Source organism: Vicia villosa, unplaced genomic scaffold (assembly GCF_029867415.1).
Source record: "Vicia villosa cultivar HV-30 ecotype Madison, WI unplaced genomic scaffold, Vvil1.0 ctg.001162F_1_1_3, whole genome shotgun sequence".
In the NCBI taxonomy this organism is placed as follows: Eukaryota; Viridiplantae; Streptophyta; class Magnoliopsida; order Fabales; family Fabaceae; genus Vicia; species Vicia villosa.
The window spans coordinates 162,577-234,665 of record NW_026705510.1 but is presented as its reverse complement, the minus strand read 5'-3'; the positions used below and the strand labels follow the sequence as shown (position 1 = coordinate 234,665).

Below are 72,089 nucleotides of genomic sequence, written 5' to 3'. Positions count from 1 at the left end.
GTTGCCGATGAATGCATAATTTCTGCATATATGTTTCTTCTGATTTAGTTTCTAACATACCCACTCCAGAGAAATTAGTGACCTTTATTTTTGCCTCTGATCACGTCCAATTATGAAGATCTATGTTTTGAAAATTGTCATTCATAGCCAAGTAGAATGGTCCTGTTCTAGATTGGACTCTCAGCTAAAACATACATGTAAATTTTCCGATAAAACCATCTCTTTTAAGTACTTTTCTGATATATAAAGCACCTATGTATGGCCTTGTAAACCATAACTTTGCTTTCGCCTTTTGATATTGTTAACTGTTTGTTGGTAAACTTCACTTTTCCTAAAACTGTATTTGACCATGATTCTGCCTTGCAATATTTGAAGTGCTCACCATTTGATCCTTTCGACAGGCCAAAGGAGTTTTTAGAGGATAAACATTGTCGTTACTCTTCATGATGATTAGATTCAGCAAGCAGAAATACCTTTTCTTTTCTCGGATGAATGCTAGCTACCCAACGGCTCTTAGATTTGCAGCAAGAGAAAGATTTCTACAATTAACCGCTCTTAAATTTGCTGCAAGAGAAAGATTTCTACAATTATTATTTCGTATTTCTGCAATGCAGAGAAGTCACATTGTATTTCTATATTTGTTACCTGCGTGCCTGTGGACAGTGGATGTTACCATTCATATATTCTTACGGTCAAATTACATTCACTTTATAGGTGTACACTATATTGTATTATTATGATACATCATTTTTCTGGGAAATACATTACCCATTTCCCAACGAAATGAAGCATCTATTAACACCAATTTTTGGTTTGTAACCTGTTTCTCAATTCAAATATTGTCATTGGGTACACTACCTTGCATATGAATCTATGATGGTGAAAATGGATTTTATTTTACTGGTTCTTTCATCTTTGTGAGATCCAAAGTAGTTTTGCATTCAGGGAATCTAATAATTCTCTTTTCCTCTCGATGGCGAATCATATTGCTTGCTATCATACTAGTATTTTGAGAATTAACTATATCATTATCTTCAAGGTCAAATTCAAAATAATATCATGAGAGTACATGTTCAAACTGAATTCACCCGGAAAAACAATTACCTAACCAAAGGATTTTCTTATTACATGAATAGCCTATTAATCCTGCTAGACAAATAATTTGATTAGTCTAATCTCTCATAAAACATTATGTTCTGGCTATCAAATAAACCCTAGCCTTTATAACAGATCCATTCCCAAGCTTAAATCCAGGACTAACCGGAAACCCTACGACCTGACCGGCCGGTACCCGCCCACCGGAAAACTTCACGACACTATCCATATACTGTGGATGGAACTCAGCTCCACGGCTTGCCTCAAATTGACTCGGTGGAGGATTCAACGAGAATGCTAGTAAATGAAGCAACCACACAGTCTTTGCCAACCCTAAAAATTCATTATAGAACTCACTCCTTGGGTGGTTTCCTGCTTGGACTTGACCATTCTGCTCCAAGTTACCAAACAAGGACTCCTCCATCTTGGGATGAACAATAGCAAGATACTTCTTGGAACAAAATTTTCCAAAATGACACGTCGGTAAGATCCCAAGAAGCTCAGCAGGATCCATGGACTTCATATCTTTGTACTGAGTGAAGCAATCGCGACGAAACTGATCAGGGTTCAGAAGTGAAGAGAGGCTACCATCCATATAGAAAGTTTCATGATCAAACCCTTGAAAGATCTTCCTAGATATATAAGAATCAAGCGCATACTTAGCATGATGAGCTGATACAATCGATGAAGTCGAAGCATTATGATATTTGTCAGTAGAAGCAGTAGCTGCTTCAATCGAACGAACAGCAGCCGTTATATCCCAATGTGCATTGTGCATTAGAGATAAAAGCATAGATGTGAAAGATTTCGACGCTTCTCTTACTTGCACCATAGTTGTTTCAAACAGTTCTGCTGTTGGCACTGCTGCAATTGCTGCAGAATAAATTTCACACACAAAAAAGAAAACAGTAACTTGGTATTAGCTTGAATCAGCTTCTGAAACCCCTTAAAAGTTATATTCCAAAAGCTAAACCAGAATGCACATGCTAGAATCACTTTGAAAAAAAACACTTCTCTACTTCAAAGCATCAAATCTAAACTAAAAGTCTAAACCAAAAAGTATCTTTTTTTCTGAATTATCCAAAACCAAACATGAAACACAACACTTTCATAAAACCAGTTAATGTACCTTGAATTCCTAGTTTTCTCTTAGACTGAGATCTTCCTGGTTTCTTTTCACCACTACCATTACTCGAAAGAGCAACAACACCTTCCAGCTTCTCTTTCAAATTCTGAACTTCCAAATCCTTCACCTTCACCTCATTCTTTAACTCCTCCACCACCGCCTCATACGGCGCCACCACCTCCCTCACCGACGCCACACCAAAGCCTCTTCTCCTCCCACTCTTCTTCCCACCTCCGCCGCCATTCCGACGAAACCGTTCCCTCAGTACAGCAAGCTTCCTCAGGTCAGAAACCACCGCCATGTCAGCAACCCTCATCTTCTCAGCGTCCCACGGAGAATGCGCTTCTTGTAACTTCACGTATGATCTCTTCATAGACGACACCGTTTCGAAAACTTCCTCCATCAACACTTCCATTTGCTTCACCTTCAGAATCTTCAACCCCGTCATTTTGTCTTCTTTGAAATCGGCATTCTTTTCCTCCAAAACTTCATCTCCATCATCATCAGAATCATCACCGTCGTCATTATGATAATTTTCTTGTTCTTCGTCTCTGTTTTCGTCTGATTCGTATGGTGAGTCGTCTTCAACTACCTTTCTTACTGGAACAAGTGGGTTGAGAAGACACGAAGCGGTGACCCTTTGGATCAGATCGGAGAAATTTGAAACCTTTCGCGTCATTGGTTGTGTTTGACCGAGTCACTGAGTCAGAGAGACAGTGAAAGAGAAAAAGGTTTGAGAATGGTAGTAGAAGAAGCTGAGTGGGACCAGTGAGTCAATAATGGTTGAATAAAAAATTAGGCATTTGCATAACGAACACGTGCTGGGTATGACTCGCTGGTTGAGTGTCAGAAGAAGCACGAGGAGGGTGCGTAGGATAAGATAGTTGTTATTACTACTAGGTAGCTAACCCCAAGAGGCGTAAAATAAAACAAGTCATAATCATGAGTGATTTACCAGTTAGATTACATAAATGTTTGAGATAGGATGTGATATGGAGGTGTGAGCCCATGTTATTAAGATGATGGAGAAGAGTTGGTGGTTTTTGTTGGGGGTAATTAAGGAAAATGAGTAATGAAAAGAAAATTTGAAAAAAATGGTAAACTTAACCGATGGTTATTGGAACAATAGTGTGTGAAGTTGTGAGAGTGGATGGTGGAAATGTGATTGTGGAGTATATGGAATCATGAAATGGAATGGAAAAAAGCTGCATGTGGTGGAGATGAGTGGGAAATGGTCTTACTATGTATAAGGGTGATGATGTTCTAAACTTAAGGGTGATAAGGGTGATGTTCTAAACTTAATATGTATACTTTTTCACTACATTTAAAAAGTTTTTTATTTTCTCTTTATTACAATTTTGGTATAAAACAAACGGAGAAATTTTGGATTTGCGTTGGGGACAAAGATGTGATTTTGTTTGTGGTAAATTAAGCCAAAGTTTTTATATTTTTAATATGTGAATAACTGATACTTTTATCTAGTTTTTGAGTTAGAAATTATTTAATTTCAACCATTTGAGGGATGTCAATTTTTTATCTATAACATTGGTCACACGCTCACTTTGATCGATTAGAGAACATGGGGAATGACTCATTCATTTAAAATATGAAACGTGCTTAGTCAATCAATAAGATTTTGGATTATTTAGTTATGACAAGGATATTCTCGTTAGCTGTTGGGAACATGTTTGATGAGTCACCTCATATCATGCATGGGAACATGTCGAGCTCTCCCCCACACGTGACACGTGTTCGACCTCACTCAATCTCTTTTTAGTTCTCTTTGTTCTTTTTATGCGATGAATGGATAATAGATCGAGACCATTGATACTTAATGGACTTGGACTATAATGTAACATTCTACGGTCCCTCAAGTATGAGGTCTGTAAGGACGAAGTGGTTAAGAGAAAAATATAACATTTAATGATGGCAATGGTCACATGCATAAGGAATGACCGGATGATCGAAGCCCTTCATCTTGCTTGTGGCACACATCTAAAACTAAACCTTTAATGCTTTGATATAATCTTTGCTTGATGTTCTACATGACTCTTTACTTCCTTTTCATCACTTCTCTGTTTGGACTTGCTTAACCTGTTATTATTCTTCCTTCAACTAATTGTTCTTTTCAACTTCAATTTGTCCAACAAATCTTTTTTCTATTAAATAAATTCTATTTCCTTCTCATTATCTTTCTATTTAGGGTATGGTTTTTACACTAACAACACAAGCATGTAATGAAGAGGCGAAGTAGTACACACCAACTTTGCTTACACTAATGAAGCGAGGGTAAAATCTTTTAGGGGCAACTTGAATATATCCTCCATAAACAATGAAGAAGATATCTTGTTATAACCTTGTATCGAAGGCGAAAAGGTCTGCATGAGGAGACCACAATGGGTAGAAGAATATTATTTTTATATGTATGCTTGCATCTTGTCAGATATAGGGTGGAGATTTCCTTCGCCCCTTTTTAAGCTAATGTCTTAAGAACTATCAGTATTTCCCCCATAACTTCATCCCAATACCCTTTGTGAGGGGCTTAGAGATTCTTTGTGGAGGGTATTGGGGTCACACCAACCACAAGCAGTTTCTTATCTTTTTATGGGACCAAAGAGGTTGAGAAATGGAACTGGATTTCCATCATTGTCCTCCTCCAATAGACGTTCCAATATGAGCCTTCTTAGAAGACGAGTCTCTGCTAAATTAGACATCTTTCTGGATCCCAACTGAGTCGCTCTGTTAAGATCGTTAGGGAAGTCAAATGGAAAATTAAAATGCCCACTCACATAAATTTTGGAGTCAAAGTTCTAGTTCTAGAGGGGAGGCTTATTCTTGGTCCTCAAAGGATCCGAGGAAGTAATTCCCATCATGGGTGATCCCCCGAGATCCACAGTGTCTTCTCCGTCCAAGTTTATAGTCATATTGACCCAAAAATCTTTACCTTTTTTACTTTGATCCGGAGATGAAACCCCATTCGACCAAGCCAAGAATGATAGTCTTCAGAGGTCTGAGAAATATAATAGTCAACCCTTAAGTTGATCTCTTTTTCCCTATGTGTACGAAGTTAGAAGTAGTTACAATTAAAATTAAAAAGAATAATCTTTTTCAAAACTTAATATTTATTGTTATTCAATTATTAGGATTGATTAATATTATAAAAACTTTTAGAGAAAGCTTAGATATAATTCCTTAGACGTGATTTATACTATTTTCAAATGAAAATATGATAAATGTATAATTTCCTCCTATACATATGTAATTTTCTCCTATTTTCACTTCATAAAAGATACTTAATTACACTTGTCATATTTTCATTGGAAAATAGTAAAAAACACATAAATAATTGTATCTAAGTTTTCTCAAAACTTTTTATACTTGTGCACAAAGATTAAATCCAAATTGATTACTTATACATATTTTTAAAAATATAATAGAATTATTTATCCAATATTCTGATCTGCTGCTAGAATACTTACTCTTTATGTGTATTTTATATTATTAAATTCAAAGAATATATACTATCTGTCTTAAAATGATTAAATATTTTAAAAATTAATAGATATAACTTTTTATTTTTATTTTTATTTTTATTTTTATGAATATAATCATTGATAACATGTACGAATTTAACATTTTTTAAGAAAAATATAACATAATTTCAACAGTTTTCTTTATTGTTTCTTCTTCTTAAATCATGACTTTAACTTATACAAGTTTATTATAAATAAAGCAGATATAAATTCATAGCAATTTTTTCACAATGAAACTCACTGATATTTATCATTTTGTTCAGCTAATATTTTTAAATAGTACAAGTATTTATTTTAAAAATCAATGGATATTTAAATAATTTTGTGGTTTACCAATATATTTTCTTTATAGTAAGGGGATGTTCTTTCTACACCGTCAAAATCTCGAAAATGTCTTTTATGTGTCCGAAGATGCATCTTCAGACGCATCCAAAGTCACTTTATCCTTGACGTTTATGAGATACACCCCAGTTAAAAAAAAGGTCGGAGATGCATCTCCATATACTGTTTGGGTGTATTCGGATATGCATCTTCGAAGTATCTTCTGCACTCATTTGTGGGGTTTTGTTATTCACTCAAATGATTTAATTAACAAGTCATTGATATTTTCGGAGATGCATCTCCAGCAATGCCCAATGATAAATTTAATAAAACACCACCTTGACTGATCTTCTTCTTCACATTAAAAACACACTCCATTGCAAAACCCTTAAAAAATTTCTCTCATTCTCAATCAACTTTTCAATACCAAACATCATTGTTGCATTTCATCACTTCAAAGGGAGAAAAACAAGTTGGAATTGCAGGTAAAACTCGTTCATTTCATCCCTTATTCCTTGCATTAATCTTGTCTTTGAGTTGAATTGAGTCAGAATATGCATCTTTGGACGATGTTTGGTGTGGTCCGGATGTGCATATCCGAATTGTCTTGATAGTTTGAGTTTCATAATATTTTTATGTTGTTGCTGGTATTAGATATGGTGCACCCAAATATGTTTCCCAAAGCTATTATGGGTGTGGCTGTTAAACCGGGTGAAGTCAAGCATGGCTTTAAACCAGATGAAATGAATGATAATGTAAAATTGGATGAAGCAAATAATGATGTTAAATTGGCTGCTCGACATGTTGTTATCGAGGTAGATGTTCGTGCATAATTTATAAGTAAAGAAATGTTTATTGTTCGTGAACATATGCTGTAATGGGTCTGTAGGGAGGCCGAGAAATTGGGGTTTCACGTTATAATCAGAAGGTCCGACAATGGTTAAGATAAAAGACAAACATTTATAATAATGACATGCGAAAGAAGTGGCATGTACCAACCACAAATTAAGAAGTTGAAACAATATGACACAAGATCGAGGAAATGTGAGTGTCCTTTTAAATTGCACGGATACCATATGGTGGATGAGACATGGAAATTTAATGTGATTTCCGGTATACATAATCATGCCTTGATTGAAAAGCTAGCTAGTTATCCTATTGTATGCCACCTTGTTCTGAAGGAGATGGAACTTGTTTAGGACGTAACACTAAACACGGTGGTGCCGAAAAATATACTCGCATCTTTGAAAGGAAAAAGACCTTTAAATGTTTCAAATATCTAACATATATACAACATACGTGCTTGAGACAACTAGGCGGTAAGAGGTCCAAGATCTGAGATGCCACAACTGTTAAAGCTTTTGGAGAATGATGACTATGTTTCTAGGTTCAAAGTATGTGAGGATACAGTCACCATTCGAGATATATTTTGCAGTCATACCGATTCCATCAAGTTGCTTAACACATTTCCCACCATGCACATAATTGATTCAACATAAAAAATAAACAAGTATAGACTTCTACTATTGGAAATTGTTGGTGTTACTTCTACGGAGATGACTTATTCAGTTGGTTTTTTGGAATCTGAAAAAAAGAACAATGTTACATGTGCTTTGGAAATGTGCAAGACTATGTTGAAGGACCAAAAAAACATGTCACAAGTCATAATCACCAATCGTGACACCATATTGATGAATTCAGTTGCAACAGAATTTCCTTCATCATCTGCATTACTTTATACGTATCACGTAACAAAAAAGTGAGAAGTCGAGTGAAACCTACGGTTGACATGAAACATGTCAAAGGTGAAGATGGAAAAATTGTCAAACCTGGTGTGGTGGTGGAAAATATAATGGATGCATGAAATTCTATAATAAATTCTTCCACAGAAGCATTATATGTTGAATCTGTTCTACATTTCAGGAGTGTGTATATGTGAAATATATCCAAATATGGTAATAAATGTTGAGGGCACAATTTTATCAGGTTTAAGAGAAGATTGTTTGTGCATGGACCGACCAGGTTCTACATTTTGGTAATGCAACAGCTAACGTAATTGAATCTGCATATGTTAGAATAAAGAATTGGTTGAGAAATAGTAAAAGTGATTTTTGTCGATATTGGGACGCCGTTAACCAAATGCTCTGAAACCAACATAATGAGGTGCATACATCTTTTTTTCTGAGTATTATTGTGTTATAACTCCGATTCAAAGACAACATCCTTTATTCACAGTTGGTTGGCAACATATCTTGAGCGACATTGAATTTTATTTTTCTCGAAGCCAAGTGAGTGGATAAAACAGGTTCAGATAGCTCTAAGTGTGGTTGTAAACTTAAGATGACTTATGATCTTCCATGTGCATGTTTAATTTCAATGAAGATGAAGCTTTAAAAACCAATATGTATGGATGAAGTTTACACACATTGGAAAATGCTCTATTTTGATGATGATGGTGTGATGAAGGATGATAAATCAAACATATCTATCATGACCGAGTGAGAAGTGATCCAAGAGAGATTCATGAATGTTGATGACATAATGAAATTGTACATCAAAAAGCAATTGAGGGAGATTTCCTATAAAAAAACAGATTTGAAACCACAGTTGGAACTAGTTAAAACAAAGGGTGCCCCTATAAAGGTCAAATTGACACAATGTGACAACACTACAAGACAGTCTCCTTTATGCTTTGAACATGTTGACTCACACTTTTTGGATTCTCCAACTCTCAAATCCCAAAAGAGTGTTTTCAATTGTGTTCGCATTAGCAAACCATCTCTCTCACCACCATTACCAAAAATCATCCATATTTAATAGATTCTGCTTTTTGTGCACAAATACATTGAGCGGATTATATATGTTGGGGGTGACATCAACTGTGGTTTTCGAGTTGTTTTGGGCTTCACTACAGTACCTCCAACTTGATTCTTTTGCCTTTTTAATACGATTTCTTCTTATTTTGCCAAATGCTTCTTGCATAAACATAATACCTGAAACAAAGGAAAATACTAGCATAATACCGTAATAATATATAATTATAATAAAATAAACAAACAATTTATGTTATAATCGAGCCTAATATACGATATAATTACGTGTTATCAACATCCCCACACTTAAACCATTGCTTGTCCTCAAGCAATCAGCCAACATGGTAAAAAAAGAAATAATTAAGCTCGATTCGAAACAAGGGCATGACACGACTCCTAATCATATTTGTGTTAGGCAAATGTTGTTAGAATAAGATTTGTTCTGATCAATATTCTTAGTTTTGATGATAACAAACATATGAATTTTGTATGAGATAATGTGGTACTCTAATACTATGCAATTTCCATTTCAGGAATTATATAAAGAGTATGCACAAAATCAGCGCAAGAAGCACTGACTCAGAAGGTTCAGCATGCATCATCAGAACATGGTCTGGCAAGACATCAGAAGATGGTCAAGCAGAATCAGAACATGGGTCTATGGAAGCATCGGAAGAACTTGAGATCAGAAGCAGAAGCACTGAAGTTCTCATGGTATCACGCTCAGAAGCACTTTAAGGTAAGATGACAAGAAGATGCTCTGCACCAAGCTGTTTGACTCTGATGACATTCAAACGTTGTTTACACAAAGATCAGATCAGAAGCAAGTACTAGACTGGCAGGCTATGCTGACTGACAAAAGGAACGTTGGAAGCTATTAAAGGCAATGTCAGTAGACACAGCGAAAACAAGGCTCGAGGTAGTTGACAAAAGAGTGAAACATTAAATGCAATGTTGTACGGATTACGCAAAGCATTAAATGCTCCCAACGGTCATCTTCTCAAGCGCCTATAAATATGAAGTTCTGATGAGAAAGCTGAATACAAGACTTTATGCAAAAACGCTGAAACGCTGTTCAATTCAAAAGCTCTCAAACTTCATCATCAAACTCACTACATTGCTGTTGTAATATATTAGTGAGATTTAAGCTTAAACTTAAGAGAAATCACAGTTGTGATAATAGCTTTATAAGAAGCATTGTAACTCTTAGAATTTGTTTACATTAAGTTGTAAGAACTAGAGTGATCAGGTTGTTGATCAGTATACTCTAGAAAGTCTTAGAAGGTATCTAAGCAGATTGTTCCTAGAGTGATCAAGTTGTGATCAGGATACTCTAGAAGACTTAGCAGTTGGCTAAGTGGAAAACCATTGTAATCTCGTGTGATTAGTGGATTAAATCCTCAGGTGAGGTAAATCACTCCAAGGGGGTGGACTGGAGTAGTTTAGTTAACAACGAACCAGGATAAAATTCATTGTGCAAATTGTTTGTATCTTACAAGTTTTAAAGCTACACTTATTCAAACCCCCCCTTTCTAAGTGTTTTTCTATCCTTCAATTGGCATCAGAGCGCCGGTTCTAAGGTGCAAGCACTTAACCGTGTTTAGAAAAGATTCAGGAAGAGAAAAACATTAAGTCAAGATGGTTGAGACTCCACCACCTTCATCTACATCTACATCTGGCTCAGCTGAGCAATACAATGGAAATGGTAACAATGGTTATACTAGACCGCCAGTATTTGATGGTGAAAACTTTGAATACTGGAAAGATAAACTTGAAAGTTACTTCCTTGGTCTAGATGGTGACTTATGGGATCTTCTGATGGATGGTTACAAACATCCAGTGAACGCTACTGGCGTAAGGCTTACAAGACAAGAAATGAATGATGATCAAAAGAAGCTTTTCAAAAATCATCATAAATGTAGGACTGTTTTGCTGAATGCTATCTCTCACGCTGAGTATGAGAAGATATCTAACAGGGAAACTGCCTATGATATATATGAGTCATTGAAAATGACCCATGAAGGAAATGCTCAAGTCAAGGAGACCAAAGCTCTTGCTTTAATCCAGAAATATGAAGCCTTCAAGATGGAGGACGATGAAGATATTGAGAAGATGTTCTCAAGATTTCAAACGCTAACTGCTGGATTAAGAGTTTTGGACAAAGGCTACACCAAGGCTGATCATGTAAAGAAGATCATCAGAAGCTTACCCAGAAGATGGGGTCCAATGGTGACTGCATTCAAGATTGCAAAGAATCTGAATGAGGTTTCTTTGGAAGAGCTAATCAGTGCCTTGAGAAGTCATGAGATAGAGCTGGATGCAAATGAACCTCAGAAGAAAGGTAAGTCTATTGCATTAAAATATAATTTTAAAAAATGCACTAACGCTTTTCAGGCTGAAGAAGTAGATTATGAAGAATCAGAATCAGAAGAAGAAGATGAACTGTCCATGATCTCCAGAAGGGTAAACCAACTTTGGAAGAGCAAGCAAAGGAAGTTCAAAAGCTTCAGAAGTTCAAAGAAGTTTGAACGAGGAGAATCTTCTGGTGGCAGAAGATCTGACAAGAAGAAGGTCGTCTGCTATGAGTGCAATGAACCTGGACACTTCAAGAGTGAATGTCCAAAACTTCAGAAGAAGAATCCCAAGAAGAAGTTTCATAAGAAGAAAGGTCTTATGGAAACATGGGATGATTCTGAATCAGAATCAAAATCAGACTCTGAAAGCGAGCAAGCTAACTTTGCACTGATGGCTACAGTGGATGATGGATCAGAATCTACATCAGAATCAGATTCTGAAGAGGTATTTTCTGAACTATCTAGAGAAGAGTTAGTTTCCAGTTTAACAGAACTTCTGGAACTCAAGGCTCATCTTAGTATCAAATACAAAAAGCTGAAAAAGCAATTTGAATTTGAAACTAAGAAGCTGGAAGTGGAAAATTCTGAACTGAAGGAAAAAGTTTTAAAATTATCCAAAGATATTGGATCTCCTTCTGAATCAGAAAAATCCATTCCTAGCCTCAATCATATTCTGAAAGAATATGACTCGAGCTTCAGAAAGTTCCTATCTAGAAGTATTGGCAGAAGTCATCTTGCTTCTATGATATATGGTGTTTCTGGAAACAAAAGGTTTGGTTTTGGCTATGAGGGTGATACCTCACATAAATTTGAACCTGTTGATGATTTGAAAATCACATAAAAGCCATTGTATGATCAGTTCAAATATGGCCACTCACATGATATTAGGCTCACTTCACATGCACAGAGTTTTCACACTACACACACCAAGAAGCATGTGACACAACCTAAAAAATATCATGCTGCCAAACCTAAAGAATATCATGTTGTTCCTCCTGTTACTTATAATGCTAAACCCAAGTTCAATCAGAACTTGAGGAAAACAAACAAGAAAGGACCCAAGAAATTGTGGGTACCTAAGGAGAAGATAATTTCTGTTGCAGATATCCTTAGCAGCAAAGAGGACAAAGCACAAAATATCATGGTACCTGGACTCTGGGTGCTCGCGACACATGACGGGAAAAAGGTCTATGTTCCAAGACCTGGTGCTTAAGTCTGGTGGAGAAGTCAAGTTTGGAGGAGATCAGAAGGGCAAGATTATTGGCTCTGGAACCATAAGTATTGGTAACTCTCCTTCCATAACTAATGTACTTCTTGTAGAAGGATTAGCGCATAACTTATTGTCCATAAGTCAATTAAGTGACAATGGTTATGATATAATCTTCAATCAAAAGTCTTGCAAGGCTGTAAGTCAGAAGGATGGCTCAATCCTATTTACGGGCAAGAGAAAGAACAACATTTATAAGATTGATCTTTCTGATCTTGAGAAGCAGAAGGTGACTTGTCTAATGTCTGTTTCTGAAGAGCAATGGGTCTGGCACAGAAGATTAGGACATGCTAGTTTGAGAAAGATTTCTCAGATTAACAAACTAAATCTGGTCAGAGGTCTCCCAAATCTGAAATATAAATCAGATGCTCTTTGTGAAGCATGTCAGAAGGGCAACTTCTCCAAACCTGCATTCAAATCTAAGAATGTTGTCTCATCCTCAAGGCCGTTAGAACTTCTGCACATTGATCTGTTTGGACCAGTCAAAACAGCATCTGTCAGAGGGAAGAAATATGGATTAGTCATCGTAGATGATTATAGCCGCTGGACATGGGTAAAGTTCTTAAAACACAAGGATGAGTCCCATTCAGTGTTCTTTGAATTCTGCACTCAGATCCAATCTGAGAAGGAGTGCAAAATCATAAAGGTCAGAAGTGATCATGGTGGTGAATTTGAGAACAGATTCTTTGAGGAGTTCTTCAAAGAAAATGGTATTGCCCATGATTTCTCTTGCCCTAGAACTCCACAGCAAAATGGAGTTGTAGAGCGAAAGAATAGGACTCTGCAAGAAATGGCCAGAACCATGATCAATGAGACCAATATGGCTAAGCACTTCTGGGCAGAAGCAATAAACACTGCATGTTATATTCAGAATAGAATCTCTATAAGACCTATTCTAAATAAGACTCCTTATGAATTGTGGAAGAACAGAAAGCCCAACATTTCATATTTTCATCCTTTTGGATGTGTGTGTTTTATTCTGAATACTAAAGATCATCTTGGTAAGTTTGATTCTAAGGCACAAAAATGTTTTCTTCTTGGATATTCTGAACGCTCTAAAGGCTACAGAGTATACAATACTAAAACATTGGTTGTAGAAGAATCAATCAATATCAGATTTGATGATAAGCTTGCTCTTGAAAAGCCAAAGCAGTTTGAGAATTTTGCAGATATAGATATTGACATATCAGAAGCTGTAGAACCAAGAAGCAAAGCTCCAGAAGCTGAAAGTCTCAAAAGCAAAGAATCAGAAGATCAAGTTGCTGCATCTTTAGAGAATCTCAGAATTTATGAAAAGCCAACAGTCAGAAGATCTTCTAGACTCACCTCAGATCACTCAGAAGATGTGATCCTTGGAAAGAAAGATGATCCTATCAAAACCAGATCATTTCTAAAGAATAACAATCAGAAGCAGTAATCAGAATCAGAAGATGAAAAGTTCTATTCAGTGCAACACAGTTGTCATCAAGAGTATTCTGATGGTGAACACGTGTATGTACGGTTGGTAAAAGCGTGAGTTAATCTGATGGGACACCGCCCCAGGTAACTGTGTTAAATCATTTCATTTACCACGATCTCTCATCTAACGTCACTCATCATTTAATACAATTGATTTCATTTGATTCTGTAACTGTTCATTCTCATAACTTTATTGATTCATTTTCAAATCCGTCTCTATAAATACAATTCAAATCATAACGTTTATCTTTTTCGCTCCCATTCTCTCTTTCTTCTTGCATGCATTTTTGCAACCTTTTCGGTCTTTTCTCAAACCCTAAGCGCAAACCCAGAAATTGTTCTTCAAATCTCAGTACTGTTTCAATGGCCGCTTCATCATCTCATAATGTTGGCTCATCTGTCCCTCTCCATCTGCAAGAAGAAGATCAGCAAATCACTCCGGTTATTGCCTGTTCTATTCCCAAAAAGGAGTTGGAAGTTATCTGTGAACTCATGGTAGACTTTGATAGTCTCGAAGAACATAACTTTCGTCTTAAAGAAGATATCCTTTTTCAAGGATGGACCTCGTTATTTGCTGAGTTCTGTGGACCAGTCTACCCAGATCTTGTTAAGGAATTTTGGGTGCATGCAGTTGTTGCCCCTAAATCCATTATGTCTTTCGTCCATGGGAAGTTTGTGTTCGTTACTGAGAACATTCTGAGAATGATGTTCGATCTAAGAAACCCTGAGGGTGCTTATGAAATTGATCAAAGGGCTGATTAGGATGAAGTGTTATCTACCCTTTACACAGATGTAAAGGAGACAAAGCGTGTCAAGGACATGAGGGATCTTTATAAAATCTGGACCAAGATTCTTCTGGGGTGTTTCTATCACAGGAAAGGAACACATGCCGCAGACTTCGTCAACAATGAGCAGAAATACATTCTGTATTGCATTGCTACTCAGAAGAAGGTTGATGTTATCTACATAATCTTCAATCACATGTGGAATGCTGTGAGGGATTCCAGGAATGCCTTCAGAGTAAAGAAGTGTACTATCATTCCTTTTAGAAGGATCATTACAAACCTTCTGGTTCATTCCAAGATTATTAAGAACTTGGAAGCTGAAGGTACCATCAAAGACCTTGCTCTTAACACTCGAAGTTGCTTGAATGCTCTCACCTTGAGAAAGATGAGTGTCATTGATGCTATCATCAAAACCCCTCAACCTCTTCCTGGAGCAAGAAGCAGAAGAGATCCTATTCTTGCTAACTTTGAACCCTTCTTCAGAAGTGAGGTGCCAGGAGTCAGAACTAGATATCTGAAGTCACTCAAGGAAGATGAAGGAGTAAAAGATCAAGAAAAAGGTGCTCCTGCTAAAGAAGGTCGCAAGAAAACTTCTACTTCTAGGGCTGCTGCCTTGGAAGATGCTTCAGAAGCTGCTGTGAAGAAGGAAAGAAGGACTAAGAGAAAATTTGATCATCCTTCTGATAATCAGGTGAAGGTATTTCAGAGTGTAGCTGCTGCTACTACTGTTGAGAAAGCTGTTCCAGAAGAAGCTGTTGCTGAAGATGTTCAAGTTGTTTCAGTTGCAACTAAGAAGAGTGTAAAGGAGACTACTGAGAAGAAGAAAAAGAAGAAGTTGAATAAAAATGTTGAAATTGTTATAGCTGTTGAGAAGAAGAAGACAAGGAAAAGAAAATTAATAATAAATGCCTCTGATGATGATGAGGATGTTCAAGAAGCTGTGAATCAACAAGTTAAAATATCTCAAGGACCAACAACTCAAGCAGTTGAAGGTCAGAAGGTTGTTGCTAGTGAGAAGGAGACACTGGAATCTGCCAGAAGAAGAGAAATCTCTCTTGGGAAGGCTAAGATTGTGGAAGAGCAGAAGAGTAAGAAGCAGAAGAAGCTTGAGGCTGTGTTTGAAGCTGTTCAGAAGGTATCCAAAGGTATTCATCTCTCTGAACCTGATTCTGTTCCTACTATACGTTCAAAAGTTGCACCAATAGCTGTTGCTCAAACCTCTGAACCAGTAAATCAACCAGAAAAAGCCCCATCAGAATCACCCATAAAAGTCCATGTTCTCACACCTCCTTCCTCTCCTGTAACCAAAACCCTTACTCCTCCTCCCTCACCCATCAAAAATGCTCCCATTCCTTCATCTCCACCTACAACCAACCTTGCTTCTGACCAGGCCCTTGGAAACCCTGTTCTCGATATACCACCCCTACAAACTCTCTTTCCACCTCACACAAATATATCCACTTCTCAACCACCTCCTCATGCACACTTTGAACCCATCCCTTCCACCTCTCAAAACAACCCCTCTGGTTCTGGTCTTCCATATTCTGCATCACATGAGCAATTGCTCCGTGACTGCAACTACACTCCCAAGCCTCGTCCTGAAGCTGAGATGGTAGTGTTAGATTCTGAGAATGAAGCAGAATCATCTTTTCGGTTGGATAGAGAGCCTCAACCCTATTCTGTCCCTAACCCTGTTTCTCCAATAACCATAATAAAATCCCGCCGAAAATACCCTATTGGTGTAATTTTTGAAATGGTAAAGAGGAATCTCAGAAGAGTCTTTGATACTCTCAGAATTGTTGAAAGTTTTGGCCTGAATGATGTTGCTATGCGAAAGTTCTGGAGAATCTTCCGAAGAAAAGCAGATGCTTGTTTTGAAGAACTTCAGGAAATTTGTGTAGATACTGCTCCACGCCCTTGTGGAATTCTGAGGAGTTATGAAGACTTCTGGTTCAGTCGTCTCGGAGGGAGATATATTCTTGAGGAGAAGCAGTTTGTTGATGAACTTGAGGAAGCAAGAATTGCTGCAGCAATGGAAGCTAACCCTTGCAGAGATATTGTGGTCTGGAGACCTCAGTATCCAGTTCTGATTGGAGACTTCAAGTCACTCTTTGACTTTTTGAGGGAAAATCCTTCTGAGAAAGACCCCAGCTTGGTTATTCCAGAAGTTGTTGACCCACCAGAGGTTGAAGGTCCTTCTGCTCCAAGGAATCTAGCTGCCATTCTTCAAGCTCTTGAGAATGGAGATTCTGAGGCGTCTGCTGCAGAATATGGAGATGCTTCTATGGAAGAAGCAGATGCTGAAGATCATCCTGCTGAAAGTATTCCTGTTGAGGAAAATCAAGGTGATGATCTGATTATGGAAGCTGCGGTTCAGAATGCTATCCCTCTAGACAGAAGTTGTGAAGCTTCTTCTGACGAACCTTCTCGTCTCGCAAGGACTCTGGAAGTTATTCAGAAGAACCAAGCTAAGCTATCTTCTCGCATGGATGAGCAACGAACGATCAATGCTAAGTTCCGCACCTTCATGGAGAGGCAGACTGAGAGCAACAATGGGATTCATGACATGCTGGCCAAGATCATGTCCAAGCTAGGGTCATCTTAGTCTTTGAGTCTTAGATTGTTTTCTTTGTTTGCTGCATCTGTTTTCTATGCATCTTCCATGTACTTTTGTACTTCTGATAATTTCTCTCTTCGGCAATCAATGAAATTTATCTTTTCTTCTCTCATATTGTTTGTCTTGTTTTTCATCTGACTCTTTTATGTTTTTGATGTTATGACAAAAAGGGGGAGAAAAATGTGATAAATGATCTGATTTATTTTATCAGTTGCTGGGAGAAAGGCTCCACATTTCTAACAGAACTAGCAAGTTCTATGTCTTTGAGTGTTTTGCAGGAATTGAAGATCTTCTTTAAAGCTCAACATGAGAAGCAAAGACATGGGGAAAAGCAATTCTGTATGGAATCAAGCTCATGGAAATTGAAGCAAGCTGAGTGCTGTAAAGCTTCAAGATCAGAAGCAAGAAGGAAGAATGTTCTGATATTCTGATGATAGAATATGCTCTAACACGTTCTTATTCCTTATATGTTCTGATGCATGTTTGTAGTTATAAAATATGCTCTGTAACATTACTTGTTTTTGCTCTGATACATAATTATATGTTCTGATACATATTTTATGTTCTGATTCATTCATGCTGACTTTTGTCCTTTAGTTTGTTCTATAACATTTCAGGATGTAGAGATGCTCTGATGATGCTCTGGTACATTCAACAATGTTCTGATACAATCTAGCATGAAATGATTCAAGAAGAAATTCAAGCTCTGAAGCTGTCCAATGGAAGCAAGAATCAGAAGCTGAATGTTCTGAAGATCGAAGAAATTCAAGTTCTGAAGCTATCCTATGGAAGCAAGAATCAGAAGCTGTGAATGTTCTGAAGATCTAAGCATATGTGATCGTCTCAACTGAAATGGAAAATACTCAGGGAAGTCCTTTATTTATAAAATTCTTCCAGTATCTATTTCAGGGGGAGATTATTTATCTCAGGGGGAGATTGTTAATCTCAGGGGGAGACATATTCACACACTATGTTTATATGCTTATGCTATAGCTGTGTAATTGTCTTTAGACGTCTAATATTCTGATCGCAAATTCATATCATTTATATATGTTTTTGTCATCATCAAAAAGGGGGAGATTGTTAGAACAAGATTTGTTCTGATCAATATTCTTAGTTTTGATGATAACAAGCATATGAATTTTGTATGAGATAATGTGGTACTCTAATACTATGCAATTTCCATTTAAGGAATTATATAAAGAGTATGCACAAAATCAGCGCAAGAAGCACTGACTCAGAAGGTTCAACATGCATCATCAGAACATGGTCTGGCAAGACATCAGAAGATGGTCAAGCAGAATCAGAACATGGGTCTATGGAAGCATCGGAAGAACTTGAGATCAGAAGCAGAAGCACTGAAGTTCTCATGGTATCACGCTCAGAAGCACTTTAAGGTAAGATGACAAGAAGATGCTCTGCACCAAGCTGTTTGACTCTGATGACATTCAAACGTTGTTTACACAAACATCAGATCAGAAGCAAGTACTAGATTGGCAGGCTACGCTGACTGACAAAAGGAACGTTGGAAGCTATTAAAGGCAACGTCAGTAGACACAACGAAAACAAGGCTCGAGGTAGTTGACAAAAGAGTGAAACATTAAATGCAATACTGTACGGATTACGCAAAGCATTAAATGCTCCCAACGGTCATCTTCTCAAGCGCCTATAAATATGAAGTTCTGATGAGAAAGCTGAATACAAGACTTTATGCAAAAACGCTGAAACGCTGTTCAATTCAAAAGCTCTCAAACTTCATCATCAAACTCACTACATTGCTGTTGTAATATCTTAGTGAGATTTAAGCTTAAACTTAAGAGAAATCACAGTTGTGATAATAGCTTTATAAGAAGCATTGTAACTCTTAGAATTTGTTTACATTAGGTTGTAAGAACTAGAGTGATCAGGTTGTTGATCAGTATACTCTAGAAAGTCTTAGAAGGTATCTAAGCAGATTGTTCCTAGAGTGATCAAGTTGTGATCAGGATACTCTAGAAGACTTAGCAGTTGGCTAAGTGGAAAACCATTGTAATCTCGTGTGATTAGTGGATTAAATCCTCAGGTGAGGTAAATCACTCCAAGGGGGTGGACTGGAGTAGTTTAGTTAACAACGAACCAGGATAAAAATCATTGTGCAAATTGTTTTTATCTTACAAGTTTTAAAGCTACACTTATTCAAACCCCCCCTTTCTAAGTGTTTTTCTATCCTTCAAATGTTACATCGATAAGTACTAGATATCAACACCAAGGATACCGTAATGACATAATGTTTCAGAGACTTCCTCTCTATTCAAACCAATTCGAACTATGCCATTATAACTCAACCTATATCTCTCGTTTCTCTTTCGCTCCTTTTCATTCAAGCGCAATCACATTAAGCCCGTTATCCGTACACTCACATAGTCGGGGAAATCGGTTAGCGACTATGATCCTTTTGCTTTAGCACGGGGTTCTGGTTTTTAAGTGGTGCAGCCCCATTTTTCCCAACTGCGGTTGCGGGGGATCGGACTGTAATCCACCCTACCAAGCCCAGTACCAGTGACCTCTAGGCCAGCCAACAGTGGGTGCTAATTATTAAATCCTTATATGCGTAACAACCGTTGGGCTAAATGACCGGGTGAGGGTCACCTAACTTAGAGGGTTATTTTTCAATCAAATCATTTATTTATTAAAAACAGGATCATTCACTTATATTCATCGACTCTCTACGTAGTTTGTGCTTAATATGGTGCCGACTGCTAATATAAATTACTTAAGAGCTACTTTGAAAACTTGAGCCTAAGGTCTCGACATAATGGGCATCCAAATTGATATCACATAATGAGGGGGTTTAGGGTGTCAGGATGATATCGATGTTATTGAAACATTCCCAAGTCTTTCTAACAAAGCCTAAAGTGTGACGACCTAAATACTTTCAGAGTGTGCATGCCATGTATCAAAAACCAAATAATTTTTGTTGGTGGAATAAAATTTTAAATTTCGGGGAAATTCAATAGCAACCGAAAATCACGTATAAAGACTCGACAACATAACTAGAAGACAATAAATAAAGCAATAAATGAAAGCGGTAAAGCTTCTCCCCCACACTTAAACCAAACATTGTCCTCAATGTTTTGATCAAAGGTGGAAAAGGAAAGACAAAACCTGTATGGATGCTATTCGTGGGCTATCACATTTTCAAATTTTGGGGAAATTCGATAACAACAGAAAATCATGTATAAAGACTTGACAACATAACTAGAAAACAATAAAGCAACAAATGAAAGCGGTAAAGCTTCTCCCCCACACTTAAACCAAACATTGTCCTCAATGTTTTGATCAAAGGTGGAAAAGAAAAGACAAAACCTGTATGGATGCTATTCGTGGGCTATCACATTTTCAAATTTTGGGGAAATTCGATAACAACAGAAAATCATGTATAAAGACTTGACAACATAACTAGAAAACAATAAAGCAACAAATGAAAGCGGTAAAGCTTCTCCCCCACACTTAAACCAAACATTGTCCTCAATGTTTTGATCAAAGGTGGAGAAGAAAATACAAAACCTATATGGATGCTACCGGCGGGCTATCACGACCAAATCCGCTCCGCGTTCGGAGGAAATACCTTCTCCTATCATACTCATCAATTGTGTCACCACCAGCAGCAACACTCGTAGGAATGTGCGTGGAGACCCGCTCATCTTTGAGACGATCGTCTATAGATTTTTCGCCTAGATATGGTCGAGAAGTGAAAAGTGATCCATATTTTTATTTTCTGCAAATTCAAACAATAAAAGGAAAACATTAAACTGAAAACTCGTGGGTTGCCTCCCACGCAGTGCTTTGTTTAACGTCGATAGCTCGACGGCTTAAGAGTACAAGCACTCAAGGTTGTTCTCTCGAGAATGACTCCTCGGTTGAACTTTTAGCAAACCTCGTTTTCCATGGCCACTTATCAAGCCATCTCACATATCCCTCACCTTTTCTTTTCTTTTTTCTGTGGGGTGGTTCATTCTTTTGAAATCGTGGTGGCGGTTCTGGATCTATCCTAAGTATCAGTTTTTCGAGTTCGGGCTTAGTGATATTATCCACCACCTCAAAGGTTAACCTTACCCTCTTAACAATAATGATATCCCTAGTTTCATGGTCCTCTAACTTTCTCTTTTTATGCAAGACTTCAAACAAAGGTGCATTGGTGTGGATATTTTCCAATACCTCCACATACGTTTTGGATTGGGATTCTACCTTAGCTTCCATAAAACTTTGCGGGAAAGGAATCGGTGGGGTATAGGGAAAAGGAACAACAATAGGTGCTTCCTTCTCTACCTCTTCTACAACCTCCCTTTCAGATGGTGTTGGTGGATTTTTCTCAATCTCCACTCTTTTCTCACTAGGACTCTCCTCAACTACATTATTACTTTCCTCAATCTCATAACCACTCTCCTCAAGAATTTCAATTTGTTTTTCACTAATGGTTGTTTCAACATCCACATGCTCCTCAAGGAATGGTCCTAGAAGGTTTTGTTCAAGTTGGGAGATTTGAGTCTCTAATGTCATGTTGTGAGTCGCGAGGGACTCAACCATAGTGGTCAGTTGCCTAAGGGTTTCATTGTTTTGAAGACTTTGTTTGATAAACTCTTGGTTTTGGACGGTTTGTGTCTCTACAAAGTGCTCCATCATGGCTTCTAATCTAGAGTGAGTTAGCGTCTCGTCGGAATCCTCCATTGATGTTTCGAAGTTAAAATTATGGGATTTTTGAGGTTCTTCAAAGGGAGCTAGCGTTGCATTTTGCGTTTCCTCAAAGTGCTTCGTCATCATAGATTCTAGCCTAGAGAGAGTTTGTGCTTCAATAAATTCCTCCATTAAGATTTCGAGGTTGGATTTATGATAATCTTGCGACTCCTCAAAATGTTGGGCGTGGTGATCGTAGAAGAAATTCGGTTGAGGATATGTTTGATTAGAATTATAAAATTCTTGTGGTTCCTCGGAATGTTGGGATTGGTGATTGTAAAGGGGATTCAGTTGAGGATAAGCTAATGTCGAATTGTAATCCTCAATTAATGTTTCGAGGTTTGGATTATAGGTTTCTCGTGGTTCCTCGAAATGTTGAGATTGGTAGTTGGAGAGGTAATTCGGGTAAGAATGAGTTTGTGACGCATTGGAATTTTCCAACAGTATTTCGAGGTCGGATTTATGGGATTCTTGGTAACCCTCGAAATACTGTTGTTGGGAGTTGTAGAAAAAGTTTGGGTGATACATAGTAGTAAATGAAAAAGAAATGCCTTAGTCTCTACAGTGTAACAGCGAGTTACGATATCGACTTAAATAGTCCCCGACAACGGCGCCAAAAACTTGATCGCGACTTTACGTGTCTATTAGTCGGGATAACTGCAAGTGCACAGTCGTGTCGTGTAGTTTAAAAAGATATCGAATCTACAGGGACTATAAATCGACCTACCGTTATCTAAAGTTACTATGTAAAGCTAAGGCTAATGATATTTGGGTTGTTTCTAAAGAAATGAAAATAAACTCTTAATTCTAAGAATATAATAATAAACGGATATCAGTATGTAGTTCGTCTAACTTAGGTGATCCGAAGTTCCATCGGCCAGATTCTAATTAAATAAAAAATCTTTACTAACTATGTTATTTAAAAGTCCTCCTCTCAAACTCTCGCTCTATTGATTCAGACTACGATCCTAACTCATAATGTACGCTCTCGCCATCCCACCAGATTTACAAATGCTTTTTGAAAACATCATAATTAATAAAATGCTCGCTTCATGAAGACGTTACCTACTTAAATCTTCTAGTCTCAAACTCTCGCTCTGTTGACTCGGATCATGCTAGTATTCCCTAACGTACGCTCTCGCCATCCCGCGTCGGGTTTAAAAACACTTTTTGAAAGTAAATAAATTCTAATCAGTTTTAATACGCTTTCGCCATCCTTAAAACTAATGTCCTATGTCTACTATCCAGTTAAGAATCTCAAACTCTCGCTCTGTTGATCTTAACCTTTATCAGTCCTAAAATCTCAAACTTTCGCTCTGTTGATTTTAGAACTTTAAGAAATTAAATTAGACACAAAACCAGAAACGAGTGATTTTTAATAAAACATAATTAAGCCAATTTATTTCGGATCCCTACGGTTAAATTATTTTACATACTGACATCTAAATAAATTAGCCAGACATACTTATTAAATTAAACATGCATAAATAGATTCGGTTTATAAATTCAGGCATATTAATTTGAACACAATTTATAATCATACAAGAAATAAATGCGGTAAATAAAAACCTGAACAATATAAATCTGGAATAAATCTTTAGATCTTCAAGTACTAGAACCTCCACCACAAGTCGGTTGGGTTGTTCTTCGATAAATTCTTCGATCAAATAAAAACAAGGAAATAAAATACTATGATCTAACGTAAGGTTAGATCTAGTTAAAAGTTCACAACAATTTCTGGTGTAGAAATTGTTGTGAGAAAAGATAAACAGAATAGAAAACAATTGCTAGAAATAAAATGCTGGAATAAAAATGCAGAAGAAAAACTGTGGCTGGTGTCATACCCCAATTTTTGACCCTAAGATCCTATATCATTCATATCCCAATCATTAATCAAGAGCTTCACTTGGAAGTTTTGTTTGTGGTGTTGCACTCACCTCATCAATAAGAGGGACCATCAAGCACCAATAATTGTTTATCTTGTATGCATATTGTACTAACCCAAATACCAAATATATTGCTTTGTTTCTTTGTAGGCTTTTATTTTGTAGGTACCAAGCCAAGACATGCAATAAACAAGGCATTTTTCATATTTTGGACTGATGAAATCGATTTCCCTACTGGGTAAATCGATTTCCCTGCAGCAATCTTCAACAAAATCACATTCTGGACAGCATGAAATCGATTTCCCTCCTAGGTAAATCGATTTCCCTAGTGTATTTTGCGCCAAATTCTCTTCTGGAACAGTGTGAAATCAATTTCACTCCTGGGGAAATCGATTTCCTTAAGGCGAAATTCAAAAAATATAAGGAGGGAAGCTTGACATCATTTTGGCACCTTTTTATTTGATCATTTTATCAATTTTCCACCTCATCAAAATTAACCCCTTCATTAAACCCACTTAAACCTCATTTTACCATTTTTTACCATTTAAATTCCACTTAAATACCAATTAACCACAAATTAATTACCAAACACAAAATGACCAAATTGCCACTACTCTTGCTCCAATTCTATAAATAGAGACCTCTACTCTCTCATTTCACAAGCTTTGAGAGCCAACAAACCCCTTGCAATTTCTCTCCTCATCCCTACCAAATTCACCAAAGCTCTTTGTTCTTTCATAAAGTTTGTGAGTCACACCTTGAACCTCACAAACTTTGAGCTAAGCCACCTTTCATTTCACTCTTTTTCTTCAATTGTTGAGAGATCAAGATTTGTGTTGGTGATTATTGAAGTGGATCTAAGTTTTGTTCAAAAATTGGTAATCTTCATCATCCTTTTTTATCTACCATAATGTGATTCTTTGTTGCTTGTGTTCAATGCATCTTTGATGCTATATTGGTACTATTTGATGGTGATTTGATGGAAAATTCGTGCTCCAATTGATATGTGATCATAAGGTGTTTGTATATTTGTTCAAATCAAGTTTCATGCCTTTAAATGATGTTTTGCTGAAATTTACACTGATGAAATCGATTTCCTTAAGGCTGAAATTGATTTCATGCTGTACGTAACTTGTTTTTTTTGAAAACTGCACTATGGAAATCGATTTCCCCTTGCATGAAATCGATTTCCTGCTGGCAGAATGTGGTTTTTTTTGCCTTTTTTATGCTTGCTTTGGCTTCCTACTTCCTCTACTTCATTAATATCATTGGATCTAGGATGTTGATAGGTTTGAAAGAACCAAATCCATAATATTAGATGAATGATATTAATGATAGTGTGAGTTGATTATCTTTTATGAAATTTATTCTTCTTCCTCCATTTCATTAATATCATTGGATCTAGGATGTTGATAGGTTTGAAAGAACCAAATCCATAATATTAGATGAATGATATTAGTGATAGTGTGAGTTGATTTTACTTTATGCATTTTATCTTCTTCTTCTCCCTTTTTTTCTTTTGATCGATGAAAGTCTTAATACTTTGAGAATTCTTATGGATTCTTAGTAAAGACTAGATCGTTACCTATTTTCTTTTCGTGCGGTATTGCTTTCGGAGAATGATCTACATATCATTTCTCTCGCATGCATTAGCACATAAAGTTTTGACCGGCCTCGTTGTAGGGTGATTTCTACATAAATCACTTGGCGATCTGCTTAACATAGCGCAATATTTCGTGTCCCGAATAAAAAAGATTAAATATGGAAGAGAATTGTATGCGGTTGATTTAAGACTTATGGAAATTTATCGTGTAGTCGCTATGATTTTATCAAGCTTCTGATAAAGTTCCATTGAATTTAAATCCGAGAACATCCTTCACTCACCATCGATCTTTATTACTAACTTTGATAACATACTTGACAAGTTTCAAGATGGTTATCTTTAACATCTAACAACTAACTTTAATTTCCGCAATTTATTATACCGCTCTTTATTTCTCGCTTTACCGCTTTATTTTATCATTTCATCATATTTACATTCCGCTATTTTTCCTTTGTCCATTTGGACGTTTATATTCCGCTATTTTCTCTTTGTCCATTTGGACGCTATGTTTATGTTTCTGCTATTTTTCTTTTGTCCACTTGGACCATACTTTACTTTTATGCTAAAACACTAATAAACAACAAAAATCTAAAAAACACATAAGGCTCTCTTTCGGACTATTGGTTACTATCCCGAGCATTTTGGAGATTCGGACTTATGGACTTAGTACCTCTGGACCCTTATGATATTGTTACTCTGCTGTTATTCTGTCTGTCTGGCATTGGATTGTTGTCTGTTTATGTGTGCAGGTATTTCCTTGAAAGCCCTTGATGGTTAATTCCAAGGCATTGATATAAGGATTTTACCCGAAAATAGCCGTTACTCTGCCCGATTTTTGTCAGAATTTTAAAGTGCTTAATGCGAAGTGGTGCTAAGATAATAAGTTCATCTGGATCCCCAAGTGTTAATGTGTTGGTATTGATATTCCAAAGGATGGGAAATCTACCTTGACTCTCAATGTCAAGTGTTGTCTTCTTATTTCGGTTAGACCGTTTCTTTCCTTAGCTTTTATTTTACGCATTAGGATAGCCTCTTCATCTCCTCCCATTCTTAAATTTTCAAGTGTTGCCCTTAGTGGCTTTTTCTTCAAGTGTTGCCCTTAGTGGCTTTTTCTTCAAAGTCTAGACACCATTAATTGTCGAAACGAGTGGTTATATCCCACGATTTTGAAATTGATTGATATAATGAGATCTTTTCCGCGTGAGAGATCTAGTGGCATACTCGTTGATTTTATCCGAGTTGGAGCCCTTCTTTCATTTGCGAAGCAAAGAACTCGTTTGTTCTCATGCTCAAGATTAATGGCTGAGTATTTCTCTCCGACGATGATAAAGTGTTTATTCGGTTTTAAAATGTTTTCCCTTTTAGCGGAACTACATTAGCTCTGACTTCTCCATTGCACCGAGGAGGTATGTAGGCACAAGGCTTAACGTCTTGCCGAGCTTATTTTAAAAATAAAACAAACCCGTTTTTTAGCATACACGACACAGATTTTCAAAAAGGTTCTTGTGGAGTACCACAGATATGAGGGGTGCTTAAAACCTTCCCCTTGTATAAACAACACCCGTACCTAAGATCTCTTCTTTTTGTTTTAAAAACAAACTTGGGGTTTTATTCGTTCTTTTCCCTTTTCCTTTGGAAACAATAAAGCGCGGTGGCGACTTTCACTGAAATATTGAGTTGAGTCAATCCTATGGCTTCGATCTCAGATTTTCCCCGCTACAGCTGGGACAAAGCATGGTCCAACCCTTTTTCACTTCGTAGAAGCCTCTTTTTATAATGAAGAATATGGTAACTACTTCTTCACGTGTTCCTCTTTCTTCCCCGAGAATTTAGGAACAGTTTGACTTGGAAAGTGTTGGAGACGTGCGCCTTGCGTGAGAAAGAAGTGGAGAAAATAGTGGAGAGGTGAAGACGGACGTCTCAAGTGCTTGACGTGTGGCTCTCTTTCACCCTTGGGCCTAGGAGACGGACGTCTCCTCCTTGTAGTAGGCCTAGAGACGGGCGTCTCCCACTTGGAGACGTGGCTTGGATGATGGGGACGTGCGTCCCTTGTTTTGTGGAGGGTGAGACGACCGTCTCCCACTTGGAGACGTGGGGGCTTCAGCTTCACGTGGGCTGGGCCTCGCGCGTTCCACTTTGGATTCCTCTATTTGCACCTCACTTCACTACAGTACCTCCAACTTGATTCTTTTGCCTTTTTAATACAATTTCTTCTTATTTTGCCAAATGCTTCTTGCATAAACATAATACCTGAAACAAAGGAAAATACCAGCATAATACCGTAATAATATATACTTATAATAAAATAACGAAACAATTTATGTTATAATCGAGCCTAATATACGATATAATTACGTGTTATCACTGAGCCACCCATTTGCAATGACATGCAATATTAAAATTTATGTAATGTTTATCTATGTAATGTTTATCTATGTAATGTTTATTTTGATGTTAATTTATCTTGGTTTTCCATTTTGCCATTGTTTTTGCCTGTTTCTGTTTTGAATAATACATCTCCAGAAAGCTCACAGAATAATAAACTAAGGGGAATTTTGGAGATACATCTCTGAATCAATCTTTTGTGCATACCGATATATAGGGATGACAATGGGCAAAGTTTGGGCAGGGTACTATAGTACCCGTCCCCATACCCGCAGTTTGAAAAAATTCCCATACCCGTGTGGGCACCAATATTCATACCCGTACCCGAACACTTTGGGTACCTCAATACCCATCCCTGTGCCCGTTTACCCACGTTTGTAGTAAAATTAAATCAATTAATTATAAAATATCATATAATTATAAGTTTTTTAACAATATTAAAAAAAATCTGGATGTTATTGTTGAGTTAAGAAATAAATAAGACATTTTTTTTATTAAAATGTGTAATAGTTTAATAGTAATGTTTTTTAAAGAAATTTATAAACATGCATTTTTATATAATAATATAAATGAAATTGTATAAATATGTAATAATTATCCGCTCATTTTAATGGGTTATAACCCGTGTCCGTACCCATATCCATTTTGCGGGTTTTTATCTTACCCGCTGTGGAAATTTTTTGCGGGTACCAATAGGGTATGGACCAAATTGCCATCCCTACAGAGATGCGTCTCCATCCTAAATTTTAACAAATAAAATTCTAAAATAATTAGGAAAAAAACAAAAAAAAACTATCAGAGCCTGGTTTCAATCCAGGGACCTGTGGGTTATGGGCCCACCACGCTTCCGCTGCGCCACTCTGATTATGTTGACGTAATTTCACTAAATATATTTATAATAATTATGTACTTAAGTAAACTTCAAAAGTAATAAATTATTGTAACAAATATTTATTAAAATGACTCAAATGTACCTTAGAATATATTAAGAAACTTGGGGGTTCTTATTTTGACAATTTTTGCATCTGGATTTTTAACTTTTAATAACTAAACCGAAATTTCTGCATCTAATAACTAAAGCAAAATTTTCAAAATACCCTTAGATTATGAAAATTGGAATCCGGATGCACCATAAACACACCAAACCCAATCTCAAAACCACGCTTAATACAAATAAATAATAAATTCGAAGATTGAAATCCATATTCCAAGTCCGGAGATTAAAATTCAGACACTCTATATTAAGTGCGCGCGAATAGTATTTCCCTCCCCATTCCATTACACTTGAAATAACTTCTCAATTTTCCTTAAGAACAAAAAAACCCAACATTTTTTTAACCTTGCTCTCAACCTTTCAATCATCCGTTCATTCAAACCAAACACTTCATCAACTTCTACTTTTTTTCATTCAAACTAAGCACATTCATCTCTGACATTTGGTAACTTTTTCATATCCTTACATTTTTATGATTTTTATTGCATGAAACTCTATTAATAAATTATAACTAAGCTACATTAGGTTACGTCCAATAGAAAATGCAATTTCTATTTAGATTTGGTATGGATTTAAGAGATATAAAGGTTAGGATTGATGTTTGGATTTCAAAATCTCGTGTGTATTTCGAATTTCAAAATCCAGACCCTCAGTACGGATAACAAAATATGAATTTCTCTGTTTATCATTCGGTTTCGTAATTCTGTTTGCTTATACATTGTTTCTGCTTATGTTTTTGTTATACACCATTTTTTATTTTTTTGGTATTAGTAAGTATTGAAATTTTATAACAGTTTAAATATGAATTTAGTTCTATGACACAACAGTAAAATATAATTATATTCAATTTTTTTTATTTTCTAAAATAATTGGTTTTTCAGAGAACAAGTGGTAAATTTGGTCCTAAATTAAAGTGTCACTTTAAACTATTTCTAATAGTTAATTTGTTTTTCAATATCTCATAGGATGTTTAAAAAAAATTATAAGGGTAAAGATTCAATCTAAATTGAGTTTAGAGGTGCAAGTTTTTCTTTGGTGCTACCATTATTATTGTTTGATAGACTTATTATTGATTATTTTTGTTGGTATTCTATTATATAGAAATTGGTAGGTAAATTTTTGACACAATATATGATGAACCAGTACATAGTAAAATAAAAAATGGTATTTATTATTGTTGTTCTAAAATTAATAGATGATATGATATTATTGTTTTTTCAACTAAAATTTGTGAGTTTATAAGATATTTTTTATTATTCTATTAGAAGTTGTCTTTTTACCACTTGTATTAGAAGTTGTCTAAAATTTGTTTTGTAATAGATGATATGATGATATTGTTTTTTACTATGTATGATATTGTCTAATATAATTTTTTTTGGCACATTATTGTTGTTCTAAGATTAATAGATGATACAATGTTTGTGAGATATTAGATCGAATTCTAGTATGGTCGAATGATAGCTTCTTGGTTCGACAGGATTAAGCATGAAGTCGAAGGTTGTTCACATGCTGGTGTCGAAGATGCTAGGGTTGTTAGCATGTTAAATTAGGTTTAGTGTTTAAACTCTAATTTGTTAAGTTAGCTTGTTTATTAAGTTGGCTTGTGTAATGGGCCTTGTGGAAAAAGCCCATTAGTTAGTATGTTAGGTTTTGTTATAAATAGCATACTAGTTTCTCATCATTGCAACACATTAAATCCTAATTTAGGGTGAGAGAGGTTATTTGTTATTCTTGTAAACTTGTAATCTTGTTTTCAAAGAGAAAGTAAAAGAACAGCAGTTATAATCAATTCTTGTATTCTTCTTCTTCCTTGTTTTATATTTTGTTCTTAGCATTGAATTCACAACAAATTGGTGCAATGAGCGTGGAGAAGATGCCTTCAACAAAGTATGAGATTGAAAAGTTCACCGGAGTGAATGATTTCGGTTTGTGGCGCTTGAAGATGAAAGCCCTATTGGTTCAGCAGGGTTGCTTGGAAGCGTTGAAGGGAGAGGCAGCCATGAATGCTGAATTAGTGGCAGCTGAGAAGACGACTATGATCGAGAAAGCACACAACACAATTTTGTTGAGCCTTGGTGATAAGGTTCTCCGGCAGGTATCAAAGGAGATGACGACATCAGGGTTATGGGTGAAACTTGAAAGTTTGTACATGACCAAATCGCTGGTAAATCGTCTCTACCTGAAACAAGCTTTGTATTCATTCAAGATGATTGAAGATAAAGTGTTGGCTGAGCAGTTGGATATGTTTAACAAGCTGATTCTTGATCTTGAAAATATTGATGTGAAGATCGATGATGAAGATCAAGCGCTGTTACTATTGTGCGCTTTGCCTCGATCACATGCCCACTTTAAAGAAACTCTCCTGTATGGAAGGGAGTCCCTGACCTTTGAAGAAGTTCAATACGCCCTGTATTCTAAGGACTTGAAGGAACGAAAGGAGCATAAATCTTCGACTGTTGGTGAAGGTTTGGCCGTTAAAGGAAAATTCTTGCGTAAGGATGGTAAGTTCGACAAGAAGAAGGGCAAAAGCCAGTCGAAGTCTTACAGTGGCGAAGCATCTGGCATTCGATGCTATCATTGTAAGAAGGAGGGTCACACAAGAAAGGTATGCCCTAAACGCCTGAAAGATCATGGAGGTAAGGATAATGGCAATGCAGCCATTGTTCAAGATGATTTCGAATCATATGATATCCTTGTGGTTTCGAGCAGTGACTCTAGGAAGGAGTGAATTATGGATTCAAGTTGCACTTGGCACATGACTCTAAACAAAGACTTGTTTGATGAATTATGTGATCAAGATGGTGGATCAGTATTGTTGGGAAACAACAAAGCTTGCAAGATTGCAGGTGTTGGATCTGTGAGATTCAAGCTCCATGATGAGTCAATAAGGTTGTTAACTGAAGTCAGGTATGTTCCTGATTTGAAGAGAAACCTGCTTTCTCTTGGTGAATTCGACAAGAAAGGATATGTTTTCCAAGGAGAGAAAAGTATCCTAAGAGTCATGAAGGGGTCGAAGGAAGTCTTGAGAGGCGTGAAGAAACAAGGCTTGTATACCTTTGAGGCTGAAGTTGTAAGTGGTTCGACAAATGTTGCATCCACGAAACCATTGTCGAAGACAGAAATCTGGCACATGAGATTGGGCCATGTCAGTGAAAGGGGTCTGGTCGAATTAGGGAAACAAAATCTGCTTGGTGGAGACAAAGTCGAAAAGCTGAAGTTTTGTGAACCCTGTGTACTTGGAAAATCTAGCAGAGTGAAGTTCAACAAAGGCAAACAAAGAACATATGGATCCCTTGATTACATCCATGCTAACCTTTGGGGGCCTGCAAGGTGTCCATCACACCCAGGAGCAAGGTATTTTCTATCCATAGTTGATGACTATTCCAGGAAGTTATGGGTATTCATCCAGAAGACTAAGGATGAAACTTTTGAGAATTTCAAAAGTTGGAAGACTCTGGTCGAAAATCAGACTGACAGAAAGGTCAAGAGGTTGAGAATCGACAATGGTCTTGAATTTTGCAATGAGGCGTTCGACATTTTTTGTGCTGCCTCTGGTATTGCAAGGCATAGAACTACTGCAGGTACTCCACAGCAAAATGGTTTGCCTGAAAGGTTTAGTCGAACTATTTTGGAGAGAGTCAGATGCATGTTGACTAGTGTCGGATTAAAGAAGGTGTTTTGGGATGAGGCTGTTTCAACAGCAACATATCTGATAAACAGATGTCCTTCGACAGCATTATATATGAAGACACCTGAAGAAGTTTGGTCGGGACATCCACCTGATAAACAGATGCATTAATTTGGTTATGAAGAAGTTGATTTATGCATTATATATTATGTAAAAACATAAATCAATTTTGAATTAAGTGTAAATTTCGTTTATAGGACATTAAGATTTGTTCTAGACATCAAACAACTTAACATGACTGAATCATTCCGAAAGGTTTAACTCTAAATGCTCTTATTTAAGACTAATGAATAGCTGGACTCTCCACCTACCATAGTCAGGACATGCACTAATATGAAGCCCTGACATTCAATCCAACAGTCTCCGACATACCATATTGTGCTTATTAGAAGCGGTTCAAACCGTCGAAAATATATAACTTAATTACGTGCTATTACTAGTGGAATTTCATTTACTCTTATAAGTCACACATAATTAACCTCACTAACTTAAACGTTGAAGTGCTAACATTACAATTACACCCTTTATTCCACATATCTTAGACTAACACCGTTGTATCGAAGAGCTTCAACGATAGTTTTTATTAGCACACCATCAATATGTTGTTCCACATTAGAATATAATAAATTTTAATAAGTTTATGACATCCATCTCACTTAAATTTTATCATACCTATTTCAAATGATACATATTTTAGTTGTATTGTATCGCACAAATTATTAGCGAGATTTTTTTTTTAAATAGAATTATCATTTATTTATAACATGAAAAATATAAATCTTAAATAAGAAAATAAATAGTAATAAATAATAAAATAACATTAAAAGTACTTCATTAAACTGTAAAGTGGTTTATAATATGGTTTATAATAGTAACTTTTTTCAAAACAATTTATAATTTATATAAATAATAGCACTATCTCACCAAACACTTAGATCCAACAAGACCAAATGGATAAGATTTCCTAGATATTTTAGAGCAAATAACTCCTCAACCATATTTTCACGTCCTCATACCAAAATATCTCCCTACACTCACCAAACTTAAATAGCTTTTCATTACACAAAACCAATCATTACACACACAAAATCTCAAAATATCTCAAAAGCTGAACAAAAAAAATGGCGGAACTTACAAGACCAAACAGAAGCGACACTCACCTCTCACCTGAAGAAGAAGCAACCATAGAAGCAAAAACCAGACACCATTTCGACGAAGCAGCACCAAAACGACACACAAAACCTCAACGCAGTGAATATGCATCTCAATACGTGGATAAGAATCTCTCAGATCATTCTGTTCCAGAAATGCTACAGTTTCAACGACTCGAGAATGATCCCACCGAAAAGGTTAGTTCCGTAATTAGCCACAAATTTTTTCATAAAAAAAATTGTTTATGCGTTTGCCGGGAGTCGAACCCGGGTCTATTGCTTGGAAGGCAATTATCCTAACCGTTGGACTACAAACGCTTGTTGCTAATTTTTTCAGAAATTAATTTATGATGGAAAAGAAGTGGCTGAAGAATTTGTGGAAACTGAGTATTACAAAGATCTTAACAGTGTAGACAAACATCATCACACGGTAATAACAACTTCAATCCTGTTTCTTATTATTCTCAAAATATTCATAGTTTTTCACAAATCCATGAATATGTTTTTTTTACTATGAGTACAGACAGGAAAAGGGTTTATTCAGGTAGAAAAAAGTGACACAAGCTTCCATATAGAACCAGATACTTATGAATTTCATCACTCCAGTAAGGGAAACCCAGCAACCAATGAATGGGTTCCAGCTCCTTTTGCAGAGGTATTTTACTGTTTTTACTATGTTACTAAAACTAGATTTTGTTCATCTTTATCTTGGTCTTATTTGAATATGTTTCAGGAGGATTCTCATTCAGACAAGCCTAATAGGAGTGACAATTGATATGGAGAAATGAATGATGTTTGTTTGCATTGTATCAGAAGGTGTTTTAATTGAGCTTGTGGAGTTTATTTTTATAAGGAGGTTGTGGAGTTTTTTAAGAGGTATTTAAGTTGTAAACCAAAATGAATAAGAACAATGAAAAAAATGTGATTTGGGTTAAGGTTATTGTGTTGGAATAACCATGTTGTATCCTATGAAGTATGAAATGCTAGATTTCTGGAAATGTGTCTCTAATCTCATGTAATTTTTTCTTTAACAAATTAGTATTTTGTGAAGGATTTGTGACTTACTTTGTTAAAGGCTTTACAAAGTTGAAAAGATCTAAAGTTCAAATACACTAATTAAAAGGAAAATACAATCACAATAACTATTACTTTGTTTTTAAATATATAATTGTGTTGACTAAACTTTAAGAATTAAAATAGATTGGTAATCAATCCATTTTCAATGGAGTATTGCTTTATCCATTTTATGGAATAAGGTCAACACATTGAAAATTAAAATTTATTCTTCAATATTATGGAAATGCATCTCTGTACGTATTTAAAATACACACAATGTTTTATAAGTGAGTAATTCACTTATATTTGTAAAATAAATGGTTCGGAGATGCATATATAAAATCACTTCGAATAAATTACGGAGATGTATCTTTAGATTAACCTCCGAAAGCATTTTGTGCTTCACAAGTCAACCATCCACCTCAAATTTGTCAAAAACTGGTTCGGAGATGCATCAACGTAATTTTTTAGAGGTGATTCTGTAGATGCATTTCTGGAGTAGTCTTTGTTTGAGAGTTTTTGCCTTGACAACAAGTAGTGTTTCATTGATTTTTTAAGCCATTTAAAATAAGGATATATTAACACCATGCTAATTATACTATGTAATTCAAGGATGTGATAAATTCAAATATAAACATTGATCAATTAATTACAATTATTACCATGATACATAATTTATACAGAAAATACAAATTGTTACCAAATCATTTGAAGCATTGCACATTTCTCATAGTAAATTGATTTATATTTCTACTTTGCATAAGTATTAACTTTAGACTTATGTTCTAATTTGTCATTTACGTGTTAACTTGAGACATATGCATTGAAATTCAATGGCATCGTTTAATATTCGCTTCATGTTTTGATTAAATATAATTATACTAAGCTAACATAGTATGATACTACAGGCGTAAGTAGTTGTCAGTATTGTAGACGTCTTGTAAATCTTAAGATCCAAGATGTTGCTACTGGGGAGCGAAAACTCGTCCTATCCAATGTGACTCTTGGCAACGAAAACTCTTATTTCATGTTTACTTGATTAGAAAAATAATTCAAACATTAAAAACCTAAATAAAGTAAGTCATATATTTTTAAAAAGTAAAGTAAGTACCTGGACCAAATGATTTTGATTTACAAAATCAATGCAATAGATGGAGACGCTTGGAGAATGTGAACTTGTCATAGAAAAGAAAGTCGTGCACGGATTGTCTAAAAAGACAAGAGCGACATTATAGCGATTTTCTGTCAAATAACTCATATCTGGTAGCGTCATCCATTTCTCTGGTGACTGAGGACCTAAAGTTGATATCATCAAATATTCTCTCACTTCTAATATTCGATTTCCAAATATCTTCTCATATAAACTTGGTCTTTCTTCGTTTCTTATTTCGTTATCCAAATCTCGACAAACCATTGGACAACCATCTTCATTATATCCATGCAATGATGCAACGAATCTAAATCCAAAGGAGGAGTGAAGAAGAAAGAGAAGAAACCAGTGGGATATGATGTTTACAGGGAAATTGATTCCTTGTAAACATCATAAAATTGTTCCAGCTTATCTAACATCCAACAAAAGTTCTCTATTTGCTAGATTCCATATGGGCAAATACAACACCAAATGTCAACTCAGTTGATGTCATGCCAAATATTTCAAATAAAGGTTGTTTATATTTGTTTGTCTTGTAAATGTTGTCCATAACTAACACAATAGTCAAAATATTCAACAACTTAATTGAATCTGGGTGGGCCCAAAAAATTATTCGCATAACTTCCGAGTCATCTCTTTTTCTACTTCAGTAAACTTATCATGCGTCATTTATGAGCTTAAACAAATGTTGTATATCACTTCTAAAACCTCTTATCTCTTATTGTAACTTACTTTTATTCTTATATACTTGCCTGATCCGAGTTACGTTTTCCAGACATCGCTTTTGCAAGGAAAGTATATGTGACTAGGTGGAACATGTATCTTTGTCAAATTAACAACATGTTGATTCTCATATGTGCTCAGTGTTAGAACAAGATTTGGCTATGCACTCTATCTCAAAGTTTTGATGATAACAACACATATATTTTATATGTAAACAATTTTGTTTCTAATGATTTCTTGAGTGTGCAGATTAGAAATGCTTATTGATTCAGGAATGTTGTCTAAAGAATCATCAATATGCTTGGCACGTCAGAAAGACTATTCTCTTCCATTCCTGAAGAAACATCAGTAGTTCCGAAGAATGCTTAATGTTAACCAGAAAGAAGATCTCATGTGTACTTCTCAATAAGTTGTTGCTTCAGAAGTCTCAAGTGTCTCCAAAAGAAATAAGTCTATAAGAAGTTGTTGCTTCAAGATCAGAAATCAAGTCTACATCGGATAAAAGCTTTTGCTTCAAAAGATCAGGTGTCAAGATATGTTTGTCAGAAGAGCTGTTGCTTTCAACTCTAATGACATAGTCAAGATCAGCTAATAAAGATCAAGACCAGAAATATGGATTAGTTGTCGTGACTCAAAGTTCAGATATTATGTCTTGTCTTCAGAAAATCGGTTGCTTTAGATATCTGAAAATATTTTCTATTTCTGAAAGACTCTGACAATGTTGCACGTAACGTTATATGAATTCTTTCTCACTCCTCAAATCAGTCATCTTATACTTCAGATACAGATTTGATCTAGAAAGACCTGCGTCTTATTTCAGAAAAGTTGTTGCTATCATTTCTGAGAGACAAGGTTCTGTTCCTAGTGGCTCTGATGTTTTCATGCTATCATAACATAGTAGTTTCTGAACTACTCATCAGAAAAACACATCACAAAAACAAAGATAAGGAAGTTGATCTCTTCCAATCTTATTACTTCATATCATAAGTACATCATTGGAAGATAAGATAAAGAAACTTTCTCAAGAAGATTTCAGTATAATGGTATGCTTAAACAAATACACTTATACAACGACATTTGTACTATTTAGAATTTGTTTTCCACCTATTCATGATAAAGATGCAAGCTACAGAAAAAGAAAGTAATGTGTTGTACTATCCAACATCTACACTGATACTATCAGTGGGAAAGTAACTGTTGGCTCTGGAAAAGAATTTTCTATTCTCACACAATGTCTCTTTTGTAGGCTATAAAAGAAGATCAAGATTTCAGAATAAAGAAGCGAACGCTGAAATAGCGAAAGCCAAAAGCTGTTGCTCATGCTGATGAAGCCAAAATACTCAAGCAAAGCTGAAAGCTGAAGCCAGACCGAAAAGAGGATAAAGAATGAAGAGAAAGAAAAGAAAGAATAGAAAGAAGATTACTACAAGATGCTACCCAAACATTCATCAAATACATCTTTGTATAATCATGTAAAAGCAAGGAGTTGTTGCTCATATCTTGCTTAACACTTTTGTGTTACTATCTTGTACCTAAACATTTGTGTAATCATCTTAATAGAAGCAATCATGTAAACACTAACATTAAGTAATAGTTAGTTGTTTGTTCCTGGAGTGACTAGTCTTAGTCTGTACACTCAAGAAGACTTTGACAGTTTGTCATTATGGAGAAATCTCCTTTAAGGAACCAGTTGGGTCAGAATTCTTAAGGAGTCATTAATCGTTATATCTCTTAGGGGACCAGGTGGGTCAAAATTCTTAAGAAATCACTAACAGTTGATCAAAGCTTTGGTTGTTATTCACTGGCAGTTGGCCCGTGCAATTTTAATCGTTTTGATGATTAGTGGATTAAGTCCTTTTCTAAGGCAAAATCACCTTGGTGGGTGGACAAGACTAACCTTTTCTAAAGGGAACCTGGATAACATGAATGTGTCATTTTTATATTCATCACATTCATTATTGTTTAATTTGTATGAACACCATATCTAAAGGGAAAAGTTTTGAAAACCCAATTCAACCCCCCCCCTTTATTGTGTTTTTCTCTACCTTCACTCAGCCTACCAATAAACGAATGACATTATCTATAAGATAAATTATGGTTATGAAGCCCACATTTTACATCAACCTTCTATCCAGACCCATCTTTCAACGGTGTCGACCTACTTTTGAAATTTCACCCACATTTCTTAGTGACACTTTGTATTCCACTTTTTGTATCATTTTATTTCTCACCTTTATCAAAACCAAATATTACTTTGTTGCTTCTCCCTCTCTTGCATGTTTTGCTATCTGAATGAGTGATGATAACTGTTACATTATTTCTAATTTCAACCTCTTTAATCCACCTTATCACCTGTTGTCATGTATCGAATCTATGTGTAATTAGGAATGCATCAGAGGTATCCACACATATTTGATATTTATCTCATATTGGTAACAGAAATTCAATAACTACAACATAAAAAAAATTAAAAATTTTAAAAATATGACCACCAGATAACTTACCACTAAGTTTTCCGGTAAACCAAACTTAGTTAACCGAATAACTTGAAAATAATTTTTCCAAAGCACAAAGTCTCTTCACCAGATATCATTGTAAAATTTATCTGGTACAGTTATAACAAATTACAAACTGGATAACTACTCAATTAATTCTTCGGTAAAAACAAAATAAAACTCGGATAATATAATTTCAAGTTATCCGGTAAATACAAAAAACTTACCGTATGACCTTTTTTGCAATTATCTGGTACACATGTGTGGGGGTGTAAACTCCTTCAACTTTTCGAAAAACTTGAAGGAATAGTAAAATTAAAATGGTAAATTAGTTAATACATTCAAGGGCAAAGTTGGAATATTTTATAAACTGTAAGGGTATAAAGATAAGTGTAGGGGTATGGGATAAAGTTTTCACATGATTGATATGGCAAGTGTTATCCCATCAACGACATGTAAGAGGACTCACACCCATGTCACCTAATTTTGTGATATAAATGAACTCACTCAATGTACTATATTACTTCACACATTTCAATTATTAAAACAACTAAACTACATTTTTTAAATATTCATATTACTCATTTAAAATTCTAAATTAGATCATACTAATCTTACAGTATACTCCAACTTAATAAACTCTTGGTTAAAAGAGGAAAAAAATTGTCAAAGTTACGTTGCTATCGAAAATAACAATGTTTTATTAATACTAATAGAATGGAATTTAAATATTATTTTTTTAACATATGTGATCTTGCATATCTAAAAAACTCTTGATAATTATATTTTGAAAAGCTCATTATATGAGATAACCATGGACAAGCTAAAATAGTATATGCTACATTTACTTTGTCAGTAGGGATGAAAATAGGTCAGGCCAGGCCATATCTTAGATGGCATGAGTCTGACCTACGATAAAACTTTAAGGCCCGAGTCTTGCCTATGACTTATTATAGTCTTTTTTTGTTATGACATGGCCTATTTTAAAGTTTGGCCTTTATTTAGAAGCCAATTTCACATTAAAGCTTTTAAATAGTCCATTTAACCTATGAAGCCTTATAGAATGACCTATATATGCATATATAGGCCGACCTATTTAGTCTATTTTATAATATATATTCATACATGGGCCGACCTATAAGGCTTTATAGGCTTTTTAATAGCCTAAACCTGACCTATTTAATTAAATGAGATTTTAAAAAAATCCAACCCTAGCCTTTTTGTTAAATAGGTCACACAAGACCAGACCTTAAATAGGTCAGGTTATACGTCATTGTAGACCGGTCTGGCCTATTCACATTCCTAATTTCCAGCATATTAAATCATCTATATGTAGAGGTTAGAGGTTGGGGAGAGTTAAACCAACAATGCAACAAAAAAGTAATAATGTTAATTAGAGAACACAAAACTAATGTTTACGCACAATTAAATTATTTAAAAAAAAAAACAAAATTAGGGCAACATCAATGTGAATATGGTTGATTATCACTAGAACTACTACATAGATTTTGTTTAGAGATTAAGTTAGAAATAAAAAATATTGGTAAGTTACTTAACTCAGCTCTTACAAAGCAGCAACAACAATAACAACGACAACTAAGCCTTATCCCACAAGGTGGGGTCGGCTACATGGATCAACTTTATCCATAGTGTTCTATCAAGGACCAAGGATCATCTTCTATCCAAATCATTAATCTCGAGATCTTTCTGAATAACTTCTCTTATAGTATATTTGGGTTTTCCTCTTCCTTGAACTTTTTACCTTCTCTTCATATGGTCTACTCTTTTTACTACATAATATACAAGTTTTCTCTCTACGTGCCCAAGCCACCTAGTCTATTTACCGCCATCTTCTCTACCATAGACGTTACCCCCGACACGCTCTCTAATATTTTCATTTGTAATTTTATCATGTTGAGTCTTAAGACACATACACAACAACATCCTCATCTTTGCTACACTTATTTTATTCTAATGCCGATTCTTTAGTCGTCTAACATTCTCTCTCATACAAAATTGTAAGTTTTACTGCAGCCTGATAAAACTTTCCCTTCAGCTTGAGTGGTGCATTTGCCTCAGATATAACATTTGATGTCTTTATCCATTTCAAGCACCCAACTTAAATTCGATGGTTACATCCCCCTTCGATTTCTTCATCATTCTTTATTACAGATCCAAGATATTCAAACCATGTGACCTGAGTGATAACAACTCCAAAGTTTCAAAATATAGTCACATTTGATTCATTTTAATAATTCTTTGTTACAATTGTTTATTATTGTTAAAGTTATATACTAATTTAACTATTATAAATAAAATTAGTGGTAAAATAACAACTAAATCAGAGTGGCGCAGCGGAAGCGTGGTGGGCCCATAACCCACAGGTCCCTGGATCGAAACCAGGCTCTGATATATTTTGATTTTTTTTCTAATTTTATTAGAATTTTGTTTCACTATTTTGTTATTTGTTTTTAGATCTTTATTAAATATCTATGTATTTTATTGTGAAAAATTATTATGAATTTATATCTGCTTTATTTATAATGAACTTGTTTTAAGAATAAATAACGACTTAAAAAGAAGAAACAAAAAGAAAAATGTTAAATTCATGTTATTTATTTTAGGAAAATTGTTAAATTCATGTTATAAATAGTTGTATTTATAAAAACAAAATTATATCTATTAAATATTAAAATACTCAATCATATTGATACTGGTAGTATTCTTTGAATTTAATAATATGAAACATACATAAAGAGGGCAACGTCAATGTGAATGTGGCTGATTATCACTAGAACTACTAGATATATTTCTTTATGGATTAAGTTAGAAATACAAAATATTGGTAAGCTACTTAACTCAACTCATACAAAGCAGCAGCAATAACAACAACAACTAAGCCTTATCCCAGAAGGTGGGGTCGGCTACATGGATCAACTTTCTCCATAGTGTTCTATCAAGGACCAAGGATCATCTTCTATCCAAATCATTAATCTCGAGATCTTTCTGAATAACTTCTCTTATAGTATTTTTGGATCTTCCTCTTCCTTGAATTGTTTACCTTCTCTTCATATGGTCTACTCTTTTTACAACTAAATGTACAAGTGTTCTCTCTACATGCCCAAGCCACCTAGTCTATTTACCACCATATTCTCTAGTACAGACGTTACCCCGATACGCTCTCTAGTATTTTCATTTGTAATTTTATCATGTTGAGTCTTATGACACATACACAACAACATCCTCATCTTTGCTACACTTATTTTATTTTAATGCTGATTCTTAGTCGTCCAACATTCTCTCTCATACAAAATCGCAAGTTTTACTGCAGCCTGATAAAACTTTCCCTTCAGCTTGAGTGGTGCATTTGCATCAGATATAACAGTTGATGTCTTTCTCCATTTGAAGCACCCAACTTAAATTCGATGGGTTAAATCCCCTTCGATTTCTTCATCATTTTTTATTACGGATCCAAGATATTCAAACCATGTGACCAGAGGGATAACAACTCCGGAGTTTTAAAATATAGTCACATTTAATTCATTTTAATAATTCTTTTTTACAATTTTTTATTATTGTTAAAGTTTCTATACTAATTTAACTATTATAAATAAAATTAGTGGTAAAATAACAACCAAATCAGAGTGGCGCAGCGGAAGCGTGGTGGGCCCATAACCCACAGGTCCCTGGATGGAAACCAGGCTCTGATATATTTTGATTTCTACTTAAATCAACTCATACAAAGCAGCATCAATAACAACAACAACTAAGCCTTATCCCAGAAGGTGGGGTCGGCTACATGAATCAACTTTCTCCATAGTGTTCTATCAAGGACCAAGGATCATCTTCTATCCAAATCATTAATCTCGAGATCTTTCTGAATAACTTCTCTTATAGTATTTTTGGATCTTCCTCTTCCTTGAATTGTTTAACTTCTCTTCATATGGTCTACTCTTTTTACTACTGAATGTACAAGTGTTCTCTCTACGTGCCAAAGCCACCTAGTCTATTTACCACCATATTCTGTAGTACAGACGTTACCCCGATACGCTCTCCAATATTTTCATTTGTAATTTTATCATGTTGAGTCTTATGACACATACACAACAACATCCTCATCTTTACTACACTTATTTTATTCTAATGTAGATTCTTAGTCGTCCAACATTCTCTCTCATACAAAATCGCAAGTTTTACTGCAGCCTGATAAAACTTTCCCTTCAGCTTGAGTGGTGCATTTGCATCAGATATAACAGTTGATGTCTTTCTCCATTTCAAGCACCCAACTTAAATTCGATGGTTTAAATCCCCTTCGATTTCTTCATCATTTTTTATTACGGATCCAAGATATTCAAACCATGTGACCAGAGGGATAACAACTCCGGAGTTTTAAAATATAGTCACATTTAATTCATTTTAATAATTCATTGTTACAATTGTTTATTATTGTTAAAGTTTCTATACTAATTTAACTGTTATAAATATAATTAGTAGTAAAATAACAACCAAATTAGAGTGGCGCAGCGGAAGCGTGGTGGGCCCATAACCCACAGGTCCCTGGATCGAAACCAGGCTCTGATATATTTTGATATTTTTTTCTAATTTTATTAGAATTTTGTTTCACTATTTTGAAATTTGTTTTTAGATCTTTATTAAATATCTATGTATTTTATTGTGAAAAATTACTATGAATTTATATCTGCTTTATTTATAATGAACTTGTTTTAAGAATAAATAACGACTTAAAATGAAGAAACAAAAAGAAAAATGTTAAATTCATGTTATAAATAGTTGTATTTATAAAAAAAAAATATCTATTAAATATTAAAATACTCAATCATATTGATACTGGTAGTATTCTTTGAATTTAATAATATGAAACATACATAAAGAGGGCAGCGTCAATGTGAATGTGGTTGATTATCACTAGAACTACTAGATATATTTCTTTAGGGATTAAGTTAGAAATACAAAATATTGGTAAGCTACTTAACTCAACTCATACAAAGCAGTAGCAATAACAACAACAACTAAGCCTTATCCCAGAAGGTGGGGTCGGCTACATGAATCAACTTTCTCCATAGTGTTCTATCAAGGACCAAGGATCATCTTCTATCCAAATCATTAATCTCGAGATCTTTCTGAATAACTTCTCTTATAGTATTTTTGGATCTTCCTCTTTCTTGAATTGTTTACCTTCTCTTCATATGGTCTACTCTTTTTACTACTAAATGTATAAGTGTTCTCTCTACATGCCCAAGCCACCTAGTCTATTTACCACCATATTCTCTAGTATAGACGTTACCCCGATACGCTCTCTAATATTTTCATTTGTAATTTTATCATGTTGATACTTATGACACATACACAACAATATCCTCATCTTTTCTTCACTTATTTTATTCTAATGCTGATTCTTAGTCGTCCAACATTCTCTCTCGTACAAAATCGCAAGTTTTACTGCAGCCTGATAAAACTTTCCATTCAGCTTGAGTGGTGCATTTGCATCAGATATAACATTTGACATCTTTCTCCATTTCAAGCACCCAACTTAAATTCGATGGTTTACACCCCCTTCGATTTCTTCATCATTCTTAATTACGGACCCAAGATATTCAAACCATCTAACCTGAGGGATAACAACTCCAAAGCTTCAAAACATAGTCACATTTGATTCATTTTAATAAATATTTGTTACAATTGTTTATTATTGTTAAAGTTTCTATACTTATTTAAATATTATAAATAAAAGTAGAGGTAAAATAACAACCAAATCATAGTGGCACAGCGGATGTGTGGTGGGCCCATAACCCACAGGTTCCTGGATCGAAATCAGGCTCTGATATATATTGATTTTTTTTTCAAATTTTTTTAGAATTTTGTTTCACTATTTTGTTATTTGTTTTTATATCTTTATTAAATATCTATGTATTTTATTGTGAAAAATTATTATGAATTTATATCTGCTTTATTTATAATGAACTTTTTATAAGTTTAAATAATGACTTAAAAAGAAAAAATAATAAAGAAAAATGTTAACATTCATGTTATTTCTTTTAGGAAAATTGTTAAATTCATGTTATAAATAGTTGTATTTATAAAAAAAATATTAAATATTAAAAATCTCAATCATATTGATGCTGGTAGTATTCTCTGAATTTAATAATATGAAACATACATAAAGAGGGCAACATCAATGTGAATGTGGTTGATTATCAGTAGAACTACTAGATAGATTTCTTTAGGGATTAAGTTAGAAATACAAAATAATTGTAAGCTACTTAACTCAACTCATAAAAAGAAGCAGCAATAACAATAACAACTACTGAGCCTTATCCCACAAGGTGGGGTCGGCTACATGGATCAACTTTCTCGATAGTGTTCTATCAAGGACCAAGGATCATCTTCTATCCAAATCATTATTCTCGAGATCTTTCTAAATAACTTCTCTGATAGTCTTTTTGGGTCTTCCTCTTCCTTGAATTGTTTACCTTCTCTTCATATGGTTTACTCTTTTTACTACAGAATGTACAAGTCATCTCTCTACATGCCCAAGCCACCTAGCCTATTTACCACCATCTTCTCTACCATAGACGTTACCCCGACACACTCTCTAATATTTTCATTTGTAATTTTATCATGTTGAGAATTATGACACATACACAACAACATACTCATCTTTGCTACACTTATTTTATTCTAATGTTGATTCTTAGTCGTCGAACATTCTTTCTAATACAAAATCATAAGTTTTAATGCAGCCTGATAAAACTTTCCTTTCAGCTTGAGTGGTGAATTTGCATTACATATAACATTTGATGTCTTTCATCATTTCAAGCACCCAACTTAAATTCGATTGTTTACATTCCCTTCGATTTCTTCATCATTCATTATTACGGACCCAAGATATTCAAACCATGTGACTTGAGGGATAACAACTCTGAAGTTTCCAAATATAGTCACATTTGAGTTATTTTAAGAAATCTTTGTTACAATTGTTTATTATTATTAAAGTTTATATAATATGAAACATACATAAAGAGGGCAACGTCAGTGTGAATATGGTTGATTATCACTAGAACTATTAGATAGATTGGTTTAGGGATTAAGTTAGATATACAAAATATTAGTAAGATACTTAACTCAACTCTTACAAAGCAGCAATAACAACAACAACAACTAAGCCTTATCCCACAAGGTGAGATCGGCTAACAACTAAGCCTTATCCCATAAGGTGAGATCGGCTAACAACTAAGCCTTATCCCACAAGGTGAGATCGGCTACATGGATCAACTTTCTCCATAGTGGTCTATCAAGGACCAAGAATCATCTTCTATTCAAATCATTAATCTCGAGATCTTTCTAAATAACTTCTCTTCTAGTCTTTTTGAGTCTTCCTCTTTCATGAATTGTTTACCTTCTCTTTATTTGGTTTACTCTCTTTTCTACATAATGTACAAGTCTTCTCTCTGCATGCCCAAACCACCTAGTCTATTTACCATCACTTCTCTACTATAGGCGCTACCCCGACACGCTCTCTAATATTTTAATTTATAATTTTATCATGTTTAGTCTTATGACACATCCAGCTCAATATCCTCATCTTTGTTATACTTATTTTATTCTATTGTTGTTTCTTAACCACCTAACTTTCTCTCCCGTACAAATTGGCAAGTTTCGCCGTAGTCTAATAAAACTTTCCTTTCAGCTAGAGTGGTGCATTTGCATCACATAAAACACTTGATGTCTTTCTCCATTTCAAGCACCAAACTTAAATTCGATGGTTTACATCCCCTTATATTTCTTCATCATTCTTTATTACGGACTCAAGATACTCAAACGATGTGACTTGAGGCATAACAACTTCGAAGTTTCCAAATATAGTCACATTTGAGTCATTTTAATAAATCTTTGTTACAATTGTTTATTATTATTAAATTTTCCATACTTATTTAACTATTATAAATAAAATTAGTGGTAGAACAACAACCAAATCAGTGTGGCGCAGCGGAAGTGTGGTGGGCCTTATAACCCCCAGGTTCTTGGATCAAAACCAGGCTCTAATATAATTTGATTTTTTAAATATATATATATATATATATATATATATATATATATATATATATATATATATATATATATATATATTAGCTCCAGGATGAATACTCAACCCACTGCGATGTCCTTTCTCAAGAATCATCTTCTTCAAATATGACACATCAAGAACATAAACTCTATCACGACATCTCAAAATACTGTTCTCATCAATCCGAATATCACCACCTCGACCTTGATTAATCAATGTGAATCGATCAAGCAAACTCAAATCAGATTTTTGCCCTTCTTGAATATCATCAGGATTGACACTAGTAAGCTTCAACATACCAAGCTTAACTCAAGAAGAAGTTTCTTCACAAACCAAACTCATATCTCTAAATTGCTCAAGCAACTCTAACTCTCGCACCATCAAATTCGACATATGCAAAGATTTCCTACTCAATGCATTGACCACATTTGCTATACCAGGATGGTAATTCAATCCAAAATCATTATCCTTCAATAATTACAATCATCTTCTCTTTCTCATATTCAATTCTTTCTAATCAAACGAATACTTCAAACTCTCGTGATCACTGAACACGTCAAATCTCGATCCAAGCAAATAATGCCTCCAAAGTTTCAACACAAACACAACAGCAGCCAACTCTAAGTCATGCATCAGATAATTCCTCTCATGAACTTTAAGTTGTCTTGAAGCATAAGTTATCACTTATCGATTCTACTTCAACACACCTCCTAAACCCATCAAAGAAGCCTCACAATACACAACAAACAGTTCTGTAGGATCAGGCAAAATCAAATAGGAGCGATCTCCAACCTTCTCTTAATTTCTTGAAATCCTACTTCACACTACAAAGTCCAAATAAAAGATTGACCCTTCCTAGTCAATTGCATTAACGACAAAGATAACTTAGAACATCCTTCAATGAACTTTCGGTAATAATCTGCTAAACCAATAAAAATTCTAATCTCATAAACAGATCTCAGAGCTTCCCATTGAGATACAACCTCAATCTTCAATGAATCAACATCATACCACCACTTGACATCACATGACCAAGAATACTCACTTCCTTCAACCAAAACTCACACTTATAATGCTTAGCATACAACTCAAGTCTCTGAACCATTCAAGAAGTCCCATTTTTTTCCTAGTCACTCCTCCCTTAGGATCACGAGAAATGGTGAACGACTATCCTCTCGATATAATACCGAACACTTTACACACCATCAAGCTGGAAAAATAAGTTTATCCCCTCTAACACGATCCCTCTACTATCAACAAGAGATTAATGGTGATCAGTTCCTCAATTTGTCAATAGGTAGCTAACAATCATGATGGGGTATACACCATCATTACTAAGCTATAATAGTGTCCCTTTAGAACTTGTACTCAAAGTCACCTAAAGCACCATAGTCTAGTAATCTTAATCCAATTGCAATCTAGGTAATACCACCCCTGCATCTGGTTTGTGATAGAAACTCTCCAAGTTCTCCCTGACACATGTCGATACCTTGCCATCACAAACATGATTTCAACAAAAAAATTACAACAACTCACCGCTCTATCTCCACTCAAGATGTTAACATCACACTCAATGGTCTCAACACTGACAAATTCACGATTAGCATACAATGATGAAAACATCGCCACCCTCTGAGCTTCATCTTTTAAGATTTATCCTACTGGCTTAGTAGATATACTCAGGAAAACATCGGGAAATTATACACCACTTGTATATCTGATAAGTGCCAAAATTTTGTTATTTTGAGTATATAATTGTGACACTTATCGATTCTATTCTTTTGGTTTTTGTAATAAAATCCTAACTTTTGTGTAAATATTCATATTCTTAAGTTTTGATTCATTTTGTGTACTATTTGATAGTTTTTCCTTTGTTTAATAGGTATTTATGTATATCAGAGCCTTGAGGAATAAAGTGTCGAAGGCACGAATTTGATTTCGCAGTTTTGGAGCAATAAAATGAAAATCATGCAGAAGCTCGAATAGCCGCCTTCAAGCGCGCTTCCATAGGCTCAAAATAAGGATGAGAAAAATAATCAATTTGGTTTCCATTTAGTCATTGTTAGATACAACATTCAATAAGCTTTCCAACGCCAAACCGGATGCTATTTAGAGTTACAGTTCTCAAGTTATGGCGAAAACAAAATTTGATTTTTTTGATACTCGCTAAGCGAGATTGCCTGAGACAGCAGCTCGTTAAAAGGGGCAAAAATCACATTTTTTAGGTTATGTTTTAGGGTATTTGGTCCCAACTCATCAAACTATCATTTTTAGCTTAGATTAGATTAGAAAACAACTATGGAGCTTGCATTTGGATGATTGGAGGTGGATTGAGAGTCAAACAGAGTTGACAAACCGGGAGATTTTTGGTTCATTTATCTTCATCTTTGTATTTTCTCTCATAGTTGGGTTTTGTGTATGTATTTACTTTGAACTCATGTGTATTTTTCGCTCATGGCGTTATATAAAACTTGCTTTATAAATCTGTGTTGATTGTTGTCTTAGATTTTTGCTCTGTGCTCGGGATTTGGGTTCCTTTAGAAATAAACTTTATGAATCCTTATCTAGGATGATTATCTGTTATTTTCTAAACTCTAGAGATAAATTTAGAGCTGAAAATCACTTGTGTATCTGTCCTTAACGCTTTTGTGTTAGAGTGGCGCGCGAGAGATCGCCGACGCGAGAATACGGATGTTCTCGCGACTTTCTGTTAGAGATAACCTTAGTTGTGAGTTGATCTCGTAGGTGCTCCAGAGATGTACACTGATGTGAAAGATACGTGATGACATAGACGAGTATTCTAGGTTGAGTATAACTGATCGATAAGTTTAAGTTTGTGAGAAGTAGATTGTATGCAAATCTTGATAAATCTTATCTTTTCGAAGAATGAATTCTTTTGTGTTGATATTTACTTTTTTGTTTTTATACTTTTGTTCATTCAAACCCGAGTTCGAAACCATAGAAACCGTTGAATGGCATTCTAACGACCATCTCTATGGACACGATAATTCTCGAATAAATATTTCCAAATCATTTGTTGCTTGCCGCTATGCCCGCTCCAACAAAATGGCGTCGTTATCGGAGATGTTTTTGTTTAGGATTGCATTGTAACACCCCAATTCTACCCGGTAATTATAAACAAAATCAGAGTATAAATTCCAAACAAGTTCATTTGAGGTATCACATATTCGTCGTTTAAAAACATTTACGGCTTACTTGCCTACGTATAGATACATAGCACAAGAATTTAAAACGATAATCAAATCATTACTAAAAGTCACTTTGTTCAAATTCAATAATTAACTCGCAGCGGCATCATCAAACTTCATAAATATTCAAATCAAGTCGTAGCATCTTTGCACGGTAACTTTAAGTTACAATTTATACCAAAACAATATAAAATTCAGCAAAATAAATAACAATTAAAATAATGGTTTTATCCCCCCGAGTGCTAAGTATCAGAGCAAGACACCAACTCGACTAACAGCAACTAAAGACTTCATAACATCACTTCAAAACTTCCACCGCTATCTTGAGTACCTGTCCATTTCCCATGGTAGGGAAACATCATTCAGAAAGGGTGAGATTGAAGGATAGAAAAACACTTAGAAAGGGGGGGTTTGAATAAGTGTAGCTTTAAAAACTTGACAGATAAAAATAAATTGCACAGTTATTTTTATCCTGGTTCGTTGTTAACTAAACTACTCCAGTCCACCCCCGCAGAGATGATTTACCTCAACTGAGGATTTAATCCACTAATCGCACGGATTACAATGGTTCTCCACTTAGTCAGCAACTAAGTCTTCCAGAGTCTTCTGATCACACACTGATCACTCCAGGAACAACTGCTTAGATACCCTCTAAGACTTTTCTAGAGTATACTGATCCACACGATCACTCTAGTTACAACCTGCTTAGATAACCTCTAAGACTTCCTAGAGTATTCTGATCCACACGATCACTCTAGTTCCTTACAACTTAATGTAATCAATTCTAAGAGTATTACAATTGCTTCTTAAAAGCTATAATCACAAACTGTGATATTTCTCTTAACGTTTAAGCTTAATCTCACTAATATATTACAACAGCAATGTAGTGAGCTTTGATGAAGATGAAGATTTTGAGTTTTGAGTAGAACAGAGTTTCAGCAAGTTAATAGGCGTTGTTTTTGTTCAGAATGGTTAACCTTGCTTCTCATCAGAACTTCATATTTATAGGCGTTGGAGAAGATGACCGTTGAGTGCATTTAATGCTTTGCGTGTTCCGTACAGCATCGCATTTAATGTTATACGCTTTTGTCAACTACCTCGAGCCTTGTTCACGCTGTGTCTACTGACGTAGCCTTTAGTAGCTTTTAACGTTCCTTTTGTCAGTCAGCGTAGCTTGCCACTTGTACTTCCTTCTGATCTGATGTTTGTGAATACAACGTTTGAATATCATCAGAGTCAAACAGCTTGGTGCAAAGCATCTTCTGATCTTCTGACCTTGAAGTGCTTCTGAGCGTGATACCATCAGAACTTCAGTGCTTCTGTTCTCTTGTTCTTCTGATGCTTCCATAGACCCATGTTCTGATTCTGCTTCGACCATCTTCTGATGTCTTGCCAGACCATGTTCTGATGTTGCATGCTGAACCCTTGAGACAAAGCTTCTGAGCGCTGGATTATGCATACTCTTTATATATTTCCTGAAACGGAAATTGCATTGGATTAGAGTACCATATTATCTTAAGCAAAATTCATATTATTGTTATCATCAAAACTAAGATAATTGATCAGAACAAATCTTGTTCTAACAATCTCCCCCTTTTTGATGATGACAAAAACATATATAAATGATATGAATTTGCGATCAGAAAGAACAGACGGCAAAAGACAAATTACACAGCTATAGCATAAGCATATGAATATGTCTCCCCCTGAGATTAACAATCTCCCCCTGAGATAAATAATCTCCCCCTGAAATAAATACTCGAAGAACTTTAATAAAAGACTTCCCTGATTATTTCGGTAGAGACGATCATATAAGCTTTTGTCTTCAGAGAATTCATAGCTTCTGACTTCTGCTTCCATTGGACAGCTTCAGAACTAGAATTTCTTTAGATCCCTAGAACACTCACAGCTTCTGATTCCTGCTTCCATCTAGGACAGCTTCAGAACTTGAATTTCTTTGATCTTCTGAACATTCACAGCTTCTGATTTCTGCTTCCATCTAGGACAGCTTCAGAACTTGAATTTCTTTGATCTTCTGAACATTCACAGCTTCTGATTTCTGCTTCCATTTAGGACAGCTTCAGAACTTGAGTTTTCTGGATCTTTAGAACATTCACAGCTTCTGATTTCTGCTTCCCTCGGATAGCTTCAGAGCTTTGAATTTCTACCAACATCACTTCATGCTAGATTTGTATCAGAACATTGTTGAATGTACCAGAGCATCATCTGAGCATCTCTACATCCTGAAATGTTACAGAACAAAAACTAAACGACAAAAGTCAGCATGAACGAGTCAGAACATAAAATGTATATTAGAACACATTATATGTATCAGAGCAAATAGAATTTTGTCAGAACAAATAGACAAATATGGATCAAATTCTATTATCAGTGCTTCTGATTTCTGAAGCTTGATAGCACTCAGCTTGCTTCAGTTTCCATGAGTTTATTCTTTTTACAGAATAACCCTTCTTATGGTTTTGCTTCTTGTGTTTGCTTTGAAGATTCTCTTCATTTCTTTATACCTGCAAAACACTTAAACCATATAGAACTTGCAGTTCTTGTTAGTAAATGTGTGGGAGCTTTACCCAGCAACTGATAGATTAATCAAATCATTTATCATTTATCTTCTCCCCCTTTTTGTCATATCATCAAAAAGCATATTTCAAAAGATTCAGATGAATAAAACGACAAATAAACACACTGGAATGTAAAAACAAAGAAACTTTTCATTGATAATCAAAAAAGATTACAAGAGAGGATGTTTAACAGGCAGATGTAACAAGGAAAGAAAACTACTAAGACCAAAGCCTAAGACCCTAGCTAAGACAGAATCTGTGTCAGCATGCCATGAAGGAGTGAAGCGCATCATTGACTGCTTCTTGGGCTTCCAGGCGAGGGGTCAGGGAGACTTGGTTCTGATGCAGATCTTCCACAATCTTTATCAGAGACAACATTCTCAGCAGGTGAAGAAGAAGAGATTTCTTTGGAATGGGTTGAGGGAGAGGAGAGGTTAGATGAGGAGGAAGTTGAGTCTTGAAGAAAACAAGATGAGGAAGAAGATGGAGATGATGGAGGGCTTTCACCAGGAGGTTGAAACACACGTCTAGAATAGTTTCCAGATAACATTGCTTCGAATGGATTCACCTTGAGAGGGTCATAGGTGATCTTTATCTTTTTGGGTTTGGAAGGAGATGTTTCAACAGCTTTTCTCTTTTTGTTTTGATCATTTTCATGGTTTCCTGGGCTTGAAGGAGAGTTCATGATGGATTTGCAGATAATGAACAGCTAGGGTTTGATATGAATGCAAAAGGATAGAGAAGGAAAACAAAGATAGAGGAGAGATAGCAAAAAAAAATAAGAGGGAGGGAGAAGCGTTTGAAGAATATTTAAAAGAAAATAAAACGAAACAAATGATGGATAGCATTTAATGTTACGTGACATGAGGAGAGATAATAAAGACAAATGAGGTGACTAGCACAGTTACCTATGGTCGGCGTCCCTTCAACTGCACGCGCGCTTATCCATATACAGTAACGACAGGTTTACCATCCCGAGATAAAACGTTACAGCTGTTTTGCTTTAAAAGAGGTTCTGAATCAACTTAGACAATGAAACGTTAGTAATAACCGAATCATAATTTCTAAAAGATTTCAATCAGAACTTCTGATTTAAAAAGAAATCCACATTCATTTCAGAAGATACTCATACGTAAGAACTTCTCATCTTCTCATTCTGGGCATAAATCCATACTGATGTTCTTCAGAATGAACTTAAACCTATCTTCAGCCAGGGGTTTTGTAAAGATATCAGCCCATTGATGGTCTGTATCCACAAAGTTTAAAGATATAACACCCTTCTGAACATAGTCCCTTATGAAATGATGTTTAATCTCAATATGTTTAGCTTTTGAATGAAGAATAGGATTCTTAGATAAACATATAGCAGAAGTATTATCACAGAATATAGGAATGTTACTCTCAAATATCTGATAATCTTCTAGCTGACTCTTCATCCAGAGCATCTGTGTACTGCAACCAGCAGCAGCGACATATTCTGCTTCTGTTGTTGATAGAGCAATAGTTGCTTGCTTCTTGCTATACCAGGAGATCAAATGACTTCCAAGAAATTGGCAACTTCCTGAAGTACTCTTTCTTTCAATTCTGTCTCCAGCATAGTCAGCATCGCAGAATCCTACTAAGTTGTATTCTTTAGACTTTCTGTAGACTAAGCCAACATTAGTAGTACCTTTCAGATACCTTAGAATTCTCTTAACAGCAGTTAAATGAGATTCTCTAGGATCTGATTGGAATCTAGCACACAAACAAACACTGAACAGAATGTCAGGTCTAGAAGCAGTCAGATATAGAAGAGATCCAATCGTACCTCTGTATAACTTCTGATCTACCTTCTTACTTACCTCATCCTTACCTAGGATGCATGTTGGATGCATAGGAGTTTTGGCTTCTTTGCAGTCTAGAAGATTAAACTTCTTCAGAAGTTCCTTCACATACTTGGTTTGGTGAACATACGTTCCTTCTGATGTTTGATTTATTTGTATTCCAAGGAAATACTTGAGTTCTCCCATCATGCTCATTTCAAACTCAGCCTGCATAGACTCAGCAAACTCCTTTCCAAGTGTAGCATTAGATGTTCCAAAAATAATATCATCTACATATATTTGACAAATTAAAATATCCCTTTTAAAGGTTTTACAAAAGAGAGTAGTGTCCACTTTTCCTCTAGTGAAACCATTATCCAGAAGGAAAGAACTTAAGCGTTCATACCAAGCTCTGGGAGCTTGTTTCAATCCATATAGCGATTTCTTTAATTTAAACACATGATTAGGAGACATAGAGTCTTCAAAACTAGGAGGTTGATGGACATAAACTTCTTCATCTATATAACCATTTAAGAAGGCACTCTTAACATCCATTAGATAGAGAGTGATGTTATGTTGAGTGGCAAATGAAATTAATAGACGAATAGATTCTAACCTGGCCACTGGTGCAAAGGTTTCTGTATAGTCAATCCCTTCTTGCTGACTATAACCCTGAGCCACCAGTCTGGCTTTGTTCCTTACCACTTCACCTTTCTCACTGAGCTTGTTTCTGAAGACCCATTTTGTACCGATTATATTGAATCCATCTGGTCTAGGAACAAGATCCCAAACATCATTCCTTGTAAACTGATTCAGTTCTTCTTGCATAGTAATTATCCAGTCTGGATCTTCTAGAGCATGATCAACAGAAGTTGGCTCGATCAAAGATACAAGACCTAATTGACAGTCTGCATTGTTCTTAAGGAATGCTCTTGTTCTGATTGGATCATCCTTCTTTCCAAGAATGACATCTTCTGAATGATCAGAGATGAGTCTGGATGATCTTCTGACAGATGGTTCTTCAGAAATGCTTAGATCCTCCAGAGAAGCAGATACTTGATCTTCAGATTCTTTGCTTCTGAGAAGCTCTGCTTCTGATGCGTTGCTTCTTGGCTCAACAACTTCTGATATATCGATATTCCAATCTGCAAAATTATCAAACTGCTTTGGTTTTTCAGAACCAAGCTTATCATCAAACCTGATATTGATTGATTCTTCTACAATCAATGTTTCAGTATTGTATACTCTGTAGCCTTTTGAGCGTTCAGAATATCCAAGAAGGAAACATTTTTGTGCTTTGGAATCAAACTTACCAAGATGATCTTTAGTGTTCAGAATAAAGCATACACATCCAAAAGGATGGAAATATGAAATGTTGGGCTTTCTATTCTTCCATAATTCATAAGGAGTCTTATTTAGAATAGGTCTGATAGAGATTCTATTCTGAATATAGCATGCAGTGTTTATTGCTTCAGCCCAGAAATGCTTAGCCATATTGGTTTCATTGATCATGGTTCTGGCCATTTCTTGCAGAGTCCTATTCTTTCGTTCTACAACCCCATTTTGCTGTGGAGTTCTAGGACAAGAGAAATCATGGGCAATACCATTTTCTTTGAAGAATTCTTCAAAGGATCTGTTCTCAAATTCACCACCATGATCACTTCTGACCTTTATGATTTTACACTCTTTTTCAGATTGAATCTGAATGCAGAAATCAAAGAACACTGAATGAGACTCATCCTTGTGTTTCAAGAATTTTACCCATGTCCAGCGGCTATAATCATCTACGATGACTAATCCATATTACTTCCCTCTGACAGATGCTGTTTTGACTGGGCCAAACAGATCAATGTGCAAGAGTTCTAATGGCCTTGAGGTAGAAACAACATTCTTGGACTTGAATGCAGGTTTGGAGAACTTGCCCTTCTGACATGCTTCACAAAGAGCATCTGATTTGAATTTCAGATTAGGGAGTCCTCTGACAAGATTCAGTTTGTTAATCTGAGAAATCTTTCTCAAACTAGCATGACCTAATCTTCTGTGCCAGACCCACTGCTCTTCAGAAACAGACATAAGACAAGTCACCTTCTGACTCATAAGATCTTGCAGATCTGTCTTATAAATGTTGTTCTTCCTCTTGCCTGTAAATAGGATTGAGCCATCCTTCTGATTTACAGCCTTGCAAGACTCTTGATTAAAGATTATATCATAACCATTGTCACTCAATTGACTGATAGATAAGAGGTTATGTGTTAATCCTTCTACAAGAAGTACATTAGAAATGGAAGGAGAGTTACCAGACTTTATAGTTCCAGAGCCAATTATCTTGCCCTTCTGATCTCCTCCAAACTTGACTTCCCCTCCAGACTTAAGCACCAGGTCTTGGAACATAGACCTTCTTCCTGTCATGTGTCGTGAGCATCCAGAGTCCAGGTACCATGACATGTTGTGCTTTGTCCTTTTTGCAGTCAAGGATATCTGCAATAGGAATAATCTTATCCTTAGGTACCCACATCTTTTTGGGTCCTTTCTTGTTAGATTTTCTCAAGTTCTGATTGAACTTGGGTTTAACATTGTAAGCAATAGGAGGAACAGCATGATAATTTTTAATGTGAGTTTCATGATATTTCCTAGGTTGTGTCACATGCTTCTTAGTGTGTGTTATGTGAAAACTTTGAGCATGTGAAGTGTGCCTAATATCATGGGAGTGACCATACTTGAACTGATCATACAATGGCTTGTATGTGAATTTCATTTCATCAACAGGTTCAAGTTTGTATGGGGTTTCACCCTCAAAACCAATGCCAACTCTTTTGTTTCCAGACACAGCATATATCATAGAAGCTAGCTGACTTCTGCCAATACTTCTAGATAAGAACTTCCTGAAACTTAAATCATATTCTTTCAGAATATGGTTTAGACTGGGAGTGGATTTTTCTGAATCAGAAGGAGATCCAACATTATCGGATAATTTTAAAAGTTTTTCTTTTAATTCAGAATTCTCCAACTCAAGCTTCTTTGTTTCAAATTCAAATAGCTTTTTCAGCTTTTTGTATTTGAGACTCATCTGAGACTTGAATTCCAGAAGTTCAGTTAGACCGGAAACTAACTCATCTCTAGTAAGTTCAGAAAATACCTCTTCAGAATCTGATTCTGATGTAGATTCTGATCTGTCATCTTCTGTCGCCATCAGCGCACAGTTAGCCTGCTCATCTTCAGAGTCTGAATCATCTTCTGACTCATCCCAGGTTGCCATAAGACCTTTCTTCTTATGAAACTTCTTCTTGGGATTTTCCTTCTGAAGTTTTGGACATTCATTCTTGAAGTGTCCAGGCTCATTGCATTCATAGCACATGACCTTCTTCTTGTCAAATCTTCTGTCATCAGAAGATTCTCCACGTTCAAATTTCTTTGAACTTCTGAAGCCTCTGAACTTCCTTTGCTTGGTCTTCCAGAGTTGATTTAGCCTTCTGGAGATCAAGGACAGTTCATCTTCTTCTTCAGATTCTGATTCTTCAGGATCTTCTTCTCTAGCCTGAAAAGCGTTAGTGCATTTCTTGATATTGGATTTTAATGCAATAGACTTACCTTTCTTTTGAGGCTCATTTGCGTCCAGCTCTATTTCATGACTTCTCAAGGCACTGATAAGCTCTTCCAGAGAAACTTCATTCAGATTCTTTGCAATCTTGAATGCAGTTACCATAGGACCCCATCTTCTGGGTAAGCTTCTGATGATCTTCTTTACGTGATCAGCCTTGGTGTATCCCTTGTCAAGAACTCTCAATCCAGCAGTAAGAGTTTGAAATCTTGAAAACATCTTTTCAATGTCTTCATCATCCTCCATCTTGAAGGCTTCATACTTCTGGATTAAAGCTAGAGCTTTAGTCTCCTTGACTTGAGCATTTCCTTCATGAGTCATTTTCAAGGACTCATATATGTCATAGGCCGTTTTCCTGTTAGATATCTTCTCATACTCAGCATGAGAGATAGCATTCAGCAAAACAGTTCTGCATTTATGATGATTCCTGAAAAGCTTTTTCTAATCATCATTCATTTCTTGCCTTGTCAGCTTTACGCCACTGGTATTTACTGGATGTTTGTAACCATCCATCAGAAGATCCCATAGATCACCATCTAGACCAAGAAAGTAACTTTCCAGTTTATCTTTCCAGTATTCAAAGTTTTCACCATCAAATACCGGCGGTCTAGTATAACCATTGTTACCGTTGTATTGCTCAGCAGAGCCAGATGTAGATGCAGGTGTAGACTTTTCACTTTCATCAACCATCTTTTACTGAAGCGTTTTTCTCTTCCTGAATCTTTTCTAAACACGGTTAAGTGCTTGCACCTTAGAACCGGCGCTCTGATGCCAATTGAAGGATAGAAAAACACTTAGAAAGGGGGGGTTTGAATAAGTGTAGCTTTAAAAACTTGACAGATAAAAATAAATTGCACAGTTATTTTTATCCTGGTTCGTTGTTAACTAAACTACTCCAGTCCACCCCCGCAGAGATGATTTACCTCAACTGAGGATTTAATCCACTAATCGCACGGATTACAATGGTTCTCCACTTAGTCAGCAACTAAGTCTTCCAGAGTCTTCTGATCACACACTGATCACTCCAGGAACAACTGCTTAGATACCCTCTAAGACTTTTCTAGAGTATACTGATCCACACGATCACTCTAGTTACAACCTCCTTAGATAACCTCTAAGACTTCCTAGAGTATTCTGATCCACACGATCACTCTAGTTCCTTACAACTTAATGTAATCAATTCTAAGAGTATTACAATTGCTTCTTAAAAGCTATAATCACAAACTGTGATATTTCTCTTAACGTTTAAGCTTAATCTCACTAATATATTACAACAGCAATGTAGTGAGCTTTGATGAAGATGAAGATTCTGAGTTTTGAGTAGAACAGAGTTTCAGCAAGTTAATAGGCGTTGTTTTTGTTCAGAATGGTTAACCTTGCTTCTCATCAGAACTTCATATTTATAGGCGTTGGAGAAGATGACCGTTGAGTGCATTTAATGCTTTGCGTGTTCCGTACAGCATCGCATTTAATGTTATACGCTTTTGTCAACTACCTCGAGCCTTGTTCACGCTGTGTCTACTGACGTAGCCTTTAGTAGCTTTTAACGTTCCTTTTGTCAGTCAGCGTAGCTTGCCACTTGTACTTCCTTCTGATCTGATGTTTGTGAATACAACGTTTGAATATCATCAGAGTCAAACAGCTTGGTGCAAAGCATCTTCTGATCTTCTGACCTTGAAGTGCTTCTGAGCGTGATACCATCAGAACTTCAGTGCTTCTGTTCTCTTGTTCTTCTGATGCTTCCATAGACCCATGTTCTGATTCTGCTTCGACCATCTTCTGATGTCTTGCCAGACCATGTTCTGATGTTGCATGCTGAACCCTTGAGACAAAGCTTCTGAGCGCTGAATTATGCATACTCTTTATATATTTCCTGAAACGGAAATTGCATTGGATTAGAGTACCATATTATCTTAAGCAAAATTCATATTATTGTTATCATCAAAACTAAGATAATTGATCAGAACAAATCTTGTTCTAACAGAGATATCTACCAATATAAACAAACGCATGATAAATAATATATTAGAATTAAATCATACAAAATTATCACTGCACAGTCATAAAACTATAAATCACTTCACATCGCAAAAATCAACTCATGCCACTTCAAATGAGACACAATTGTGCATATGCATGTGGTACCCAGGGCTTCAGCCCCCATTTCCAATTTCCAGTTAAACAGAGGCATCAAGGCATAAGCCTTCGTCGCTAATTTGCCAATTCAGGCCGTGGCCAAAATATACAATGTATGCAACTCGATAATGCACATCACACAACATACAACATAAACAACAAATCCTCGTCGCTAGGCATAAGTCTATATCACCAATTCATTTACCCAGTGGCGGAGCCAGAAAAATTATGAAGCCTGGGCAAAAAAATTAATGACCGCAATTTCAACATTGTATATAATATAAAGACCGCAAATTCATATTATCCTACCTACATAATTGTTAATTAAACTTTTTCTCTCCATTTCTTATTTCAGTTGCCTATTGTGGTTACTACCTGCATATAGTTGATGTGTAAAATCTTCTTTTAGTTGAATATGAATAATTGAGTATGGTTGGGACTTATTCTATAACTATTTTTTAAGCTGCTAACATATTTTTCTGATGTGATGCAGGACTTGGCGGCAACAATATTATTGGGTCGTGGCTTTAGCGAGTTTGCTTACATTGCTTCTTGGAGTCTCAGCCTTGAGAATATTCTTAATTTGGAAAAACAAACAACAAGCAGAGCATTCATACAAACCAGTTGATGTAGTTGTTCCTGAGCAGGAACTTCAACCATTATGAGATATGTCTCTACCGCTGCTGGTTAACAGTTTCCCTCACTAGTATGACTATTACGAACAATTTATACAAGCACAATTACTTGTTGTTCAAGATTTTTATTTCAAAAAAATCTGGCTGTCTATTTTGATGTGTCAAAACCCTGATAGATGTACAGTAAGGAATTTATTTTAGGCAAAGTGAGCTTATTTCATTTCATTAGCAACAATACACGAATTACAACAGGAATATAATAATAATTGCAAGGATTAGACTCTAATCTAGATTCTCCATAGCTAAATTATGTGTATCTTATTTGTTTGCCTCATGATAAAAACCAAGTTGTAGCCAAGTTAATGCAGTAAAGATTATTTAGAAGTTGTATCATTTACAAAGCAATTTTGTCTGGTATTTCAATAGATGGGTAATCAGAAGGCGGAGACACCATTTGGTACAGAAATTTCCACTAATCATATTAGTGAAAAACAATGAATGCAGAAAAATAAAACACAAATATTAGTAAGAGTTTGGCTATAAATATGCCTGGTTTTCATCAATTAACATTACTAGTTTTCCTAAATTCCTAGCACCACTACCAATTTTAAGAGTATTAGATCTCTCTAATAACAACATTCATGGAAAAATTCTCAAATGGTTTCAAAGCCACCTCTTTAGCATAAAACATTCCAAAAGCATAAATCAATTCCCAAATGGTTTTAAGAGTATTTGGCTCACAACAATTTAACAGGGACAATACCATAAATAATTCCAGTTATTAAATCATTCTAATTTAAAATTCAACTTAAATCATGAACATTAAAAACATTTTCCTAACAAATCACTTACGATATAATTTCCAGAATCTTAAAAACTTTTTCCTCTTTCAATCCTTTCTCAATCTCATTCTCATTTTTCCTTCAATCTCATTCAAAAATAAGCAAGTGAAGTAATACCTGAGCTGAGCCGCGGAGGAGGAACGAAAGAGATGGAGACCGAGTGATCGACGATTACGAAAGTGGCGGCGGTGCGACGGATGAGAGTTGAGTTGAGACAGAGAATATGGAGGAGACCGAGAGGAAGAGGATGGAGGGGAGTAGAAGACGGGATGCTATGTGTGTTGGTGGTCCGCGTCGGCGACAGAGGGGGGGAGTTGATGAAGACGAAGTCACATAGCCGGCTTTCCGTTTCTTTCATTTCTCTTCCTTTTTTTTTAATCTTTTTTACTCATATTCCAAAAATTGACTGGCCCCGAGCCTGGGCAAGTGGCCACCCTGGTCGGGCCCAAGAACCGCCCATGGGAGGGAGTTGATGAAGACGAAGTCACATAGCCGGCTTTCCGTTTCTTTCATTTCTCTTTCTTTTTTTTTTAATTTTTTTTACTCATATTCCAAAAATTGACTGGGCCCGAGCCTGGGCAAGTGACCACCCTGGCCGGGCCCAAGAACCGCCCATGCATTTACCAATAATTAGAGGTAAACGTCGTCACCAAATTCCTGCAACTTCGCAATAAACAACAGAATATATTAACAACAGAATTGCAACAACTTCGCAAATACTTCGCTATCGAACAACACAATTATTAATTATTACCAAACAGACTGTTAAATTACTATCTATTAATCTCTTATAATTATTCTTCTATTATTAAATTAATCTGCTGATTACACTGCTAATTAAATAAACTCATTACTACTATTTCCACTAAAATCACTATACTGCTATACTTCTACACTGCTAAATTAAGTAGGCCAAATATTACGATAATCATTAATTTCTGCTATATTATTATAAAATTCTACTACTTTTATTATTCTGCAAATTTACGTTCCTTCTACTACTTACAGTCTGCTATTTAAATCATATCTACTAATCCGTCTTACCCCGATAATTTTCAATTACTTCCTGGCAACTAATTATCCGCTTAAATCGGCTAAATCGTTGTTTTAGTACACTACTATTACTACTGTAATTAACCTGTTCCTGTTAATTTTATTTTTACTGATACAAATTATTTCCTGCTATTTTATTTATTACAACTCACGCTCCTAAAACAATAATCCTAAACCATAAGTATTATATTATTATACTAACTATTAACTTATTATTATTATTATTATTAATATTAATATTAATATTCTAAAATGAACTAATGGCATCTATATAAATATATATGTATCTGTTTGGTTTGGTAACTATATATATATATATATATATATATATATATATATATATATATATATATATATATATATATATATATATACACACAAATGCAAACAGCAAAACAACAAAATAATAAATAATTGAATTAAGATCACGTGTAAGTGCCTCCAATATATATGACGGTAGTCCCACACACTAATGTCCCTATGGCGGTTGTCACCTTCAGGTGTGACGGTCGTCACCCTATGCCTGTCGATCGTCATGAATTTTACATTGTCATGTCGGTCGTCACGCACACCTTTTCCATAAATTACATAATTAAATCACCAAATTCCAGTATTCAATGATCGAATAATTATTTACAGCAACCAAATTCAATCGCAGGTCAATTCAACAACAGCAATATTCCATACAATAACATATAAAATTCATCGCTTTGCACATAAACCACACACAAATAAACCAAAATAATTTTCTACGAATCTAATCCCCACATATTATTCATCATGAGTTCGATTATAGAGTTAGAACCACACCCCTTACCTTAGATTTAACGGCCACTCTAACTCTGATCGAAACTCCAATTCCGATTCTGATTTGTACTTCTCGTATTCTCTCCTTCCAAACTCTTGTGCTCTAACTTTTGTTCTTCTTTTCTTCTCTACGTAAAAACCTAATAATTTTCTTTTCTATTACTACATAAAACCTAGTATCTTACTAATAAATCATAATTCTCTTAGCCTATATTGTTATTGGGCCAACTAAATACACCTCCACTTCTACTACTCTCAACACTAAATAATTCTACTAACTTATCTCCAATATTATTTCCTTAAACTCCATATTTACTTTGTTATCTCATATTTTTCGATCTAATTTTATTTGCTCTGAAAATTCCCAAAATAATATACGACACTCTAATAATATTTATAATACTAAAAATATTAAAAATCTCGATTAATTATCGATCCGCTATCCCGAACTAATACCGACTAAACCGTCCCAAAATACGAAAATTTCACTAAACACTCCAAACGTCTAGATTAAGCGAATAACGAATTTCCAGGCGTTACATGCATCGCAGTAGTTTCCGTGGTTTTGAGCTTTGTATATATCGTATATATATTGTATAGTTTCACTTGTATATATATTTACTTGTACATGTTTACTTGTCTATGTTCACCATATAGGTTTACTTGTATATGTTACATATAAGTACACTTTTGTTGGTGAATATTGGTGAAAAATGTTGATCTCGGATTAGCTCTTTAATTACAAATTTTCACTTTTCAACTTGTGAATCCAACAATCACCAACTTTCTCTTTGTGTATGTTAATAAGTGTTCATGTTCATACTTGTATATGTGTGTTTCTTTTATGTTTGTGAAAATGTAGTATATATTTGTACCTGTAACGTTTGTTGAGTGGTTGGTTAGGACACTTTCTTTAGGTTTGCGCGGTGAGACGTCACCATGGCATGACGAGAGGAGGTTACTTGCCAAATACCGAAACAATAAAGGCGTCGAGTTAACGACGTAAAACAAGAGTTTGTTGGGAGACACCCCAACGGTTGTAAGTTTGTTTAGTTTTCTGCATATGAGGTATTTAGGTGAAGTGGAAGCAAGCTGGAAGAGTTGTTGTTGTTCTAGTTTTTCTGGTTTTTTCTATCATTGCTTAGCGAGTGCAGAAAAATTCAAATTCTTTGTTTTGTATCAGTGGGATTCCTATTCCACTTGGTCCACTTCTTTTTCCCACTTTCACCAAGGATAATTAGTAGTAGATAATAGTTTTGTTCTTCTAATTCTTTTATTGATTGTTTGGACTCAAATTTTGGTCCAGTAATCGAAAATTTTTGAAGTAATTTTCCAAAGCTTGAGTGTTTCAACTTGCGGATGTATGGTAGGATATTATTTTTGAAGTGTATCATTCAAGGTACTCATTTATCACTTTCTATAGCATAGCATGTTTAGGAAACTTTCCATTTGTACAAATACCATGTCATTCATTCTTTTGCATTACTTGCTTGTTGATTGAATCACTTTAGTTCCCAAACCATAAATGTGAGGAAGCTTTCCATTGTTCATATATGCTGGAGGCCAGAATCTTTGTTTTAACTGGATTTTATTATGCTTAATCTTTTTGTTTATGTTGATTTTATGAAAGCATGAAAAGGATCAAGGCATTTTGTTTCATTTTGAGCACAACCACCTTAGCCAAATAGTTAATTCACCTTGTGAGTGTGTGATCATTTGTTAACCCGTTTGAGCTTTTTGTCAACATCCATGTTATTTCTTGAACTTCTATGCTTGCATTTAGTTCACTTATTTTTGTATGGATGTTGATTTCTTTTTTCTTGAACCCTCAACTTTGTGTTGTTGCATGGATTTTTGCCTTGCCTTAGAAAGTAGGGAGTATTCATATTATGATATGGTTGAATTCAAGTTGGGGAGAGAAATGATTATGTACTTATTTGGTTGTTTCTATGAGGTTGAAAATAAAAATAAAAGAAAATAAAGAAAAGAAAAAGAAAGATTATAGAGAAAAAGTTTTGAAAAACAAAAAATAAAAAAAAAGTATGGAAAAATTGTGCTAATAAGAAGTATGTTTTGGTTTGAGAAACTTGTGGTTAAGGAAGAAGTTTGATCGGAATTGTGTTGTTTCAACCTGTGTGGATTGATCACTCCCTTAGGTTTAGGCAAGTGTTTGTTTCTATTAGTCTTAGGACTTATCCCTTGTTTGTTAACCAAGTCACATTACAACCTTGAAAAGCCCTTGTGATTCTTGCTTTTGTATCTTTAATGTGATTTTTGGATGAATGCATAATTTAATCTTTTGTTTACAAGATTTTTGGATGAGTGTTAAAAGTTCTTCACATTTGTGTGTTCTTCATCCATTGATGAATTTTTGCTAGGCGTGATTCATGATGTGAGCTTGTATTATTTTAGAATGTTTTGTATGATTTTTGTACTTAGGATTCATTTCGTTTACATGTTGTCGTTGTAGGATAATGGTAAGTATTTACTTTGTTTATAGGTTTTTGTGTTGAGCCATACATTTGTTTTTGGTTTTCTAAACTTGTTGATTCACAATTCTTTGGTTTATTACTTTTGATTCTTTGTGTTATTTGACATTGTTTGAGGACAAACAAAGTTTCAAGTTAGGGAGAGTTTGATAAATGCCAAAATTTCGTTATTTTGAGTATATAATTGTGGCACTTATCGATTCTATTCTTTTGGTTTTTGTAATAAAATCCTAAATTTTGTGTAAATATTCGTATTCTTGAGTTTTGATTCATTTTGTGTACCGTTTGATAGTTTTTCCTTTTTTTATAAGTATTTATGCATATCGGAGCCTCGAGGAATAAAGTGTCGAAGGCATGACTTTGATTTTGCAGTTTTGGAGCAATAAAATGAAAATCATGCAGAAGCTCGCTTGGCCACCTTCAAGCGCGCTTCCATAGGCTCAAAATAAGGATAATAAAAATCATAAATTTGATTTCCATTTAGTTATTATTAGATAGAGAATTGAATAAGCTTTCCAATGCTTAAGACCGGGCGCAATTCGGAGTTACAGTTCTCAAGTTATGGCGAAAACAAAATTTGATTTTTTCTGATACTCGCTTAGCGAGCTAATCTTGCTAAGCGAGATTGCCTAAGACAGCAGCTCGTTAAAAGGGGCAAAAATCACATTTTTAGGTTATTTTTTGGGGTATTTGTTCCCAACTCATCAAACGATCATTTTCAGGTTAGAAAATAATTATGGAGCTTGCATTTGTATGATTGGAGGTGGATTGAGCATCGAACGGAGCTGACAAACTGGGATATTTTCGGTTCACTTCTCTTCATCTTTTTGTTTTCTCTTATAGTTGTGTTTTGTGTATGTATTTAATTTGAACTCATGTATATTTATCGCTCATGGCGTTATATAAAACTTGCTTTATAAATCTGTGTTGATTGTTGTCTTAGATTTTTAATTTGTGCTCGGAATTTGGGTTCCTTTAGAGATAAACTTCTTGAATCCTTATCTAGGATAATTATCTGTTAGTTTCTAAAATCTAGAGATAGATTTAGAGCTAACAATCACTTGTGTATTTGTCCTTAATGCTTTCGTGTTTGAGTGGCGTGCGAGAGATCGCCGACGCGAGAATATGGATGTTCTAGCCACTTTGTATTAGAGATAACTTAGTTGTGAGTTGATTTCGTAGGTGCTCCAGAGATGGACACTGATGTGAGAGATACGTGATGACATAGACGAGTATTGTAGGTTGAGTATAACTGGTCAATAAGTTTAAGTTTGTGAGAAGTAGATTGTATGCAAAGCTTGATAAAACTTATATTTCCGAAGAATGAATTCTTTTGTGTTGATATTTACTTTTTTGTTTTTATAATTTTGTTCATTCAAACCCGCGTTCGAAATCGTAGAAACTGTTGAATGGCATTCTAACGACCATCTCTATGGACACGATAATTCCCTGATAAATATTTCCAAATCTTTTGTTACTTGCCGCTATGCCCGCTTCAACAATATCACTAGCCATCACATTGATCTCTATCCTTTGAGAAGCAACCTTTAACAATACCTGGTAGTTCTTCCTTAAAGACGTCTCTACTTTACCAACAAATAGGAACCTTAAATCTGTATCATCTTCTAGCATAAGAATCTGCATCGACTCGTCAAAATAATTTGCAATCACTTAGTTTAACTCCAAACAGTTCACACCAAGGATAACATCAAGTTAATCCAATATCTCGCTCTAACGACAAGTCACAATCATCCTCAGGAAAACATTAGGACTCACACATAACCGGAACATCACTACCATAACATCGCCCTCCACTCCTAGATATGCGAACAACACGCGAACCTGATCATTCCCTCACAAGGACACTCCGACCTGACTGTTAGGAAAAATCTTGAATCCGTACTTCCTTCAAAATCAGACAATAACGCAACCTTACTAACATATACACTCGTGTAATTCACGACACTCAGCACCAAATATTCACACCTTAACTATCACAAAGAAGCACAAGCTTCCACTTGCTTTAATCTCACTTCTTCCAACAAGTGATTAGATAAGTAAGAAAGCACTGACATTGTTTTACGCACATGTCGCGTACTAAGGACCAACACATCGACAACATTCAACTGTCATTCCATACTGACTCAACAACTTGACCAGACAGACCGATCTGCTCTGGTACCACTAATGTAACACCCTTCTAAATCCCGTGGAAAATATAACATAAATCAGAGTAAGATATCATGCATATTAATTCAAGGTTGTCACACATAAGTCAAAAACCATAAACACCTGTCATGCTCAATAACACTTTAAATATAATTCATGTTTCCATAACTCCAACACATGCACTTTCGCAGCGAATTCACATTCGATCAGACAAAACACATTATTGTCTCATAATAATTTCACTTCATTAAAAACTTAGGTATAATGGTCAAACATCACATATTTTTATTAAAATAACATAATAGAAATGAATACAAAGTATCCTTCAAAACATGAATCAACAATATTCCCAGTGTTATATAATCAGAGCACGACTCAAAACCCAAAAATACTAAACGAATAAATAAAGGAATAGCTCCACTACTAATCCTTGCAAACAAAGCACCTTGACTCCTCGGTACCTGAGCGATGTCGTACAAAACATCATTCCAACAGAAGGGTGAGAATTCATATCATTATGGAAATATACAATATCGAATTCCACACACTTCAAGTATACATGTATTCAACATCTTATAAAATAAATATCATACCATTACATACACGACATAGCTCAATTGATTCAATATATCAAGTGATACAATCACAATTATCCAAAAAGCACCAATTTACACAATTAGCACACAAACACACTAATGCAATTCACATCGACACGTGGGACACCAATAAGACTCAATGCAAATGCATGTAGTAACAATGATATCCTTAGAGGATTACCTACGTCTATCATCTCTAGACAGATAACCACCAAAATAAGTCTGTTAGCTAGACTTCAAACCCATCTCCCGGTTTGGGAAAAGTCAATAGCTCCCACTGAACTACCAAACATTGCCTTTTTCTCACCTGATAAATGAATGCATGTGCAAATATCGACCAACATATGCAATTAAAATCATCTCTCAATATTAATTATACAAACATATATCTCACCAATTCATCACATATGAATTCACCACAATTTGCACAAACATGTTATCATACATACATGAAAACATTCCCATAACATCCACTAAATCATTTCATTACCAATAACAAGTAGCAAACAAAGCTCAACCATGCTATTCTCAAGTAATGACAATTCACAATATACATACATGGAAAAATTAAGTACCATGTTCATTCAAAGAATTGCCTCAAAAGTCATCCAAACATCAATTATCAACATATACATACACACATACATGTCATTTTACACAACCATACAATGATTAAATCACTTACTGTCAACCAAACTATTTTTATTGAAAATAATATTGCGCTAGCTTTCTAATGCTTCGAACAGGGACTCTAGCGGAGTTACGGTTCAAAAGTTATGAATTTTTGAAGTTTTACAAATATTTTACTCCCAAGCTATTTCTCTAAGTGAACTCATATCCCTAAGCGAACTCTGTGATCTGCTGAAAAATGTTGCGCTGACAGAATGTTCTCTTGTGCGATTTCTTCACTCAAAATACATTTTAACATCAATTTTTATGGGATTTAAGGCATTATAACATATATCTAACATGTAGGTTCAATTTTAAACATCAAAACATGATTCAAACATCAATTTCATGAATTTTCATTCAAAACCTAACATGTCAAAACCTAGAATTTCAATCCCCAAATCCTAACATGTTACTAACCATTGCATAAAAAATCATATACCCCATAACAAGATGAAGACCCACCCTTACCTTAGTTCAAAATCTTCAACCTAGGGTTGTCTCCTTCTTCTCCCTTTCTTTTTTCTCTTATTTCTCCTCTTTTCTTCACTTCTCTTGTTTTTCTTATTTTTCCTTACTATCTTTCTATTCTTTGTTTTTAGCTAACCCTTACTAACTTAACTCACACTAATGGGCTTACTAATCCTCACCCCCACCTTTTCTCATTCTAACACACTATTAGGCCCAATTAACTATTTTTCTCATTCTCACACCAAATAACCCAAACACATATATATCACAAAACACAAAATTAATTAATTACTATATCACATAATAATTAATAAAACAATTAATAAAAAATAACTAATAAATAAAAACGAGATGTTACAACTCGTCCCCACTTAAAAGATTTTCGTCCTAAAAAATTACCTCAAACAAACAACTCAAGATACGACTCCCTAGGGCTTTGGTTTCTATTTCTAAGAAAGATTTGTTGAAGGGAAGAAAATGACTAATTTATTAATTGATTTTTTTAAGTTTAAATACAAAGAAGATGATAGTTAATTTGATTGAAAATTATTTTACATTGTTTTAATATTTTATATTATAAATTATATATAAATTAAATTAACATGGACTCTTAAAATGACCTGAATCCAATATTAGCTGTTTAATGTGTTAGCTATGTTATATATGAGGTTAGCACATCTTCAAAATTGAAGAGTGACCAAAAATATCTTAAAATAAATTAGATAGGGGAACCAAAAAAACTGAATTTAAAAATTGAAAAAACTAATAACTCATTTTGATCAAAATATAGGAAATCAAAAAGTGTATTTTAGCCTAAAGTTAAAAGTTACAAAAGTCAAGAGATAATGTGCATTTTGAAGTATATAATATGCAATGAATTCATTATGTACAAAAGCATCACTTGATTTTTTTTTTAATGCGCTACACTGGAGCTCAAATAAAACACTAACATGTTTATTAATGATCATACGCCGGTAATATACAAGCTAGCTGCAAACACAATGTCACGCTTTATTGCATTAGAAGCAATTTCCATTTTTTTGCAGAGGGCAGAATTACCCATAATTGCCGCAGAATTTTTGAACTCTCGACATGTCTCATCCAACCTGACAATGGTCCTTACTATCAAACCTTCAGGAACATCAGTAAGCTCACATATGTCAGCAAAGGGAGTACCCTGCATTCAAAGTTATCGATTGGTTTATTAGTCATGCCATTAATCAGTGATGAAATTATAGAACTAAATAGTGTTATTTTCTGCAGAAGGAAACCTTTGCCCATTCATAAACCACTTCCACGAGACCAAATTTTAGATTTTCTTGGGCATACTCCTCAGGGCTTATTGGGAGCTTAAATGATGCTTGAAGTTCTCCGAGTCTTATAGCTGTTTTATACAATCTGTAACAGATACATGTTAGAATCCATATGCTGATTCCAATCAGAAATTTGAAGCTTCGGGAAGGCAAAATGATAACAGATGGCATGTTATAAAATAACTAAGGATTTTATTTAATGTTTTTCTTATGAAGACCTAATTAAATATAAATGAAGACTGCTTAAGTTTACCTATTTTTTGCTTCAGATAGCCTGCTTGTGAGGGAAGGCTCAGATGCATTCTTCTGCTGGAACACAAAAGCAGACATTAACGCCACTACTTCTTCTGGTTCTAGTTCATCGAGCTGGTTCTCAAACAAGCACTCCGTACATATCAATTCCTCTCCAGAATTCATCTCGC

At 35.2% G+C, this 72,089-nt stretch overlaps 4 protein-coding genes and 1 non-coding gene across 5 annotated transcripts in view; 2 read left to right on the top strand and 3 right to left on the bottom strand.

Annotated features, from left to right (window-relative positions):
* Positions 1 to 706, top strand: part of LOC131633671 (mitochondrial uncoupling protein 2-like) — a 3,437-nt gene extending 2,731 nt beyond the window's left edge. The window contains exon 9 of the mRNA XM_058904364.1: positions 402 to 706. Coding sequence (XP_058760347.1) covers positions 402 to 425 — 24 coding nt within the window. The 3' untranslated portion in view covers positions 426 to 706. The remainder of the gene's footprint in view (positions 1 to 401) is intronic.
* A 141-nt stretch (positions 707 to 847) lies between these two features.
* Positions 848 to 3,366, bottom strand: LOC131633670 (protein GRAVITROPIC IN THE LIGHT 1-like). The gene is made up of 2 exons (XM_058904363.1): positions 2,225 to 3,366; positions 848 to 1,968 (listed from the first exon to the last, which is right to left on the bottom strand). The coding sequence occupies exons 1-2, from the start codon at positions 2,898 to 2,900 to the stop codon at positions 1,190 to 1,192; spliced, it is 1,455 nt and encodes a 484-aa protein (XP_058760346.1). The 5' UTR covers positions 2,901 to 3,366; the 3' UTR covers positions 848 to 1,189.
* Positions 3,367 to 33,643: 30,277 nt separating this feature from the next.
* Positions 33,644 to 34,839, top strand: LOC131633674 (uncharacterized). The gene is made up of 4 exons (XM_058904366.1): positions 33,644 to 33,987; positions 34,127 to 34,219; positions 34,313 to 34,444; positions 34,523 to 34,839. The coding sequence occupies exons 1-4, from the start codon at positions 33,760 to 33,762 to the stop codon at positions 34,562 to 34,564; spliced, it is 495 nt and encodes a 164-aa protein (XP_058760349.1). The 5' UTR covers positions 33,644 to 33,759; the 3' UTR covers positions 34,565 to 34,839.
* TRNAG-UCC (transfer RNA glycine (anticodon UCC)) lies at positions 34,036 to 34,107 on the bottom strand. Its single transcript has one exon. It is a non-coding gene; the product is annotated as a tRNA-Gly (tRNA).
* Positions 34,840 to 71,086: 36,247 nt separating the features above from the next.
* The window catches only part of LOC131633681 (DExH-box ATP-dependent RNA helicase DExH11-like), a 17,427-nt gene continuing 16,424 nt past the window's right edge, over positions 71,087 to 72,089 (bottom strand). Inside the window, exons 21-23 of the mRNA XM_058904374.1 lie at positions 71,921 to 72,089; positions 71,626 to 71,752; positions 71,087 to 71,531 (exon numbers count right to left, since the gene is read on the bottom strand). The exon at positions 71,921 to 72,089 is cut by the window's right edge and continues 70 nt beyond it. Coding sequence (XP_058760357.1) covers positions 71,319 to 71,531; positions 71,626 to 71,752; positions 71,921 to 72,089 — 509 coding nt within the window. The 3' untranslated portion in view covers positions 71,087 to 71,318. The remainder of the gene's footprint in view (positions 71,532 to 71,625; positions 71,753 to 71,920) is intronic.

Bases quoted from the DNA above. Each gene is read 5' to 3' on its own strand.
- LOC131633670 (XM_058904363.1), bottom strand. From the start codon at position 2,900: ATGACGCGAAAGGTTTCAAATTTCTCCGATCTGATCCAAAGGGTCACC. The intron at 1,969-2,224 runs GTACATTAACTG...TTTATTCTGCAG, and splicing joins GAGAAAACTAGGAATTCAAG to CAATTGCAGCAGTGCCAACA.
- LOC131633674 (XM_058904366.1), top strand. From the start codon at position 33,760: ATGGCGGAACTTACAAGACCAAACAGAAGCGACACTCACCTCTCACCT. The intron at 34,220-34,312 runs GTAATAACAACT...CTATGAGTACAG, and splicing joins TAGACAAACATCATCACACG to ACAGGAAAAGGGTTTATTCA. The intron at 34,445-34,522 runs GTATTTTACTGT...AATATGTTTCAG, and splicing joins TTCCAGCTCCTTTTGCAGAG to GAGGATTCTCATTCAGACAA.